The sequence below is a fragment of the Ammospiza caudacuta genome, chromosome 1, assembly GCF_027887145.1.
Source record: "Ammospiza caudacuta isolate bAmmCau1 chromosome 1, bAmmCau1.pri, whole genome shotgun sequence".
NCBI classification, from domain to species: domain Eukaryota; kingdom Metazoa; phylum Chordata; class Aves; order Passeriformes; family Passerellidae; genus Ammospiza; species Ammospiza caudacuta.
Window position 1 is genome coordinate 151944952 of NC_080593.1, and position 72089 is coordinate 152017040.

Consider the following 72089-nt stretch of genomic DNA (forward strand, 5'->3'; position numbering starts at 1 on the left):
AACAGGAATGTCTTGGTGTTCTTATTTGTATTCCAACCCCGAAAACAGTTTAAGGGTTAGTTGGGTGTATTGTTATAGGCTTATCTGAGTGAAAAATGGAGGGACAGAAATAACAGGAGGTGTCTCAGAGTTCCAGGAAACAGACTGAATAGGGGCCTCTAGGGTGCTAGAGCAGTGTATTTACTGTACAGTCATAAGCCCACTCATTAAAAGGCCATTAAGCAAATTAGAAAGTGGGTAACCACTCCTCACAGCCTGTTGTTTATTTGCAGGTCAGTGCAGGCTAATAGAGCTTTTTGTTCTTCACAAACACTTCTCACGACATTAACAGATTTCAGTAAAAATCTACTTCATTTATTACCATTTCAGGCTCACTGGAAGAGATAAATAGGACATTAAACATGTACAGAAGTTTAAATTAGCAAAATCCCATCTGTTCTCATCCTTCCTCTAGAAAAGCAGGAGCCTACAATCCATCAGTCTTGTGGCACCAGCCAAGCAATTAAGGCTGCTGACACAGTCCTTTCAGAGTGACACATTGGAGCTGAATGCAAAGTGAGATTTGGAGTGCAGTGCACGCTCTGGGGAAGGGGGATGGAACCTCACAGAATTTTTTCAGCCCTTTTCCACCTCAATAGAGCATTGAAATGGCAGTTGAGAGGCAAGGAAGATAGTTGGCTCACCCCAAAAATCCAAAATTACCCAGTTTCATAGCTGAAGCCAACTCTGCTGCAATAATAATGACTTTTCTATGGAGACATAATTGTGGGGTAAAGTAGTTAATATTCCTGACATTACCAACCACACACCAAAATTATCATATGAATGAAACCCATGTGTCAGGTATCACACATGAAGGAGGGTTCAGGACTGAAACAGCTGCAGGAATGGTTTTAAGATGGGCTCTGATAATGATTTACTGCAAACCCAGCAGTCCTCAGAGGGATTATGCAAGATTTGAGCATGCAGCAAAATCTCAAGGAGAATAAACCATGTCCATGGTATCAGGTTCTTGTTGGCTTAGTTTTTCTGACAGCTGGGAACTGGGATTGACCATCAGCACCTTTCCAGCCCTTGAGAGAGTCTCAGGAGCTGAACTTGAGCAGCTCAAGTGCTTATATATTTCATTTCAGTCAGGAAACAAGCAGTGTCACGTACAATTACGATTTCTCAGAATGGGAGCCTTTGTTTCACATTCTATGGAAATTTTGATGTATTCAATTAAATAGTCTTTTCCTAAGAACAGGATTATGGATCCTAATGCAACTCTGTTAAGAAATAAATTATATCAAGATGATCTGATTTGCATAGATCTGATTTAATTTAGATATTTTACTTCCTCCAATGCTTTGAGGGAGGACTCAAAATCTAGCAGGTCACCTCTGTCAGAGATTTGCCTGCATTTCTCAAAGGATGAATTAAATTATAAGCTTTTAGGTATTAGAACAAAATAAGAGGAGATAAGCTTGAGGTAGGACAGGCTTAAAAGCAGAAGAGGACTGGGAGAGTCTGGGGGAGATGGGCCTGGTGTAAATCACAATACATTTCATGTGGAACTGCAGTGACAGGACACAGGAAATGGTTTCAAATTGAGAGTAGGTTTAGGTCAGATGTTAGGGAGAAATTCTTCTCTCTGAGGGTGGTGAAATTCTGGCACAGGCTGCTCAGAGAAGCTGTGGCTGCCCCATCCCTGGATGTACCTAAAAATGAAGATGACATCTGCAACATTTAAAATACCTGTATTTTTTTTCATAAAAATAAATTTTATAGTAGCCCCATTGTAAACGAATATCAAGGTCAATATTCAGGGATTTAGTAGCTGTCAGTACCCCAATTAATAGTGCTGCTATAGTATTTTTGTCTTCTGAGTCTCTTTCATGATTTCCTCAACAATACAGTCACGATGTTGGTTCACTCTCTCCAGCGCTTTCTTAAAAAAGGAAAGTTGGAAACAGAGGAATCTCTGACTGTTTCCAGATCTTTCATCCTGACTCACATGAGAGAATGATAATTCTGCTATTTGGATCTTTTCCCCTCCAGAAGTTCCAACTATTTTACAGTCCAGCAAAGAGAGAAACAGCTCCTCTTTATAAACCACCAATAGAAAAGTCAAAATTTCATTGACCAAAACTACTTTGGGCCACATTTGAATTGCCATTTAACAGAATGATTGTTACAGAAGTGATATAAGAGGAAGGTGGTGAGTAAATCAGGCTGTCTTGGTAATTAAGACACACAAGTTTTGGCTCCCTGCAGAGGAAAGGGAATGGGAAAGAGCAGAAGGCATTTTATTAAAGAATCATGGAAGAATTGTAATTTTTTCCACTTCACTCTTATTCATAGGAAGTATTGGGAAAATATCCATCATTCTTATTAAGTGACACACATTACTTCCATGTTTTTTCCTCTTTGATAGATTGGAGAGAAAGTAAGATCCCTATGGGAAGTGGGAGATACAAAAACTTCAGTCATGCCCTGACAAAAGATGTGACAATACCTCTAATGAAGGAGAAGGTGCAATTTTTTTATTGAAACCTTTCTGAACAAATCTGAACCAATCACCCATAGCTGCATTTATTGCCACTGAAGAGCTGGAGTTTAAATCAGTTGTGGAAGCACTGGCACCTGGTAATAACGCCCTAAAGTACCTGAGAACTCAGATTGATAAAACACCAGGCCCTTAAGAGACCCAAGCTATTTTGGACCACCAAACAGACCCCCAAAGGGCTATTCCAGGGCATCCCCAGCTGCACTGAGGTTTTTGTTGAGCTGCCTTAGTTGAGGTTGTACACAAGAGAATCGATAGACTTAATGTGTAATTCAAGTCCTCCTAAGGCAGGAGGTGAATCAGAGGAATTGTTCTGCTGCCATTCTGTGGACACAATGCCCTCCAGCTACAGCAGAATCTCAGATCGCTTGGTTCAGCACAGACACCTGCACTGTAGGCATCTGAATTTAGTGTGGATGAGTCCTGCTAGGATTGAATTCAAGCACCTTGAATTGCTGAGTGATGGTGGAGCTCAGCTCTAACACCACCATCCTGGCTCTGGCCTGCTGATATTGGGCTCCTTTGTTTTTCTTATTGCCTGTTATCCTTGGTGGATATCCTGTGATTAATATGGAAGAGTATAACCACTGCTGTGATTAACTTTTCCAATTCTAAGGTTTGGCTCAACAGTATCAGTTTTTCTGCCAGCCCCAAGCAAATATTAAAGGCGTGCTGGAAATGATGACATAGCCCATAAAATACTGGGCTTCTGTTTCATATAAACCACATCTGAATTGAAAATATTGGTCTTCTTAGATAGACACCATATTTCTTCCCTCTGCCTTGTCACAGGCAGGCTCAGGGAGATAATGACCCTGGCCTTAGAAGGCCACATTATTCACCTTGAACAGTAGCAAGTAATGCAGTTTCAGTTTGCTAACAGTACTTTTTCCCAGGCTGAAATTACCTGGCAAACATAGATGGATGAGCAAATGGTCTTCAGCAAGAATTGATTCTCCCTCCTGGAGCTTTGCATATTTGTGTCTGTGTGTTTGACTCTTCCTTCTTCCCACTGATTACTGAAAAAAACCTCTTTTTCCCTCCACACAATAGCACAGTGCTGCAATGAAGTGAAAGATGGATACCTAATCTAAGATGAATGCAATGCTAAAGGGAAAAACCTTCTGATTATTTTGTGGAAGGAGAGAGAAATGATTGAGAGTGTCAGAGTCCCTTCTCTATTCCCCCGAGAGCAGGTTAAAAAATCCATACTCCCTTACGACATTTGAATGCATTTTTTCCAAGACATTTTCTGGTATTCCCACACACTTAAAAAACCCAGAGCAAGAACCAAAATAGTAAATAAGGCTGAAGAGCAAGTTTGGAAGGGGATACAAACTTAGGAATTTCACAATTTGCAGGCACTTTACATTTCTGTGCGTGCACCTCAAATACACAGACTGTTCTTGGAAAAGTCAGGGCCTGAGTAAGTAATGATAATAATAAAAATAATAATAAAAATAATAATAGTAATATTAATCCATTATTAAATGGTTCTTATCCCAACTCTTTACCTTTTTCTGATAATCCCCATCCAACTCTGAGAGAGAAAGTGAGACAGTGACTGACTGGTAATTGTGTCTGGGATTAAACCACGGTGATCAGTAAGTAGAAATATGTAAAGAAGCATCTCCCATGATGGCACTTATTTTTGACAGCTGGCCAGGCAGCTCTGAGACTGCAAAGCAGGGCCTGCACACTGTGAAAGCAGAACTCTTCATGCCAGTGCTCTCAATCCTCAAAAAAAATCATAATTCCCAGCAATTAGGCCCAAGTTGCCACCCAGCTTAGCCTTGGCAGTTATCACTTGCAGCAGGAGTTAAATGCCCAGCCTGCTCAGAGGTTGGTTTAACTGCTATAACTCAATGATCTTTTCATCGCATTTATTGCAATTGTCTCCTTCGGATTTTCTCTAAAAATAATGAGTACGAAATTGTAAATACAATGAGAGTTGTGGTTATCAGAACATCCCTCTTATCTGAGAGCAAGCAGTTCTATGACTACAAAATCTGATGTGTGTTGAAAACCCAGTGCTTTTATTTATAACTGGGGGTATCCATATAAATCCCCTGGCTCCAATCATGTTCAGATAAACAGCTTGAGGCTGCATTATTTTATTTTTAAAGACATGGCTTTGCTGTTCAAGCACAACCAGCAAAACATGTCCTTGCTGCTTGATTTTTCTCCTTTAACTGCCAGGAAGGTTTTAACAGGGCTCATATTTGGGTTGCATTTGTTATGGGGGCAGAAGGAAAGGAGAGGGCTGAAGAACAGTCTGGGAGCACTTTTAGAAGACTGAGGTGAAATGTCTGTGCTCCCTCCCCTTCTGTGAGAAGCAGAGGAGCCCAGCACATGTTGCATTAACCTTGCAGTGCTGCTGGTTGAGCCTTCTGCTCTTTACATGGGGGGAAAAGCACCTCTGGCATGGAATCAGAGAATCTTGGGAAAGACCTTTAAGACCAAGGGCAAGTCAGCACAGCACCAGCTGCTGGGCCCACACATGTTTTCAACATTTTCAATTATGGTGACTCCAGAACTTCTGTGCACAGCCTGTTCCAGTCCTTGAAGTTTGTTCTGAAATCCCATCCAAACCTCCCGTGGTGCACCTTGAGGCCATTTCCTCTCATCCTGTCACTTGTCACCTGGTAGAAGAGGCATCCTTCAGCAGCATGTTGGTTCACACCTGTTTGACACCACCAGCAAATCAAACCCCAAGCCATTTTTGCCAGAATTTCAACATGGGAAAGTTTGATTTCTAAAAAATGAAAAACACCTGTAGATTTTTCCACATGAGATAAAAATACTGTCTAGTATTATTAGTTATATTTTATTAGTGTGAAGTGTATTTTATTCAATACTTTCTGCACAATAGTAAGGATTTCATACAATGGTAATGTTAAGATATTCATTTAGAGGGAAATTCAAAGGAGTGTTTTCTTTATTGAAAGGAAAACATTTTGACTTTGTCAGAACTATAAGATGAAGTGATGATAGCTCATTTTATCATTTTCATGTTAAAAATGCCACAGAAATAGGGCACATTTCTTTGAAGTGTTTAGATTAAATTGCACTTTCTGCTGAAAAATTGTCTTGTCAATTTTACTCATGGCTGATTTTTCTCCTCCTTTTCATCTTTTTGTCCTATGTGTGCAAGGTTGCCAAACCATCCTTTCCACTTAAAACTATCCAGTTTTGGGGTATGGATTTCAGGGGGGGAAGAGGAATTCTTTCTATTGCTGTGACTGATATAGCAGCACATTGAATGATGTGAGCAAAGATTTGCACTGTGCTTATCCCCACTAATTTTTATCAAATTCAGGGCAAATAGACCAACTCACATTCTTAATTTATAGTGCCCTGACATGGACCAGGACCTGAGACTCAAAATAAGAATCACAGAATGTTTTGGGTTGGAGAGGGCCTTAAAGATCACTTGGTTCAAACTTCTGCCATGGGCAGGGACATCTTCTGTTGTCCCAGGTTGCTCCAAGCCCCATCCATCATAGCCTCAGACAATTCCAGGGATGAGGCAGCCACAGCTGCTCTGGGCACCCTGTGCCAGGGTCTCACCACCGTCACAGGGAAGAATTTCTTCCTAATATCTAATCAGAACATTCCCTCCTTCATCTTCAGGCCAACGTAATCTGTAAATAATGTTGTTTATACTCACTTCAGCCATATTCGCAATATGGGCCAATTTCAGACAAATTTAACAGAGAGGCAGAAGTCACAAACATTATATTCTTAAATACTTTGTGAAAATAGCCTAATGAAAGAGAGAGAATTGTTAATGTCCCTGCTCAGAGAGAAATTGCTCCATTAACTGAATGCTTTGCAGACACCAAGGGATCCCTTCAGGACCCATAAGTCCAGGAGGAACCTTTGGCACTTTGGTTTTTTACGAACCATTTACCAAAATTCATAAGACAAAACAGTTCCCCAGATGCTTCTATTTATACAGCAGACAGCCTGGCTAACCCTCAGAGTGTCAGGAATCTCATATTTGCATTTTCACAGTTGCAGAAGAATATAATTAATATTGAACTATAAAGTTAAACAATAACACATGCCTAAAATTGCCTGGAAAATTAAGATATTTCAAACAATGTTCACAATGTCCATTATGGAAAGTTAGGAAAGCCTCAGGGGTGCCAAATAATCTTCAGGACCTTTCCAATATTCACAACCCTTCCACATTCATCCAGTGAGATCCTGCCATGACCAGCACCTCTCTGTGCATGGAACACCTGCAGCACCCTCACTCTGCTGAGTTAAAGATGCATAATTTAGCAGATCAATATTATTTTGTTTGCCCAGGCAAACTGTGTGAACCATGCCAATGAAAAATCCCGTTGATATGCCAGAACAAGACTATGGCATTGCAAGAGTAACATAAAATTACAGAGTGGTTTGGGTAGAAAGAGACATTTAAACATTTTCTAAACCAACTCTATGCAATAGAGATGTATAAAATCATAGAATATTCTGTGTTGGAAGAGACCCACACAAATCCTGCCCCTGCACACTCTCAAAAATTCCTCTCTGTGCCTGAGAGAGTTGTCCAAAGGCTGTGGTGTTGTGAAGTCACCAGGATGAGGTGAGAGATGAGAACTTGACTCCATATTCTTAGAAGGCTGATTTATTGTTTTATGATAATATATTAAAAGAAATTATATACTAAAACTATACTAAAGAAAGAGAAAGTATCCATCAGAAGGCTAGAAAAGAATGAATAATAAAAACCTGTGACTGACCAGAGAATCTGACACAGATGGACAGGGATTGTCATTAAATTATAACAATTCACATGCTGGGTAAACAATTCTCCAAATCACATTCCAAAGCAGAAAAATATGGAGAAGCTGAGGCTTCTCATCTTCTCAGGAGAAGAAATCCTGGTGAATGGATTTTTCAGAAAATATCATGATGACAAAAGGCTTCTGATATGAACCATAGGAAAATGAAAGTTGATGGGCAAAGAGCAGCTGAAGGTCAGAAATCTTTGTCTACTGGAGCAGATGCATTTGTTCACAAAAGGGAGGTTATGGAGCTCAACAGATTGTTCTAGGTTTCCTGGAATATTCTGAGATTGCAGAGGGATGGCACCAAGACAAAAAGGTGGGTGAGAAAGCATGATAGAAAGTCCTAATTTTAAACACATTTTATGCACATCACTGTACACACACTCATAGGAAATCCCAGTGCAGATCTCACAATGGCAAAAATCATCAGGCATTTCTGCATGTACTTGGACATAGCTCCCCATCTTTTCTGTGCAAGTTTCTCCCTCACTTTGGCATAACTTCCTAAGTGATCAGGCAGCAGACCTCAACAAACTGAAAGAATTTCACGCAGATTTACATAAAATGAATAATTTACATCGTTTTACATGAGATGCATGATTCAGTTCTGGAATTCATCATCAGAGGCTGTTATGTAAGGCAAATGTACACAGAGACTCAGGAAGAGTTAGGAGCAATTCACAGAGAAAAGGTGATTCAGGAGTTGTGAAGTCTGGTGACTCAGATCAAATCAACTTCTTGAGCAGGTGTAAATCTCTGATTTATACAGAGGGTAACATTAATCAGTACTTGACTTGTTTCTGATGCTGTTTCCATCAACATCTACAACATTCTGCTCCCAGAGACTGAATGCTGGGCAACAGGGACTGCTGCCTGATCCAGTTGAGCAGCTCTCACACAGTTTTATTTGCAAATGCAATCCTTGGAATTAAAAGAAAGAAGCAATTTTATGAGCAGAGGCAGCATGACAGCACTAGGAGCAATTGTGAAATGTTTTCTACTAAAACACTGAAAATTAAGAGCTCTGTTGTTTGCTTTCTAGCAACTAAATGTTCACATTTCAGTTGGAAGCTAATTAAAGACAAAAAAAAATCAATACAATTTTGTTGGTGAAACAGTTGTTTTCCAAAAAAACACACATTGTCCCAAAATAAATAGCTTTTTCTTGCATAAAATAGGAAAGCCCAAACCAAATCAAACCAAAAGAACTACCACACATATTTTTCATGTAAATACCGTAATGAAGTAATGACAAATACACACTTCACGCCCCTCTCTAAATGAATGTTGAGAAAATATGCAAAAATTGCATAATCACTTTTTCCAGGCAACAGGGAGGTGATGAGAGACAGCCAAAATGGCTTCATGAAGGGCAAATTGTGCCTGACTAATCTGGTTGCCTTCTTTAATGGAGTGAGTGGAAGATAAGGGAAGAGCAGCTGATTTAATCTACCTCAGCTGCTGTGAGGCCTTTGCCACAGTCAGACACAGATTCCTTACCATTAAACTGGAGAGATTTGAGTTTGGTGGATGGGAGTCTGAGTTTGAGGGGTTGGGAGCTGCCTGGATGGCTGCATCCAACTGGAATGGGTGTCCCACGAAGAAAGGTTTGGGGAGTTGGTCCTGTGACCTAGAGAGGAGAAGGCTTCAGGGAGACCTTATTCCATAGAGTCATGGAATCATGGAGCGATGGAATTGTGGAATTACAGAGTCATGGAATCACAGAATCACAGAGTCATGGAATCATGGAATTACAGAGTCATGGAATCATGGAGTCATGGAATCACAAAGTTATGGAATTAAAAGTCATGGAATCATAGAGTCAAAGAATCATGGAGTCACAGAGTCGTGGAATCATGGAATTACAGACTCATGGAATCATGGAATTGTGGAATCACAGAGTCATGGAATCACAGAGTCAAGGAATCATGGAATTACAGACTCATGGAATCATGGAATCGTGGAATCAAAGAGTCATGGAATTACAGCATCATGGAATCATGGAGTCATTGAATCATGGAATTAGAGTTATGGAATAGGCTGAGTTGGAGGGCACCCATCAGGATCAGCAAGTCCATCCCTTGGCCCTGCACAGGACAATCCCAAGAATCCTGCCATGTGCTTAAATGTGTTTTCAAACACTTCTTGAGCTCTGTCAGGCTTGCTGTAGTGACCACTTCCCTGGGGAGCCTGTTCCTGTGCCCAAAAACCCTCTGGGTGAAGAAACTTTTTGCAATATCCAACCTAAACCTCCCCTGACATGACTTCAGGCCATTCCCTTGGGTCCTGTCACTGTCACCGCAGAGCAGAGATCAGTGCCTGCCCCTCCTCTTCCCCTCACAAGGAAATTGTAACTGCAATGAGATGTCCCCTCAGCCTCCTCCAGGCTGAGCAGAACAAGTGTCCTCAGCCACTCCTCATGTGGCTTCACCTCCAGAACCTTCACCATCTTCTTGGCCTTCCTTTGGATGCTCTCTAACAGTTTGATATCTTTTTTTTATATTGGGGTGCTCAAAACCTCACACATATTCAAGGTGAGGCCACTCCAGTGCAGTGCAGAACAGAGCAGAGCAGAGCAGAGCAGAGCAGAGCAGAGCAGAGCAGACCAATCCCTCCCTTGCCCAGCTGGTGCTGTTGTGCCTGGTGGCCCCAGGACAGGGTTGGTTCTCCTGGGTGCCAGGGCGCTGCTGACTCATATTCATCTTGCCATCTAGCAGGAACATTCTCACTGGTCTCTGGGATATCTCAGGACTCTCTTTTGCCTTCTAAACAGTGCCTACTGACTCTGCTAAAGAGCCACTGACCACATCAGCTACTCACATTTTTTTCTATATAAGTAGTGTTTTCTATATATATAAATTTTCTATATAAATAGAGTTTCTCCATTATAAAGGAATTGATGTTATTTGGGGTGCAGGGAAGAGAGTGGATGTTTAAACTGGAAGCACCTTGATTGAAAGTGAGCAATTTTTATTTTCTAAATGTCTGGAAGAAAACAGAATAATCTTTTAACAGTTTCTAAGCTCTTTAAAACTTTCCAAAAGTCAGCAGCCCAAAGAAGCCATCCTAGGAATTATTCAAGCTCAGATGCCAAAGGCATCCATTTCAATACTTAGTGAATCTCATGGTTTAGGAATTTGCTCAGGACTTTGTGCTTAATGCTGTATGAGCAAAAAGCACAAGAAGCAGAGGCTGTGCTGGACTCCTGATGAGGTGGAGTTTTACAGAAGATGCAGAAGATGGGTAAAATTAATAGCTAACACTGAGTGGCTAAAATGACTTGATGAAGAAGCATAACTGTGGGATCTCAGAGGCCACACCAAACAGAAACATCTAACCACCCAGTTTGGCAATTAGAATCCTAAATTTTGCATGTTTTGCACACTCACAGACAAGATAATGCTGCAATGACAACAGCAGAAAATTTTTTTAAGTTTCTCATCATCTGGTCTCCCTATCTGGTCCTCGCTCTTCCTACACTGATGCTCAGCTTTAACCTGTCCATGATTTAACATGCCCCAACATCCAAATTCCTGGAAAATATTTTTCAAAGAGAGGCAAATTTCATGTCTCAAAGCCTTCTGAAATCTGAACCTGTATCTCTCTGCAGAATGCCAGGCTCACTCCAAGATTAATCACTGTCATTCCTAGACATGGACAAACATGGAAAACAGAGACAAACATGGGAAACATGAACAAACAGGCTATGCCTAGAGCAGGGAAGCTGTTGAAGCTTATTTTCTACTTAATTTGGGTCCTAAATTCTTGGTTATCTAATACAGCATAAGGGCTGATGAAGTCTTTTTTTTTTTTTTTTTATGTTTGGGATTTTTACAAAGCCCCTTCCCTGCATGGATTCTCTAATTAAGAATGAAAACATATTGCATCTTTCTCTGAACAGGGCACTGATAGGATCTCTATTCTCTCTTGCCACCTTTTCCTGTGAATTTTTAATGTCTGTCATTTTGGCCTCTCTGTCAAATATGTCTGGCCAAATTTGTTAATTGTGGAAGTAAATTGGTCAGGAAGACTGAAAGAGCAGAATTAGGCATATATTTCTAGCCTTATTTTTGTTATTTCCTGATTTGTGGAGGTCTGACTTTGAAAAGAAACTATTTCTTCATGGAGTAGATACCTGAGCTGATGCACAAGATCTAGCAATAGTCAGACATGGGAGAGGAAAGCTGATGGAGCTGGATTCCTTAGGTGATAAATTCACATTGTTCCATTAAAATCAGTAGTCTGGGAGCTTCTAGCTGTGAAACCTTAATATAACTACTAACTCCCACATGCCCAACCATCTGACAAAAGCAAGGAACAATCTTTCTTTAAGCTTGGGTGCATTCCCAGCACACTCTAGGAAATAAAGTAAGATGTCTAAGTTGGTTGCCTCTCTGTCAGGCATCTCCAGAGGATAACTTAGATCAGCTGTGCTAAAACACCTGCTGGAAGTGCTTTTCTTTCTCCTCTGAGTATTTGGGAAACCTAGGTAACTAATTTAGGCTAGGCACATCAAAATTAGTTGTCCAAAGTTGGGTGAGACAGCTCTCTCCTAAAGCAGTCCCCGTTTTATAACAAGCCACCTTAGTATGCACAGGAATGTGGATCCTTCAGGGCAAGAAATTCAGTGCAGGTGCTAAGAAAAAACAATTTATCAACCTGTTATCTGTGACTTAGAAGGATTGAACGTTGCTATTTGTGTCTGAATTCCCCTGAAGAAAAATTTTATAAGCAATTTATTTTGTACAGGGAGAAGTGGTGTCCTGGCACAGCTTGAGGGGATGACAAGGATCGTAATATATAAATAATACAATCTATAAAGATGAAATATTTAGAGGGATTAAAAATGCAATAAAAGCCCAGAAATAGCCATTTTTCGGGCATGAGAAGGGAATTTTGCATTCACCTTTTTTATATATACAGATTAAATGTGAAACCTGATTCACCACCCAATTACTGAGGTTTTAGGCTCCTGTTGAGTGGAGTCCTTTAGCACACGGTGAAGTTAAGAATGTGTGTGATGGAAAGAGGCTCTTGTGTCTTTTTACTGACTCTGACCTTGCAGAAAAACAGGTTTAAAAGTCTGCTTAAGGTGTCCTGTAGTCCAGCCATGTTGTTCAGCCTGTGGACTCTGGCTTCTGACAACCTTTTTTGTTAGAATGTGGTCTGAAAAACAAACACAAGTTGTTTAAACACTAATGCAGACCCTCCTGTGCACAAGGAAACAGAAAAACAGGGAGAAGGGAAAGGGTTCAAAAGTAATAAATGAACTTTTAGTAATAAACAAATCCTTGAGTGGATTAATAAAAAACTTCGGCAACACAGACATAAAGAAAAGTCTTTGCTCCCCAGAGAAGATAATCCTCCAAAGGTATGACTGAGCTGTTCCACCTCTTAAAATGATCTCATAACCAACTTTTATGTAGATGCCCAGTTTATCAAAATCACCAGTGATCAAGATTCACCTTATAGGCAGCATTCCCTGGTACTTAACTGTCCTCAAAACCTGCAAGATTTCATTTAGGTCTGACTAAATTTCTCTTATCACATCTTTTCTCTTGATTTTCCTGATTTTTAACAAAACCAATTCCATCTCTTTCAATGCTCCCTTAAAGGCTGTGTGCTGTAGACCTCTGATCACTCCTAGTGCAGCCTCCTGGCCCTTCTCCAGTTGATTTACATTTTTATTGGATTTCAGTGGCCAGAAATGAATGCAGATGTTCACCTGACAGCTTTCCAGTGCTAAAGAGACCGGAAGGACCAGCTCTGATGTCCTCCCTTCCTTGTGACAGCCTGACACAGACTCCTGTTAAGCCCTTGATCCACTCTAATCCCCCAATCCTTTGCTGACAAACTGCTGCCCAGAGTTTCACTTCTCTACTTATATCTCCTAAATTCCAAAACAATGGAAATTATTTGCTCTGTCACCATCAGCTTGAGAGCAGACAGAACCCAACATCTGCTTTAACAAGCTTCATCCTGGAAATACCTTCCCATTTTAAAGGCCTGCTGTTCCTTCCTACAACAAGTAACTTAAGTGGGAACGTTGATTCAGCTCCTGGAGGAGTCAGTGTTCATCTGTTCCAAGGGATCCAGATGATCAAATGAGACCAAAACCTTCACCCTCTGGAGATTTAGGCAAGGTCAGAGCTAAATCCAAACTCAACTGAGTTGTTTTGTTCTTGTCTTATTGAATCACTGTGACAGTGCTCACAGGGGTTCTCGGATGAGGGAAGAGACGAGGATCTGACTCCATGTTTCAGAAGGGTTGATTTATTATTTTTATGTTATATACTACATTAAAACTATACTAAAAGAATAGAAGAAATGATTTTATCAGAAGGTTAGGTAAGAATAGAATAGGAAGGAATGATAACAAAAGTTTGTGGCTCGGGGCTCTCTGTCCGAGCCAGCTGGGCTGTGGTTGGCCAATAATTACAAATATCCAACATGGACCAATCACAGATGCACCTGTTGCATTCCACAGCAGCAGATAATCAATGTTTACATTTTGCTCCTGAGGCCTCTCGGCTTCTCAGGAGGAAAAATCCTAAGGAAAGGATTTTCCAGAAAAGATGTCTGCGACAGAATCACATCCTTTCTTTCTGGTGCTGGTTCACACCAAAGGGATTTGGAATTCTAATACTGGTCTCCAAAGTATTTCCACCCTGATCTTAGGAAAAACCAACCAACAGAAGAAATGGTCAAAGCTGAATGACAGACCCAGCAGATGACTACAGCATGCACCCTTTGACTTTGATAAAGAATCACTGATACCTCTTTCCACTCTGCAGCAGTTTGATCAGGGGTTCTCCAGGGAGAGGAACATTTCTCTGAGCTGATCACACAACAAATAAAAGTTGACTGCCCAGGATACACCCTAGAAATGCTTTTGCTCTCTCTGCCTCCTTGTAGTTGACTCCTGTGGCAAAGGGGAGGGTGCATATCATAAACACAGTGCCCTGGATTTAAGCCCTCCACAAACAATGCTATTCCTTTATAAGGGAAAATAATAGCCTTGCCACTGTCAAACATATGTATTTTAAGCCAGTCGCATAGAAATAAATCTCATTTTATCAATTCTGGAGTCTTCTCCTGTGGCACTTAATCATGGCCCTGTGGCAGCTCTGCCAGCACAAAGGCTGCAGAGCTGGGCCCAGAAATGGCAGGCACAGGTTGGTGCTGTTCTATTATTCATTTTTAGGCAGTCAGTAAATTACAGAGGAGAGATAGGAGCCCCATTTTATAAAGCAATAACAGCCTGGATTTTAGCACAGAACAAGTCACTTTGTCTGGATTTCAGGCAATAAATCAAGGTCCAGTTGTTCAGCAATTATTTATAGTATTTTATGGATATTGCCAAATAATTCAAAACTGTGATTAATGCAACCCACTCCAGAAGCTCCACATCATGCCAGAGCAAATTATCAAGGTTCTGTTTGAGCAGGGAGAGATGACACAGGAGGCATATCCATACCCCATTTCTGCTTTCTAGGGTAATAGATCAATCTTAAATATCCAAGTCTCCTTGCATGTTTCTTCTTCAAAGGGTACTCCATTCAATAGTCCTAAAAAAAATGGGAATTCTCATGAAGACACTGTCAGTAGGTCAGACACTTATTGAATATTTGGCCTTAGAAGTTAATTTTATTTGACTTTGAAGTTATTTCTGCTCTGAGGGAGTAACTAATTCTGTTGCTTCCAGTGGCACATAAGGGGTCATCTTTTCCTCAGCCTTCCTCAAATATGTTTGCAAGTGTCATAATTCCAGTTATTCTTTTTCTAGCAGAACTTTCAGTTCTGGAGAGAAGTGCAAAATTTATTCCAAGTCCCAAACACACACATGCACAGGGTGATAAAAATCTTGTAGAAATCATGGGCAATCAGTCTCGCTGCAGATGACAGCAATACCTGGATGAGAATATCCTTGGATGATAGAAGAACTACCCTTTATTTACTGCTTGAAACTTGCAGATCCAGGATAAATTTTAGCAAACTGGTACCTGGTCTGTCTCCTGTCAAAATGTTTAGAGATTTCTGCTTGGATATGTTTCAGACTCAGTACCCATTTGACCTCTGAATTAAATATTTTTGTTTTCACTTCCCAGTTCACCTCAAAATGTCTTCACTGCTCAGATATGCACAGATTTTTATCTGCAGGAAATATTACTTTAAAGACACTTTCCACAGCCACTACACTTACTATTTTTTAGTGAATATTTCTAAGAGGGAGTGCTCTCAGTGTTAAGGCTTGTGCATTGACTGAAAATGCAATAATTACAGTCAGTAAGTAATTCCTTTCCCTTCCCTCTGTTCTTCCTCTCTCCTGGAGAGGAGAGAGAATTTATTCTATTCATAAATCAGAATAGACAATTTCTTGATTTAAAAATTTCCCATGTAAAAGAATCATTATTTTAATTCAGTGTTTTTATGGTCCCTCCATGGTGCTGGAAAAGTGGAGGAGAACCCAAATAGAAAAATAAGGAGCTCAAGCACATCCTGATGCATAAGTCTACCTCATTATCAGGAAGTATCACTTCAAACAGGTAACTTGAACAATTTGAAAAGTTTCCCATTATTTTTCTCCCTGTTTTGGTGAATTTCTAAGCAAAGCAGTCTCAAAGCACTGTTCAGCAGCAGGGACTGTGATCCCTCCTTGGCCACTGCAGGAGGAAATCAGCAGCTGGAAAACAATTTCCCTCTGGTAGTTTGGGACATCCTGGAGAAAACACTGGCAGGATAGAGGGTGCCCAGAGAGGCTCCAGAAAATCCTGGTTTTTGAGGAATTGCAGTCACTCACTATTTAAGGTAAATAAATAAACAAGACATTCCTACTTTGAGTGCATGAAGTAGTTTTATTCAGAAATTTAGGAAAAATTAAACAGAACTAGATCAAGTATTTGTCTTACATGATAATCACTTCAGTTTCTGAAATATTATAGAAGGGGGTTAAAAACATACGATTTTTCTCTGTGAGTTATAGATATGTATAGATATGTATATCTATATATAGATATGTATATATTTTAGATTATTTATAATTATGTATCTATTATATATTAAAATGTATAATATTAATAAAGTATATAATATATACATAATATAATTATGTATATATTATATATTGCAAATAAGTATACACACACATTATGTAACATTGTTATATTCTAAATGGACATGTGATAGAATTATATATAATATATTATACAAACATATTTAAGAGTATTTATATTATAGATATGTATTTTTAAAGTATCATAACATATTTTTATTACTTTATTGCCTATTAGAAGCTTTTCCCTCGGAGCATTTTTCATTTTTGTTTATTTATGTAGATATGAAAATAAATATTATTATTCCTGATGTTAAATTCCTGCCTGCATTTTTCCTCTAATCAGGCTAAACACAATCATCAGTGCAGGGACCTCATGGCACCAAAGCCTGCAAAGAGAATCGAAGCCTTTAGCAAGAGTAATTACAGTTGTTCCACATTTCCCAGCTAATGGCGTAATTGAGTGCCTGGAACATGTGATGCTTACAGGAAAAATCATCATTCTTACAACTCACTTTTCCATCCAACTCTTTCTCTCATTTTGTGTGTCCTCCTGGGCACAGAAGTGGAAGTCACTGTTTTTTTGTCTTGCAGAATTCTATGCCACGTTTAAGCAACAACTGCAGGTTCTGTTTCTGTTGGAACTGTGTACCAGTTGTTAGGATTGCAGCATTCCTAAAATTACAGACATGAAATAGAATCTCTGATCTGCCTTTACTTATCAGCACAGAAGAATTCTGGTATGAGAGGGGATTGGCATTTTCCCTTAATTTCATATACATGGGGCACATGGTTTCTTTTGAGCAAGTTTGAGCTGCACTAGCAGGAGTTTGTCTGCCTTCCTCCAAACACCTAAACTATCTGTACATAACAGAAAAATGTCCCAGAAAAGACAATTTTTCATCATAGATACTTTCATTGACTCCCAAGAAGATTTAGGCATTCAAATCAGTCCTTTTCTCAATTTTTAAATTTTCTTCATTTTCTATCTTCTTTTGTTTTGCTTTCACCATCCATTCAGTTAAAAGAGAAAGTGAATAACAGGGGTTTGAAATTTTCTGATGGAACAATTTTCCATTTGAAAATGACAACACAACAGAATGTATATGGAACTGTAACCACTATAGCTATTTTTTACAGGTTATTACCTACATGCTTTGTAACAGGATTTTTGCTTTGACTATAATAGAGGTGCCTTGGGCCCTGACCTAATATTAACCAGCCAAGCCTGTTTTTCCTTGTGGATTGGAGCAGATGACCTCATGAGATTTCTATAACCTGAGTTAATATAGATATATCCAAGTTTTATGCTACTGCAATAGGAAAGCAGTTAAAATGTTGGAAGGGTTTTCTCTGGAGTCATAGAATTTTGATTTTTCAACAGATTATTTGCTTGAAACCAAATTTGAAAATGCCCTAATTCTTGTGGTACTCAAAATCCATATTGAATAGGTTTCATAGACAAAGCTAGTGCTCTTTTATTCTCTCTGGGTATTATTCCTGGCATAAATAGACAGATGTCATTTAGCATTAAAGGATTTAGGGTATGGTTTATCATGACCTTTGAGAACATTCACAAGGAGAAAACACAGAATGTTAGATTACATTTTAACTTAACAGAAAGAAGCAAAACTCAGTGCACTGAATGGACATCAGCAACAAGAAAATTGAAGCTGTACCAGGTAAATGGAACCAAAATGTATGACAGTGGTATTCAACAATATTCAGAAGTATAACTTCCACAGGCTGTGGATTTCAGCACCATTCTGTGCCCTTAAACACAGATCATATATATTTCTGTTTAAAAATACATCTTCCACCTTAAACCCATACTGGTGGGTTATACTCAAGAATTATAATATTTTATTTTTATTTATAATATATTTTGCTGTATGATGCACCACAGTGTGGCTACTTATGATTATTATCTCTGTTACCTTCACAAAGTGCTTTCTCCTTGGGACATAAACACCTACTCGCTCAAATACATGACCACCATTCATCTACCTGAAAAAAAGTTCATGCAAAAAGAAGAACACTTTGGGGGTTTTTTTGAGCCCTTTCTCCCACAACAACTTCTCTCTTTTTATAGCCTTTCTTCTGCTCCAAGTTATTATTATTCTCACACCATGTTGTATTTCACACCACATCGTGTTTATTGGCAGCAATGTGTAATGTCCCAGGCAGCACAGGAATCCACAATTTACTGACCCCCTTTCCCTCCAGTGAGCATTAAAAGATGTACCAGTTCATCTCATGAAGTTCCTGGGTGGATTTTGGGCTGACCTGAGTGGCACCTTGTCCTGTGGATTACCTGAGGTTCAGGGTAAAGCGCCAAATTGAACTTGTCCAAAACTCTCTGGTCTTGTCTGGTACTTTTAATTTATGTGTGCTCTGCACAGATTGTGTCCACACTTGGGAAGAACTCCGGCTTTAATCCTGAGCACCATCCTCGAGCTATCAGGTCGGTTGCCTATTTATATAAATTCTCAGGCAGCCCCTGCAATCAGAATCCCCCAGGGACTCTGATGATGCTTTCAACCTTCTGATTTTGGAAATGGTTTTCCCCAGGACCACTTGGTGGAAATGGGTTCAGAAAGGCTGGTGTGTCTTGGGTAATTTAGGGACTGGTGAGCCTGTCTCACTGATAGGGAAATTCAAATATATCTCCTGTCCCCAGAAGCTGTCAAGGTCAGAATTCAGTCCAGGTGAGCAGGCAGTGACTGTATGCCCAGGGCAGAGCTGAAGTGTCTCCTGGACTCTATCCGATCTATCATAAGTTATTACAAAAGACCCATGAAGGTGATTAGAGGGATGCAACACTTCTTATATGAGGAAAGTCTGTGAGAATTGGGATTTTTCATCCCAGAGAAGAAAAGTGTTCAAGGCCTGGTTGGACAGGGCTTTAAGCAACCTGGTCTAGTGTAAGTTGTCCCTGCTCACAGAAAGGAGGTGAGATGAGATGACCTTTTCAGCCCCTTCCAGCCCAAACCATTCTATAATTCCATGAATTCACACCCTTGAGGGCAAGACTGGAATCTCAACAGAACAGCACAGGACATCAACACAGTCCAGAGGAGAAAAAAATTCCTCTGAACAAATGCAGGCATCCCACATGAGATAAGATATATTGCACCTACAATTTGATGATTTCAAGACTCTCTCTCCTCAGCACTAAAAAGGAGCACATAGAAACTTGTTTAAAAATGATGCTCAACAGAGAAAACACCCACGCTAAACCCTACCTTGGATCTCTCCTTGCAGGCAGCGAGGAGAGACCGACACCTTGCCTGGGACTGGAACACGCTGCCATCTGGAAGTGCTCATCTTTCTCTGCATTGCCTGCAGAGACAGCCTGGAAACTTTCTTAGACTTTATCCATGGTTCTAAATTAGACAAGTTAGACTTCACCAGCAAAACCACACATTTTTAGTATCAGCTCTCCCATTCTGAATCTATTAGAAGGATCCATGTCCTTAAGGTAGATCAAATCCTAGTAACAAGGGTAATGCACTTCACCAGACAGATGAATTTTATACTAAATACTAAATGTACATGTAATTTAAGAAGATATTTAATGTTTTCCTTCCCTACATAAATGGCCTTAAAATTTAGCTGTATTTCCTTGCAACATTTAGATTGAGAATATTGTTCAACACCTAGAGATGTGTATTAAAAGTATCAAAACCCAGTTCTGATAAACGGGGTATCACTTGAGATAGGGAATTTTCTGAGCAATTTTAAAAGTTCTGAACATTTTTTGTCAAATTATGAATATTGATTGCCATAACTGTTAGGTGTTAGGGTTATTTTAGAGGTTTGTGTACACAGCTGAACTATCTTATCCAAAGAGCAGGAAAACCTGTAGAAAAGTGGTAATGTTAATTTAAGAGAATGTTGAATGATTTAAAATTGATTCCTTTTATCTGTTATGCTGACAAATATTTATCTTTAAGCACAGGACTGTGAAGGAATAATGAAAAATTCATTAAAAAATGACAGCATCTGTCTTGGAGAAACTTCTTTCTGTCCTTCTATATCATACTGTCTTCATCATGCGTGCTTTTCCCATTAAAAGTGAAGTAATATTATTTTTATTTGGCTTATGGTGTTGTCTAGCCTAAATTTGCTTTTTTTGGTGGTATTGCCCAAAACTGTGGGATTTTCAGCTATTTTTCAGTTCTATTCACATAGAATTTAGAATACAGATTTTACAAACTGTACAAAGAGATAGTCTCTGGAAGTATAAGCATCACTAACATTTTATGCAAAACATCCAAGGCCAGGCTGGATGGGGCTTGAGGCAACCTGGGATAGGGAAAGGTGTCCCTGCCCAGAGCAGGGGGGTAGGAATGATCTTTAAGGTCCCTTCCAACTCAAATCATCCTGTGATTTTATGATAATTGTATGAATTCAGCTTCATTCTTTATATCTCTGACAGTAAAACATTTGTACTCTGTTTACATGTATTGCTATAAAATTATCTGTATATATGGGGTAAGGCTATCCCATATTTTTCTTAAGCTTTGATAAGCAGATTATATTGACATTACCTCATACAATGAAATTCACAGCTCAGATATGCATTGAGTAAAAAATGTACTTGATCAGTTCTAAATTTTATAGCTTTCAGTCTTCTGAAAATTTTCGTCACATATGGTAAAGTAAGAAAAATAAACTACCACTGTCTGCCTTCTGCATAATGTTCACAAGCATATTTCATCACTTTTTCCTCTCATATTTGTCATATTTTAGAGTAAAATAAAGATTAGGGCATGTTTCTCAGTCTTCCATGTGAATTCTACTCTGTTCTTGCACTTCTCTGTCCACTGATCTCTGTATCATAAATATCTCTGTTCCAGAGGGGAGCTGCTGACTGCACTGCTCTCTTGTGCTTGAGTGGAATTTATGTTTCTTCCCTTCACTGGAATGGAAGGGAAGGAAATACAAAGGGAATTCCCATCTCCTCCTTGATGGTCACTGTATATCTTTGCACCACTTCATAAATTAAACAATAAATGGTTTTTTCAAGTACAATTGTTTATTTTCCTAACATTTGACACCAACACTAGAGACTAAGGATGCTCATTATTAGTCAGAGTGATTTTTTTGGAGGGAGGCTACAGTGATCTGCATTCACCCAGTTAAAGAATCCTGACATCAAAAGACAAAGGGAAAAAGAAGCATGATCATAACCCAGTTTAGATAACATGATTCAGACCAATTAATCTTGGAATCTGACAGCTGGAAATGTGATGTTGCACCATCAGATACTGGTGGGGTACTGGCCTTTACTATGCAGACAGAAAGGGTTGAATTATTTGTCAAATGCAAATGTGAGAAGCGTTTTTCTGTGGAGAACATGATAGAGCTAATAGATTAATTTCCTTGCAGTTTCACAGAGATCTGAGCACATATCCTTTAAGTAACATGTAGATTTAATCCAGAATTTCTATTTTCTGCAACCTCCTTTGCAGGCACTGGATGGCTCCTGTAACACACTAACTTCTCCCTTCTGGTTTTGGTTTGGTAGGAGAAAGAAGAAAAAAATTCTAGTCCAACTTAGCTCTTTCAAGATGAAGGGCTTTGTGTTATCTCCAATCTAATCAAACAAAGGAGGATAAATTATCTATTTTCTTGCAAAGTTCATATTTTATAGCCTCTGATATCTAAAGAAAGGAGCTCTTAGTGATGTGGTGAGCTACTGCGTGATTTGTGGCCACAGATGTTTATGAATTTAGGGATTGTGAAAAATTGTGAAGACCTTGTTTTTCCTTTGTCTAACAGAGCTTCTTCCTTGGCTAGGGAACAATATTGTCAGCTCATCAGACAGAAAACAAACATTAGCTTATAGCTCCCAAATTTCCTCATTGATAAAGAGAAGATTTATAAGTATTCATTTACTCCTTCTGTGTCTGTGTTTTGTGTCTATTCCCATTGTACAGGGAAAAAAATTGAAACAATTTGTCTGATAAGGAACAGTTCTGTAAGAGGTGTGGAACCCATTTGCATCTTGTTTCACAGCATGCTCAGGAAAGTCAGATGTCCCCATGTATTGCAGCAGTTCTTGTCTGCAGCTTCTCTATTTCCCTCTCATCTAAAATAAATTATTTGAGGGACAGCCAAGGTGCACATGGGACACAGCAACATCTCAGGGAGGGGTGAACTAATTCAGATTTGGGTAACATTCACAATTGCATAGCAGAAAAATCCTCATTGCTTTGGAAGTGGATGGGATTGATATTCTCCACTGTAGTAGGCCAGGTTTTCAAGGTCAGGTTGGTTTTAAGCCCAGGTTGGATGGGGCTTGGAGCAACCTGGGGTAGGGGAAGGTGTCCCTGCCCATGGCAGGGGGTTGGAACAAGAAGGGCTTTCAGGTCCCTTCCAACACCAACCATTCTATGAATCATTTTGTGATTCATCCTAAGATTTTACTACTCCATCAGCCAATATCTGTATCAAAAAAATGCCTGGGGTAAAAAAAAAAAAAAAAGTCTGAATACAGCAGAGCAATAATTTCCCCCCAGAATCCCCACAACAGTCACAGCTACTTTACACATGTAGCCCATTCACCTTTGCAAATGATTGTCCATCTAAACACAGGTTTGGGCTACATTTTCTAGCAGTAGCCACTTGGTATCTTTCATCTAAAACACTTTTGCATTCTTAATTGAATTTATTAGAGGCAGAGGTTTCTTCTGTGCCACAGGCTACTGAGTCCATGAATCAACATTAACAAGGATACTGAAATTCATTCAATAATTACCACACTGTGAGAATCCTGGGTTTTTTTACCTCATCAGTTGATATAAATCACCATGGTTGTTTTTTAGATTATGCTAAATACATACAAAGTCAAATATCTTTCTCCCCACCTCCTACTCATCCCCTTCAAGAAAATCATTATTTCCTCTATTCAGTCTGAGCTGCTGAAAGACCACTTAGGTAAAAGTTCAATGAAATTTTATTGCCTTGATTATTACAACAATGCAATTAATTTATGTAATGTTGATCCCTAGTGTGCTGTATATTTTATCATTTTTCTCAGTTCAGATTGAAGTGGTTCCACACACATTAGAATTTTACCTTCAAAGTGTTAACCAGTTATGTATGGAAAATATAGTGACATCTCTATACTTCATTGATGTCCAGCAGTTGTCCAAGAATAACTTAATTATTTTTCTGGCAATTATCTTGAAATCTAATTATAAGATTTATTTTGCTGAAGTTACAGAGCTGCTATTATTTTCAGAAAGAAAATCAGGCTGGCTGGTAAAATTCTAATGACAGATGAAATTCTCAGAAATTTCTCAGTTACAAAAAACACAAAAAACCAAAACAAAACACAAACAACAAAAAACAAATAAACAAACCCCCAACATCCCCCCCCCAAAAATCCTAATAATTCTGAAAATTATCTAAACATTTATTGAAGAGTGTAGTCCTTACTGCACATTGAAAGACACTTGAGAGGAAATTTCTGAAGGATGAATAGGAAGTTAGTTTTCAGAAGAAAAAGCTGTTAGACTATGATTCTTTTAAATCATAGGGAATTTCCACTGCTTAGGGCATTTCAGACTGGAACCCTCACACTGTTTTTCTTAACCCCAAGCATGGAAGTGGGACCTGAGTTAAAAGATGAGGTTCACCCCCTACCACCAGCTCTGGAAGTGGAGTTGAAGCTATTGCTGGATGCAGACTTAGAGTGTGGGAGAGAAAGAAGAAAAATAGGCTTGAAAAGAGGAATTTCCTTCCCCTGTGACTGTAAAATCCTAAAATGCTGTGAACTCCTACATCTATAAATCTGTGCATTTTGCTGAAAGGTGGTGTTTGCTCTCTGTGTGGTGTGGGTGGGTTGGGGGTTTTTTTGTTTATTCGTTTTGTCTTCTATTTCTGTGACTATTTAAAAAAATATATATATATTTTCATGGTGATATGTAACCAGGAACTGCTTTGACAAAGTTGTGGGTTTCAAGTCTGTTAGCAAAAATCTCTCTCTGAACATTTAATCAAGCCCACTCACAGGGACTGAAATATTACTGTGTAGTCTCCAAGTTCTGAAAAGAGGCAAAACCTGCACACTGAGCATACAGCTAAATGGTAAAATAAAAATCTATTTCATAGGAAAGTTTTGTGGGGTTTTTTTCCCCCCTGTTTTTATAAAAAGGCAGCTGCTGGTGCTTTCTCTTTTAAACCAAAAAAATCAAACCAAACAAAAAAATCCCACCAAAAACTAAACCAAAAAAAACCACACAAAAAATAAACAAAACCCAAACCAAACAAATAAAAAACAAAACAAAACAAAACCTCAAAAAACCACAAACAAACAAAAAAAAAAAAAAAAAAAACCAAAAGCAACAACCACAATAAGTTATATAAAGAAGGGCAAAGAAATCAAATGACTTTCTGAACCCAAACTGAAAATGGCTATTTTAGAGAACTGCAGAGGTATTTATTTTTTGAGTGGCCCCTCGTGACAACCTTTAGCAGGCAGGTAATTCATCAGCAGAGGTCTGTGCTTGCAGCAGCACGTCCATGCCAGAGATTGCCTTGAAGGAGCAGAGTAGAGGAGGGAGTCACAGCCATCAATTACAGCTGCTCCCAACGAGTCAACAGGCTCACAACTGAGACTCCTTGGAAAGCCACAGTGGGAAAAGCTCCACCAGCTGTAACTTCAGTGCCTTTTACACAGCAGGAAAAAATAGAATTTTCCCAAACTTTCTTGCTGAAGGCCAGCATTAATTATGCAATGAAATACATTTGTTACTTTTAATATGACTAAACATAAATTTGAGATGATGGGTTTTAGTGATATGAAAATGGAGAGTCGTGCTTTGCCTACAACCTTTGATGTGTTTTGGCATAATACTTCACTTCCCTGAGGCTTCATGAGGTTTGTAACATTATTTATGTTGTGGGGCCTCAAGCTATACAATATTTTCCTAGACAGAGCACAAACCCTGAGGAGAAACCAGGCATATCTGGGGAGATGTGAGTGAGGAAAAGGGAATTTGATCCAAAGCCAGTTGAAGGCTGTGGAATGACAACTCTCCCCTCTAAGTTTTGGGTCATCTCTGTGGCCAGTTCAGGTCCTTTTGTGCCTCCCAGCCCAGGGAATGACCACTGGAATGTCTGTGATGGGGGCAAAAAGTTGAAATTCTAGTCCTTAAGGAGGCAAATGTATTTTTTATTAAGCTGAATCTTCTTCTAACTGCAGTAAAACTCCAGCTTTTGGCACTAGATTAAAGGCATACATTTTATTCTAATGAAAGCAATCTTAGTGAAACCAGAGTGATTATTATTGGAACTAAGAAACTCCACCTTTCATGAACAAAATGCCTGAATTAGGTGCAGGCCATGCTGAAATCCTCTGCTAAGTCACCTGGGTTTTGCACAGTTGGGCATTCCAGTGCCTTTTAAAGCATTTCAGCTCTGCCTTTCAGGTCTCAGCCTCTGAGTGGCTGGGGACAATGCTGAAGAATTTAGCATATACAGAATTGGAATTTGTGAGTGCTGAAAGAGCCACTCAGAAGACATTTAGAGCACGATCTCTGATGAGTAAGGAGAATTTGCAGCTAGACAAAGCTCGGAAAGCCTCCCACTATAAATATGAAAAACTCATCCCAACGTGAGCACCACTGTGGCTGATCATTCTCTGAAATAAAAGCTGTGTTCTCCCATTGCTTTAAATGGAACCAACTCAGAGGATCAGGAAGTCAGAACTTTCCACTTTACTTTAACCAGCAGGACACTCTGAAATGAGCTTTTAAGCTTAGCAGGAATGAATCTACAGAGAAATTTTCACTTTATTCTGAATTACCAAGGCACCCGTGCTTCAAACACCATTCCCTTCCTGATGCATGGTAAAGCAGTTTTCAGAGTCCTTGACTTATTGAAAAGCTCTCTGCTCCCTGTATGCACTGGAAGGCTGATTGAGATGACCTTACATATCTGCAGCCCATCAGCCTTTTCTTCTTTCTCCCAGGAAGGAGAATTGTTTATGAAATTATGTTTTCTATAGCAGTAGCAGGCAGAATTCTGATCAGGAGAGTGGTTTGCCCCTTGGAAAAGGATGATGCAGGAGCCAAAGTTTTAATTGCATTGGCAATTCTCCCCATTCATAAATGTTCAGGAGAAAGAAAGATTCAGGGCAGGGTCATGTGCAAGTGTGCTGTGCATGTGCAGAGCGGTTGTGCACTCTGGTGTTTAACAGACTATTGTAAAGTTCTTTATTTTTGGGTTGTGTGCACTCGTATTAACACAGAAAGCACCCCAGTGATCCAGCCACAGAGTAACCAGTTATTCTCCAACATTTTGTTCAAGAAGATGAGCATTCCTGCCCTTCCATGAATTTCAGAAGTAAATGGGTGAGATGAAAACTCAACTCATACATTGTGTTTTGCAACGCTGTCCTATTTCAGAATATCGAGTCTGTTCAGGCATCTATGCCAAAAAAGAAGGTGGGACAAAGGGAGAAAGAAAGTGATTCATAGAACTGTAGAATCCAAGAATTTCCTGAGTTGGAAGGGACCCACAAGGATCATTGAGTCCAACTCCTGCACAGGACACAAGAATCCCACCATGGATCTGAGAGTGTTCTCCAAACACTTCGACTCTGGCTGGGGCTGTGAGCACTTTCCTGTTCCAGTGTCCAAACACTGCAGCAGAACTTTCAGACATCAGGCATCCAGCATCTCCCTTGAAACCATGATGAATCAGTGAATTACTGCTGCACTTGCTGTTATTAATAAAACATCAACAACCAAGCATCATTAGATAAGGTCTGAACGCAGCAGCGTGTTTTACCCCGACATGAAGACTCCAGTTATTTACAATATATTTAAGATTCCAACATGGGGCCTAATGCAATTATTCAAAATCATTTTGAAAATAGCTGGGAATCCCTAGGATGCCTCAACAGGCAAAAAGGAATCTAAGTAGAGCTAAAAAGATGCTACTAATGACCCTGCTGTGATGGAATAAAATAGAAGCTGTTACTCCTTGCTAAGCAAATGAAACCAAAGATATGCTACTGATCTCTGCTTCCATGGACTTAATTCCCAGTGGAAATTTTCTGATTTCCTTTCCCATAAATACATTTTCCTCCAGGAATCTGACATACATCCTGAACAAATGCCAGATTGCTTCAAATAGCTCAGTGCTGGGTCCAGGTTTCTCTATAATTCAGTCAGAGCTGATATAAATTCCACTAGGTATTTTTCTAAGTTTTGTAAAACAAAGATTTTATTTGTTGCTTTATAAATTTGAGTAACTGAAAATATCACACATTTTAAGTAATTATTGTGAGGGTAATTAGAGAAAACAATGTTGTGTGCTATGTTCATTTGAGAGTAGTCTAATGGATCAATTTATAAAAACATGATTAAGGTCATTAAACACATTATAATGTGTACTGCATTTGAGTTTTTTTAGTGTCTTTTTAAGATTTCTATTTACTGTGGAGGTTTGGGAGGTTTGGTTTTGGCTCATTGATTTGGTTTTTCTGGTTGCTGTTTTTCTTCTCCAGATCTTTACACTAAGATGAGATATTTTGGTTTTTTTTATTTTTTCTGGTTGTTTTTTTTCAGATTTTCATCTAAGAATGCAATAATAATTTTAATAAAGGAGGTTGGGAAGAATGCATTCTATTTTTTCAACATTAAAAGAAAGATAAAGTTTTATTTCACTGTTAACAGGTTTTTGCAATCTTTTTAAGGGCTTGGAAGTTGCCAGAAGTTTTGCTGATTTCATATTTGTGAATTTCACTTGAAAGCCCATTGAAAATTAATTATATTTAGACAATTTCTTAGCTGCCCTGGAAGAGAAGAAAACGGACAGGTGCTCCATTTCCACTGAGTCAGCAAATCCTCACCATCCCCACATGAACATCAATGAGGTTGCAGGTGCCCTTTTCATATGATTATTACAAAAAAACCCAGAAAATAGTATTTTTTCTGTGGTTTTCCCAATATTTTGGTGGCACCCAGCTCCTAGAAGAAGCAGAAAGAGGCATGAGTAGCTAAATCAGAACTGGAAAGGGATTGGATTAAGTTTGGGGGTACATCAGGGACAGGTATTAATGAATTTGCTGTCTGTAGCATCTTTGCGGTATTATTTAGGTAATGTAAAATTTAATCAAGGTGTTGCAAAGAGGGAAGTGCACAGGGTAAGAGAGAGGCTGACTTTCATGTACAGGAAAGTGGAAGATACCCTGAAGGATAGAATATTCCTCCTGTCTCTGAAACTGAGCTCCTCACTTGAATTGAGCAGTCACTGCTGGCTGCATCTTCATTTTCTGAGTGGAGGAGAGTAAGACATCCAAGGAAAGAAATGCTTTGGATTGAGCTCTCCCAGCCACAACAGGAGCCCACTGGAATTTGTCTCTGATTATAGCAGAGCACCAAACACCCTGGAAAAGCAGTGTCAGCTTCCCAGGTCCATTATGACAGTGTTGTGTAATTTTATAAGTATTATATTATTATTATATTTTTATAATTGTGATAAAAATAATCCATTCCCCCTTTGCTCAGAAGGGATCTGGGGAGGTGAAGTCAGGAATAGCTCTGAGAAGTTGCTGAGTGGAGGGGAAAGGACTTAAAATGAGCACAGGATCCATTCAGTGAGGAGGAACCAGGTAGGCTTAGCCTTTGCCTCACCCTTGGTAGCCAGAGAAACATTTCAGCATGTGACATCTTGTCGCAGACATTTTTTCACAGAAATCCTTTCTTTCAGATTTCTGCGTCTTCTGGAAGGCAGAGGCCTCAGAAGAGAAGGTAAACAATTGTTATCAGCTGCTGTGAAATGCAATAGGATGCACCTATTTTGATTTGTGATTGGTTCATGTTCCATGTTTATGGTTAAGAGCCAATCACAGGGCAAGCTCTCTGGGACACAGGGACAGAGAATTCTCTTGTTTTCAGATTCTTTCTTGCTATTCTTAGCCTAGCAGCAAGCCTCTGCAAACTGCTCTCTTTATTCTGTTTAGTAGAGTCATAATGTATTATATATCATATATCAATAAATCCAGCCTTCTGATCAAGAAACAAGATTCTCGTCATTCTCTCACCAGCAGCGACCCACTCAGGACGCTGTAATAACATCTGTCAAGTATTTAGTTACAGAAATATTTGGGTCTGCCAGCACAAAAAGGCTCCCAAATATCCCCCAAATCCACATCCCATATCCCACCCTGTTCTTCTCTTTCTTTGGCTCTGCGCTCTTTGTCTTGTCCTAAACTCCTTTCCCAAATTCCCATCCATTTTTCTGCATTTTTGACCTGGAAGCAACATCCCCATCACCAGTTCTGGCTCAGGATGAACTCTCTCCCCATTTCAGTCAGCCAGGAAACACTCCTGGCCACAGATTCATGTGTGTGGCAATTTTTTCTCAGTAAATGCCTCCTCTGGAGTGTTACATGTCTTTCAGCAGAATGAACAATATTTCCTGGGAGCCTGTAGATCTTCCAGCAGAGTCAGCTCCCTCTCAGGGTGGTTTTCTGTCTTTTATCAAGTGTGGGACAGGTTTGGTGCCACGATGGCAATGCTGGGAATGCTGAAAGAGAAGAGAGGATGTCGGAGGGACCCACATCCCTGTGTTTTCATATTAAACATCAGAACACCACCCACTACTTTATTTCCTTTATTTCTCTTCTTTTTTTTTTTTTCCCTACCATTTTGCTCACCAAGTTAGCAGGAAGGCATAAAAACCTTTAAAATGCAATCAGTTCACTAATTCCAGGGAAGATTCAGCTTCTTGTTATTGTCACTTCATGATGCCTGTAAGGAGAAGGCTGTTTTGGGTGCTCTTGTCTCACAATGAATAATGGAGTGAATTTGTAAATTCAGCTGTCAGCTGGAACTTGGCTCTGACTCCCACTGAACCCTGGATCCAAAGGTGGCAGTAAATAACCAGCTCCTTTTGTACCTTTTTTGTAATTTCCCATGAGGAGCTGTTCTCTGGTTACAGGACCTTACTTTCAGTCACCACAAACTCCCCCTCCAGTTTCCTTGGTTCTCCACATGCAAATATCAATGTACAGATGAGCTTCTTCCCTGATATTTTCCCCTTTGCTCGCTGTTTTTTTTTTCTCCCACGGGAAGTGCAACTGCTTTGGAATCTGGCATCCCAGAGTTTGTGCCCAGTGAAGAATCAGTGGTTAAATTTTGATGTCCTGGATTTATTTTTGTGAAGTTCGTCCTTTAAATCCTCCTGTTTTTGTAGCAAACCCCTGATTTCCAAAGCCATTAACCTGGTGATCAGGAAGGGAAAATTCATGGACAAGCAGCCACAAACAAGCTGTTCCTGAAATGGCTCTCCAATTTATCATCCATGTCTCTGACTATACTGAGTGTGCATAATCCCACAGTAACAATGCTACTGAAATTATATAAATACAGCTATCTGAATTGGTGCATTATGCTTTTCTAACCACAGTTATGTTAGTGTGAAAAGATCCATGATGTGGATTCACTTTTTGCCACTTTCTACTCTTTGTAAAGTCACCTCATGGACAATGGGCAAGTAATATTTCAAGAGTTTCCAAAAAAAACAAACAAACAGATTAAAAGAAAGCAGGGAGAACAGACCAATGGACCAATGATTTTAGAAAGGACCGTGTGTAATGCCATTTGCATTAAAACTAAGAAGGGTTCAGAATGGAGAAATAAGATGATAAAACCTCAGAAACAGCTTGGAATGAATGAGCAGATTAGGCATCTTCATCCTGGAAAATAAGTGACTGAAAGGAAAAATGATACAAGACTGCAGACACATGAGTGGCACACAAAAGTTGTGGAAGGGATGAGAATGAAATCTGAGGCTTGCTCTGTTTCTTTTGTCCAGGGACCAATTGAGTCCTCAGGAGCACTTATTAACATTAGCTTGCCTGATCCAGGTTTGTGATAAGGGCAGAATTAAAAAAAAAACCAAACATAATATCTGTGAAAGAGATGTCAGTAGGTACTGACCACTTCTCACTGCTTTCATAACCAGAGGGAGGAGACATTTACTGAAATGTTGATATGTCCAGTGAAAGTGGCTACACCTGAACTGTGTCACTCCAAAGCTTCCTTTATAGCTATGGAGAGTGAGTCAATCAACTTAATGAAGTCTAGAACTTCCTCTCACCTTAAAAGAGATGAAACAGATCTGACTGATTGTAACCTCCACAGGCCTGTGTCATTCCATGGGCTGCAGAACAGAGACCAAGGTTCAGGTGTAGAAATTTACCTTGAAATTAAAATAGTGGGATCAACCTTGCCATTTTGTCTGCCAGCCCTGCAGACTGATTTTGGAGACCGATTTCTGTGGCTTTCATTGGCTGCTTGGCAGTGATTCCACCACTTCCCTGGGCAGTCTGTTCCAAATCTTGACCATCTTTTCACAGAAGAAATTGTTGCTAATGTCCAACCCAACTGTACACTGAGGCACACTTGGAGTGAAGCTGAAAATTGACTTACCCAGCTTCACTTGCAGCATGGCAGCATCTCTGATCTTTGAGTAACTTGTCTGTATTTTGTGTCTTTTTAATGTATGTGTGAGCACAGCTGAAAAAAACTAGTCGAAAGCAGTATCAGCACCAGAGGGAAGTGACCATCTGCTGTCTTTAGAGAGAAATCTGTCTTGAAAAAATATTATAGAAACTGCTTTTCCTTCTTCATATGTGTTCTGGACAACTTAAAAAGCACAGAAACCAAATGCTCTTGACTACACACTCCTGGTAGGTAAGAAGTCTGCTGCAAGAAATTGTATTGTAAGGGCTTGTAAGAAGGACAGAGAGACTTTTTACCAGGCCTCTAGTGGCAGATAAAGGGATGATAATTTTAAACTGAGAGTGGATGTAGACTGGAGATTATTCTTTTTATGATGAAAGTGGTGAGGCCCTGGCACAGGCTGCCCAGAGAAGCTGTGGCTGCCTCATCCCTGGAAGTGTCCAAGGTCAGGTTGGATGGAACACTTGGCTTGAATGAACCTGGAATAGTGGGAGATGTCCCTGCCATGGCAGGGGGTTGGAATGAAGATCCCATCCACTCCAAACCATTCTGTGGTCCTATAACATTATTCTTTACTCCTTGGCTTTGGCTAATTCCATGTCTCTGGGGTTCTTTCCCAAAAAAGACAAGAGATTTTCTCAAGAGAGGATATCTAAAGTACTGAATGACTGCTGTGAAGTGGAAACAGTGTCTGGTATCAGACAGTTTAGCTTCATAGCAGAGCCCAGTTCTGACAAATGTTTTTTTTCTCTCTTTTCAGGGTTTTCCAAATAGTTGACTTAGAAAAAGAATAGATGGCAAATATCTAACTTTTAATTCACTTAATGGACACTATTATATGCTCATTTCAGTGAATGAAGGACTCAGGTTCCACAATATCTGAAAGCTCCTCCACCCTGCACTGAATATTTTGAGGATGGAAATGTTGCAGCATTAGGAATCAATGACGTATTGCACTGACTGTTCCCTGTAAAAGACTGCAATGATGGATCCCCAAGAGCTTTTTCATTTAATTCATCCTGTTCTGAGGAGGAGGAATGATATACTCTGAGACACTTTTAAAAATAAACTTCCAATATGCTGAAGCCTCAGTGCCTTTCCAAACTTTGAAATTAGTAAAGTTTTGTGCAATATAGTAGCTCTCATATCTACTCTAAAAGCCTTTTCTCACCTCAAATTAGTCAATAATTGCAAAGTGTCAGACAAAATCATTACCTGCTTTTTCTGACACAGCCTCAAAACAAAGCTTTCAAGCCTGGTAATTTGTGTTAATGGATGATGAATGGAACCACTGGGGTAGATTTGTGCCTGGTGGAGGTTTCAGTCATGCTTCACTTGATTTACACCTACTGAAGTTCTCTTCTCCATGCCACAGATGGGTTCCAAACTTTTCTCAACATGTCTGGAGTGGATGTCTGAACCCCAGAGTGGAGCTCTGTGCTTTATTGGCCCTAATAGATGGAACTGAATGACTGTGGTATTTGTTTGCTCCTGACAATCTCCAAAGAAGATTATCCTTGAGAAACAGCATCCCTGTTTTTTGGGATCTTCATTCTCAGCATGTCATAAACATAAAACTGGGGAGTTGCCTTTTTCTTTTTTTACTTTTTTCTCGTGCCTTTCATTTTTTTTCCTCTGTGCCACCTTCCTCCACTGTGGGGGTTTTCCCCATCCAGAGAAAATGCTTTAATCTCTTATCCCAAGATGTGATCTAGATTGTGTGTTAGATTTCAGCATATATTTTCATATATTTTCATATCTTTTCAGCTAGGTTCAGACTCTTCCTAGAGGAAGATGATAACAGTTGATGAGAATAGTTTAAGACCATATGTTGCTACAAACCAGAAGAATTAGGCACAGCCCATACAACTGTGCTGCATGGAGTGCAGGCTGAAAATAAAAACTGAGGTATAGTCCCAGACAAAAGCTGCAAATACTGATTAGCATCCCCTAGGAAAAACAGACTTTTAGCTGTTAATTGTTAACCATGACTCGCCTAATGGTCGCTACATGAGGAAAATTCAGGCTTGTGATACCCATATGTATTGGAACAGTGTGTCCAAAGCTGTTGCATCAGTAAGAATTTCATCTTCCTGAAACAGAGCAAAATTTGGCCTGGAATCTGTGGGTTGCTTTGCTAAAGAAAACACCAACAGAAGGCTGCTTCCCATTGTGGGAGGAGCACGAGGGGGACATTTCACAGTTTAGGCACCATTTAAGGGTCATTCCTCCAGGTTCCACCTCTGTCCTAGCTCAGCTGCAACACTTTATCCTGGTTGTCCAATGCATTTTTTTACTAAACTGGTGTCTAAAAATATAAAAAAAAAAAATAGGAATCACTCTATAGATCTTAATAGGCCTTGGGCCACTCTATTTTAACAGTGAATCAGTGTGTATGCAAATTGTTATTATTAAGATTAAATCTGGCATCTTTTAATTAAGTATTAAGAAGCATTCGAGTGTTTGTGGCAAGTCTTTCTGTTGTGTTTCTTTTCTTTGATTTAGAATTTATTATTCAAGCAGGCGTAAATCCTTTTTGGTGTGTCTTGTTCTTGTTCTGCTCTTAAAGAATCATGAATTGGTTAGCTTGGAAAAGACCTGCAAAATTAATCAGTCATTAAAGTGACCCTGCCAGCTCCACCACTAAACCATGACCCCAAATGTCACATCTACAAACCCTCTTTTAACACCTTTTAAACCCTCAAGGGATGGTGACCCCACCACCTCCCTGGACAGCCTGTTTCTACCACCCTTTCAGTGAGGAAATTTTCCCTAATATCCAACCCAAACCTCCCCTGGAAGGAATCACTCTGCATTTTTCCTTTGCTGCTTTTTTCCTCCATTTAAAAATCCTGGGAATATTGAATTTGCCTGGGAAATTCAGTATAATTTCACATATTATCCTCTGTAGAGCTGAATCTATTTCTTTTTCTGTGGCTGTGTCATTAACAGTAAAATATTTTGTATTTCTCACTGTGTGTATATATAACATAGATATACTCCCCAGCTCTCTGAAGAGTTATAAAAAGCTCCACTTGGCCCATGTGACCTTGTCACCACAAATTGCTTTTAGATTCTGTGCCATTTAAACAAACCCAGCAATTCAATTTCATGTTCTTGCAACTGCTAAGAAAGGGGGGAAAATTGAAAAAGGGGGAAAAAAGGAAAAAGGGAGGGAAAAAAAGGATGCTAGAGTATGCAATGTACGTCCAGGCTCATTTTCACTTTGACACACACTTTTCTTCACCTCCCTTTGAGGCTGAAGTTCAGGGAATTCATGCCACTGACATGGAACAGTTTCTATTCAATCACACTTACTTGGAAACGTGTTCTGCTGGGGCTCAGAGGATGAGCTGAGCTGTGCTCTGGGAAGGAGAACAGAGGTGGATTTGCTCTCAAGTGAAGTTATCTCAGTGAACTGGTAAATGAAAGGGCCCTGAACAGAGCAGTTACAACACCAGACTGAAAATGAGGCCTTCAATGTTTTGGTTTTCTGTCCACACATCTCCTTGGACATTTTTGTAATATACTACTAGGGAATTAGGAATTTATAACTTACTACTGGGAAATACTAGGAAACAGCTTTCCCAGATAAATTGTGGCTGCCCAATCCCCAGAAATATTCAGGGCCAGGTTAAAGAGGGCTTTGGAAACCCTTGTTTGATGGAAGGTTTCCCTGTCCAAAGCAGAGGATTGGAATGAAATGATCCTTAAAATCTCTTCCAACTCAACACATTCTGTGATTCTGTGACAGAGAGGATGGACCCAGACCTCTCAGGGGCGTATTATGAAGGAACTGCAGGTAATGGATGAGAGTAGTCAGAGGACAAGTTTCTGTTTGGTATGGGGGAAAAATTCTCCACAAATACAGAGTCAAATGTTGGAGCAGAGGCCCAGGAGGCTGGAGTGTCATATTCCTTGGAGATTTTCAAAACTGAGCTCATGAGCCCCTGAATGATCTGATGTATGAACTTAACCAGGCTTTCAGTAGAGGATTGGTCCAATGGTGTCAAGAAAACTGCAATTATTTCAGAATTCTGCATATTAGGAGTAATTAATATCTTTACTTAAAAGCACTGGCTGCAAAATGGACCTCTCCATCAGCCAGAGGTAATAAATCTCTTGAAGGCTTTGAGAGGAAATGACCCTTCAAGGAAATGTTTCTCCATTATGCTTCACACAAGTGACATGGAAACTTCAGTCAGGGAACAGCTTCCCTGAGCACTGAGGTAACACCTGACAAACCAGCATCACATCACATCACATCAAATAATACACTGGATTCTTCTGGGTTTCCTGTCTGTTCCTTGAATTTCCATCAACATGTGATGTCCTCACAGGCTGGTTTGTAGCTCTAGTTGTATGTAAACCCTCTTTGTAAACAATTACTTTAAATATATTTCAGAATTCATCAAAATAATAATCCAAAACCCTTCTTTCAAGATTTCTTTCAAGTAAAATTTAAGGGACCTATATTGCTTAAAATACTGCTATAAAAAAAAAAAAATATTAAAAAATCTCTCTGGAACTGGGCTTTCAAAGCTCATGACAAAAAGAATTCTGGCAGGTATATATTGACTAATTTAGAGAAAAATAAATATTTATGCTCATGCAGCCATAAGGGTGTCTGTTTATACTTCCCTGCTGTGTGGATGTTAGAAACTGGAATTGGGTTGGGGATCAAAGATCCCCTCCATTGTCTTATGGAGAAAGAGCATGAATTCCTCATCTAGGAAAAAAACCACCTTTTCTGGCTAGATCAGTTTCCTTTTGCCTATTTTTCTGGCTAGAATTTTTAAATTTATACTCCAAGAGATGCACACCAGGGTTTGAGTCTTTCAATTTTCCCACCACAGTTTAAAATATTCATGGTCTCCCCTTGTGATTGCACCTTCCTGCCTCAGGCAAAATTCCCTCTTTTGATTATTTTCTGGCCCTTTAGCACTCAGGGTTGCAAAAAGGATAAAGTTTAGCCCCTATTTTTGGGATGAGACATAGAGCTACAGGTGCTTGAGTGAGGCAAAGCCAATGCAGATGCACTCAAGAGCATCTTGTGGCTCCCATCAATATTCTGTCTAACTCTATATTCTCTGTGGAAGGGGAAATAGGAAATGATATCTAGGGAAAGCACATGTCTGGGTACTTTTTGTCATTCATTCCCCTTGAATTCTCTGAGTGTGATCTGTTAGTGATGCTAGAGGACCTGTCTCTGCCTAATCTTTTTAGTATCTATTTATGGACCTGCTGTCCATCAATTTATTTAATTTCAATTTGAACTTCGGGTCCTGTCTGCCTCTGTTCTGTGGCAACAAAGTACAGAATTTCACTACCCTTTGTACAAAAAAAGTATTTTGTTTTACCCAATTTCCCTTGTTTCATTGAGCGTCCCCCACTCTAATATTATGGGATCTGTTACAACATTCAGCTTATCCACCATCCTCATGGCTTTGTAAAGTTGAATTTTTTTCCCTTATCTGCCTTGTGTGTTAGAGAGAGAAGGATCCTGGGCTTTATAATCTCTCTTTTTACGGCATCTGTCTCTGCAAGGCTTCATTCCTTTATCCTTTCATCTCCTGTTCTCTGTGCTTTCCTCAGCTTCACTGAGATGCTCAGACAAGAATCAGAGGCTCAGAGTAGGAGGAGAGGGAGGCACAAGGTTGGAGATTCCTCTGCATGCCCAGTGAATACCATCCTGGTTCCCCTGCACCCCCTGAAGAACCATGATGGACTCAATACCTGCTCATTCCAAAATCTTCTCTTTTCCAGGCTGAATAAACTCAGTTTTCCCATCCTTTCCTTGTGGGAGAGCTGCTCCATCCCTCTGATCATCTTGGTGGCCCATAAATGGTTTAAAAGGTAATTACAAATTTCCATGGGTCTATCCCAAGCACAGTTAAAAATATCACAGAAACAGACCCAAATGTTATGAAAATCAAAACCATTTGAATTTTCAGCAATTTCTTTCATTCCAGTGGCAAACCAGAGAGGATTCCATGTTCTGAGCACTTGGATGGGGTAATGATTAATGCTTCAAAATAATCATGTTGAGGGAAAATCAGATTTAAATGCAGGCAAGCAGTGGGCAATGGAATGCTCACACCATGAAGATTGATAGACGAATTAGCCATGATCAACAAGGAAAAAGAAGAAAGATGAAATTGTGCAAAAGCAAGTTAGACCTCATCTTTTCCATTTTTGTCCTGTTTCTTTCTTCCCATCATCCATCCACTGCTCTCTTTTCTTTCTTCTAAGGCTTACCTGTAGCTCTAATTCCAGTTTTTTATTGTAGGACAGAAATATATTTCATTACAACTTGAACTCATTAAATAGGTCAGGGAACATAAATGATGATATAAATTCTAACACCCACCCAGCCTTCAAAAAACACAGTTAATTTGCTTCTCATCCAGAAACACTTAACACCTGAGGATTGTTGTAGCTTAAATTCTGATATTGGAGACTAATCTGGGAGCCCTTGATACTACCCTAATTCAGCTTAATTTAAGTAAAACCTGTCAACTTTTTTTGAGCATTAAACTTTGACTCTGTTAACATAGTTAATTGAAATATGAATGCATGGATAAATCTCTATGGAATAATATTTAGAAAAAAATAAAGAGATATTTTTAACCTTCTCTAATACACCAAGAAAATATCTGGATTATGTTGCCCCTATGTTATTTCTGAATTTTCTAGGAGCAAGGACATCCTTAATGGTCATTGTGATGGCAAGTGAAAGGATGACTACTCTGTGCTGAACCAGATTTCCCACATCAAACTTCACCTTTGCTGTGAATATTTTTTCTCTGGCCCCTCAGTTAGAGCAACACTTGCAGCTCTATGACAGAAAAAGGCAACAAAATAAGTAATTATTTACTAAGATTTCAGCTTGGATTAAAAATTAGACTCTGAAATTTATTAAAAAGGTTGTGAAGAACTGAGGAATTTTTCTAGAGAACGTGCTCTCCACATATGCCCTCTGCTTATATTCACTTTCTAAAAATCAGCAGCTTTCTAAAAATCTCTCTACCTGGAGATTAGATTGAGTGCATCCTCAACCTCCTCCAGAATTCCTGGTATTACTCTAACTTCAGGACAGCTTGTGCTTCTTGACTATCTTAGGAATGTGTCAAGGATAGAAGTTTGAGCAGAGAAGAGCACACTCTCCAAACTGTCATACCCAAAGGAAAATGGATTTACTCTGCAATCTTGTCTCAGATGTGCATTTGAAAAGTGTTCAGAGCCGTTGAGACCAAGAGCAAGTCTGAGGAAATATTTAGAGAGCTCCCTATTTATTAAAGAGTGGGGGCCTGGAATGTCACTGCTCTAACTCCATTTTCCTTGAATTTCTCTTCTAAAATGTAAAATATCCTACTCAGAATATTGTGTGTGGCAAGAGGGAAACTGAAAACCTCCCCAGATTTTGCCTTCCACCCTTGAGGTGAATGACCTCCTCCCTCCTCAGTGGAGGGTGGAGAGGTGGTATAAAGTCACTTTACTAAATTTCTGTCTATAGTTGCTCTTTAGATACCTTCCTTACTTTTGGAAATATTTTACACATTTATTTTTTGGGGTGTTATTATGAATATTTTTCTTATCTCTCTGTCTGTAATATCAGCTCCCCTCACAGCCTTGAAAATTATACACAGTTCCAGGAAATGGAAATGTTAATCAATAATTTTTACAAAACAGTAAAAGCTGCCTCATTTTCTTATCTGCATCTCTAAACAACCTTAAAACAAACTGTGTAGCTATAGAATTAAGGGGTCTGCTTTTCTGTACTTCCTTTCCAATGTCTTCTTTCATCACCTGCCCTTTTTTCTTTTTTATCTCATTCTTTCTTTTATTTGTTTTTAAACTTAAAGATTGCATTCATTAGCCTTGTAAGCTAATTTAGGATATTTGTCCAAAAATTGTTGTGTAGAATATGATGGCATTTTTCTAGAGTCTTAGTGTGCATAGAACTTCATTACGTGATTTATAGACATAATATTACAGACAATTTCAAATCCAAGGCCCATTCCAAACCTTTTTGTCATTTATGATCTTTTTAGGAAGCAATGTGAAATTTGATTGAAAATGACAAGGACACAAAACTTTGATCAAAAGGCTTTATTTTTCATTCTTTTAGCCATCAAAAAATAAGGGTTTAAACAGTTTACATCTCCCAATCCAAAGTCCTGATTTAACCAACAACTTTTTCTTGTTTGTGATGGCTAATTTTGTATTTTTTCCTTGACTGTTTTCTCTTACTTTCCAATCCCTCAGGCATGTTCTTGGCAGGAACACAAAAACCCCAGATACATCTTCCTTACAGGTGTTCACAGATAATCAGTGTGTCAAGCTGAACAAAAGACAGGAGTGTCAGATGGATTAGTGCAGACCTGCTGGGCAGGGAAAATGAGGATGCTATGAAAATCAGAAAAGTGGGACATGTTCAACATGGAGCTCTCAGCTGATGGGAAAGTGGCTCTAAGGTATCAGACCCGTCCTCAAGGGAGGGACAGTCTCCAGTTCATTCAAGGTTTGTACAAATGACTTCAGAGGTGTCCTTGTCTCTGGTGGGACTTAATTTCCTGCAAGTGAAGTTGAGATAATAACAGAAAAATTTTTCATTTCACCTGGCCACGTTTGTCTGAGTGTCTCCAATTACTAAACATAGCATACTTGGACTGCAGTTTCTCTGGGAAGGAGCAGTGAGATTCTTCTGTATTGCCACAACAAAAACAAGTAAAAATGAGCTATTTTAGTCAAGTACTAAAGATACAGTAATTTGATCTCCATGTGGAGGCCCAAATTCTGTCGGGAAAGCCAAGACGAAATGGCTTTAGGATGAAAGGAGGTAGGTTTAAATTTGACATAAAGAAGAATTTTACTTTTTTTGGTGACTGTTGGTAAGACACTGGCACAAGTTGCCAGAGATTTTGTGGATAGCCATCCCTGGGAATGTTCAAGGTCAGATTGTACATGGATTGGAACAACCTGGTGTGGTAGAAATTGCCTCTGCTCACAGCAGTGGGGTTGGACTGGGTGATCTTCATGTCCAAAGAAGAGCAATGAAGCATTGAGAGAAAAAGGAATCATGAGGAGAGGCTGATAGATCTGAGGGTGTTTGTTCTGGAAAAAAAAAAAACAGGGTCAGGCGGGACCTTCTTGCTCTCTACAAATACTCCCAAGTAACATCAACAGGACAAGAGGAAATGGCCTTAAAGTTGCACTAGAGGAGGTTTAGTTTGGATTTAGGAACATTTTCTTCATTAAAAGGCTCTTTAATTAGCTTTAATTAAGCATTAAAACAGGCTGTCCAGGACAGTGGTGGAGTAATTGTATGATTCAATAAATTACAAACTCCTCCAGCCTAAACCATTCTATGATTCTACAATTCTATGATGTCTCCCTAATGTTTGTTTTCTAGAAAATTAGGACAAAATCTATGTGAAATCCCCCATTCTGCTTTGTTTGCTGGCCTAAATCTCAGGGCTGGCATTGAGACAGGATTTCTTCTTGTTCCAGTCCTTTTAACCTTTTTTAACCTTTAAAACTTATTACCTCACCGACCATTTCCTAGATTGCTGCAGTGATTAAAGTCAATTTGGGGAATATAGGATTGTGAACATGTAGAAGAATGAGAGAGTCAGGACATGGTCACAAAGAAATTTTCTTAGATCAAGGCAAGGATATTGAAGAATTTTTTAATATGTGGAGGTAGCAGTGGGAACTACTTTTTGCCATTCTCAGAAGCCCCAAACACAGACAAAATAGGGATACAGAAGAAATGAAAAATTAAGCTGAAAAGTCTATTGTGATGCTGTGGTGGGACAGAAGTCTGAGCAGAGGAAGATAACCCTGTGTTATCTGAACCTTGAGGGGAGTGTTTCAATGAATGTAAAGCTCCAAGACCAAAGTATCACTACCAGGAGTGTGATATATTTGTCTTGGTTTGAAAAGACAGGTGTCTGCTTAAGGAAGGCAGGAGCCTCCCCTGAAATGGAAAATGTAAATCCCCTCCCTCCAATTATTTTAATTTTGAAATGAAAAGGCTCTCAGGCAAAGATATGGGAACAGTAAAAACAGTTCTTTACAAGGAAAAAACTAAAAATATAAATGCAATAGTACAAACAGAAAAACCCAAAACACTGACAGAGTCAGAATATGACCTGACACCTGTGGACCAGGGTGACCCTGTGGATCAGGGTGTTGGCAGCAGTCCCATTAAATGGAGTGAATTAAGTGCAGCCCTCCTGCAGTGCCAGCTGTGGTTCTGTTGGAGCAGGGATCCTATACAAGGGTGAAGTTTTCCTCTGAAGATCCATGGTGGTGAATATGGGTTTGGTCTTCCTCTGGGAATCCAGTGGAGAAGAAAGCTGCTCCTCTGGGAATGCAGTGGGAAAAGGCGGCTGTAATGTTCCAAAACCTCAGATTATATCCAGGTAGGAATGTTTGGCTCCTCCCCCTGGGCAGAGTATCTCCCAATGGGATGATGGAATTTCATCAGCCCTGCAGTGACACTCACTGGCCATTAACAGAAGATATTTCCTGGAGGGAGGATTGGTTTGTGGAAGAGATTAAGAAAAGCTGCCCAATTAGCAGAAGATGATTACCCCACATCTAACAGATAGGAACAGAATACACACTCCCATTTCCAACCTAAGACAGTGTGGAAGAGCCATTTCCAAGGGAGTAGTTTTAAAGCTGATTGAAATCTGCATAATTCCAGTGAAATCAAGGTAGTGAAATGCTGAGGGGTGAGAACAAAGCCTTAACCTTCCCTAAGAAAAAACAGAATCGTTAAGGTTGAAAATGACCTCTAAGATCATCAAATCCAACCATTAATCCAGTGGTGCAAAGCTGAAATAAGCTTCTCTTTCTTTCTGCAGAAACTGAAGATGTTTGGATGCATCAACATATGATCAGGTACCCCCTGGACCTGCTTTGATATTTGGAGACTGAATTTCCTGCAGGAGCAGAGAAATCAGAATTAGCTGGGGGAGCAGAGGCAGAGCCCTGTGTCTAACAGGCAGCTTGGGGCCTCATGGACTGGGATTTCAGAAAAAAGGAAAGGTCAGTTTAATTCTAACCCTGTGTCCCTCGCTTACAACAGACCTTTACAGAGGGAGAGGAGGGTGGGAGTGCTGCCTTCTTCCCCTCCAGTAAAAAATTCATCAGAGGGGATGGAGGCCCTCTGCCAGCTCTTCTGCCCTATCAGAATTTTGCTGACAAAAACTCACTTTTAAAGATACTAACTAAATAATTTAAAATTTCTCATTGGCTTAACTTCCTTTTAATACCTTTCTTCTTCTGATGCACTTCCTAATTCCTGAGCTTACAGGGCTATGTATTGTAGCATCAAATGTAATGTTCAAACGTCTGGAACACAGGATTTTCCATACTGGATCAGGCCATGAAGTCACACCAGTCCATATCCTGCCCAGTGGCAGTGCCATTATCTCATAGTTCAGAGGAGGAGGAAACCAGACAGAAAATCTAAATGCTGAATTTCCTTCTTGCCTGGAAACAGCATGGACTTGCCTCTGGGCTTTGGAAGTGGAAAATATTCAGTGATATTTTGCTTGCCACTGCTTTTGAATTTCATTATTACCTATCTTCTTCAATTCCATTATTAACCATTTGGCAAAACAAATTAAAAAATAAAAGTTTTCAACTCTTTTTTAATGCTCTGAAATTGGAAAACATCCAGTGACATTTTGCTCATGACTGCTTTTGAATTTTTATTATTACCAATCTTATTCAATAAAAATTTTATACTTGAGTGTAAAATTGAAAGTTTATTATACTCATATATGTAGATATATGTATGTGTGTATGTTAGGTAACTCTCACATGGATGTTTCAGTAGCCTCCTATTTCTTTGATTAGTTTCTATGCTGGATGCTGGGCTATAAACATTTAATATTGCAATAACTATAGAAAAATACATAGTAAAATATGAATATGAGCATGTCTGTAGGTGTCTGTGATGTCACTACAAAATCTAAAGCTGTGTTTCCCAGTTTTAAAACTAGTATAGAGTATCCTGGATAAAATATATTTATTTTCAAAGAAATATCACAGGGATTTTGCTCTTCTAGTCACTGCCTTTGAAGGATGTGAATATTTACTTACAAGCTGTGGGGCTTGAACAGCAAGAAAGCATTTAAATGCTTAGTCAGGTTGGGATAATAATTTGATGTTAAAAAAGTAAATAAGCTCAAAAAGAAAATTAATGAACTTATACGGTATTAAGATGTAGTATTTATTTGTCATAATACTCCTCTCTCTTTCAAAAGTTTTTATCAACAAATCAAGAAATAAAAACCCCACATCCCTTTGCCTGTGGTAACCATTCACAAGGAGAACAAGTACTGGCAGGAAACAGTGCCAAAAACAAAGATGTTCCTTTGCAATTATGATTCAGGAAACCCTCAATGTACAAACAATTCCTGTGTAATTTGGTCTGACCCAGACGCAGCTGAATTATGAGGGTTGGGACAGTCAGCACTTGTCAGCTTTGCTGCAGCCACTGACCACATGCACACTCTTAGCACCCAGGCAGTAAAAAATAAAGCACATTAGTTTGAATCTCAGGGAGAGAGAATTGAGTACAGTGAGTCATGAAGAGTGTCCCTAATCAGTTATCCAGGCTCAGCTAACACTCAGCAACTTGTTGAGCTGAGGTTATTTGAAATATTATTATAATTCAAATCCAAGTGATCCAGACTTTAAAAAAAAAAAAGAAAGTGTGCCTATAAGAAACCCGTTTTTTTCCCAATAAGGACACTCAAGCAGAGGAACAAGATGCCCAAAGCGGTTTTGCACTCTCTGTTACAGATTTTCACTGCTCAAAGCTCTGAGCATCCAGGTCTGGTCTCATCACTTACAGGGTTTGAGTAAGAGTCCTGTTTATTTATATAGCACTTTTTCATTGTTGTTTCTGTTGGGTTTAATCTTGCAATGCACTGAAAAAAGTTCTAGCAGGAATGGTATGAATCTGCAAAGTTACACTAAAGTCAGTAGAGAGGAATCATTTTGCATTAATTGAAACTCTTTCCCCTTAATTTGATTTCCATATGCATTTATGAAGTTCTGTGCATGTCTGCTATATTTTTAATTCTTTTCTGGAATAAAAAATTTGCCTGGTGTGTTTTCATTAAAATCCAATATTCTGCTTCTGTCAATATTAGTCTTTCAAAAGCTTATTGATATTTAAAGTTACTGTCTTTCTTCTCTCTTTTTAATTGACTCAATTTAGAAAAATGAATTAAAAAAATAGAAGTTTCTAACTCTCTTGAGAAGAAAATTGTAGTGCACAGGGTATTTATTTAGTCAAATACTGCCATCAGCTAACACTGCCACTGAGAAGAGGTGGCTACATCTACTATGGAAATTTCTTCCCTGATGGATGTGACCTTTGTTTCAATTTTGTTCAAGTCAAAAGAAATAATTCTTGATTGTTCAGACCAGCAGTGGCCAGAGGTTGGCATTAATGACACGTGATGGTGCAGCTCTGGAGAGCACCTTGCTGTACAAATGGAACACAATTGTTAAATTATTGAATTTCCTGTATTTTACCAGGTTCTGCTCAAAGTCACCCCTAATATCCACCACAGGTTGCTCTGTGGCCTTGAATCCAGCCCTCATCTCCACTTCCAAAAGAGACTTATTCAATTATTTCCTTAAAAACTGCCCTGATTTCAAACCCAGAATTAAAAACCCAGTGCCTCAGGCTGGAAAACTGAAAGGTGTCTTCCACTGTTCTGCTTTATCTATCCCGATGTTGACTTAACAATTAAATCCTGCTCATAATTCTTGCCAGATGCACTTAGACAGTCTTGGCTAAGCATGATCAGCTCTCAGCTTCCCTGCAAAGCTCTTCAATAGGTTTCTCTCTTTCTCTTTTTCTCATTTGTTGAACTCCTATCCCTTTCAGGATAAGTTCCATGATTTTATGGGGCAATGTTACTCACTGCAGTTGAGTGGCATTAGTTAGGTACCCTGAGTCTTATGCTACAAAATGAAAGAAATAAAATAAAGGAAAAAATAAAATAAAATAAAATAAAATAAAATAAAATGCAATACAATAAAATAAAATAAAATAAAATAAAATAAAATAAAATAAAATAAAATAAAATAAAATAAAATAAAATAAAATAAAATAAAATAATAAAATATGTGTATTCAAGCTGCATACTGGGAACAACTTAGGTCTGTCCAGAATGGTCATTGCTGAGGATTTTCTCTGAGAAAATTGATTTTTTTTCCTTATGACTATTAAAACAGGGTACAATGAAGATCTCCACAGCTTTGCTATTTCTTTGATCCACAGCTGAACGGTTTTTGTTCCTACTGCTTGAAGAAGTAAAATTTCTCAAAACTGTCTTTCTCCAGGCAGTGCCAAGCATGATGCCCAGATTTGTTGCTCTCCCTGAATCCTCTTCAGCTTTCCTTTTTCCAAGATCAAGTGTTGTGAACTGAACGTGATATTTCCTCCCTGTGCATTTCTTACAGACAGACTCTGCCCTTTCTCCTGTTCCAAGGTCTCATGGGTAACGTTATGCATTAACTGGACTCATTCTTAATTAATATGGTCTCACTTTCAAACTGTTTCACATCTTTAGATGATATGAAGCTTCTTGAACACTCTCTCATCCCAAGATCTTGAAAAGCAAAAAAACCTTTTCCTGATGCTTGAGAATGCCCAGCAGTTCACAAAAAAAAGACCAAAAAAAAACCAACCAGTGCTAAAGGATTGATTCATTTCCATCTGCACCCAAAATACCAGTATCCAGGCAGGAGATGGGGTATTTGATTGTGTGAAGGTTATGTGAGAGACTATTTCAGTATGAAAATTGCAATACAAATATATTATTATCTAGCTCAGAATACACTGGAATAGTCAGTCCCACACTCATCACACCACAGTATCTGAACACCTCAGGGATGATATAATAATGTAATTGATCTAAAAAAGGCAGTGTAATTATATAATTATACCTTTGCTGCTATATTTTTCACTTAGAGACTATTTATAATGAATACTCTTTTACTTTTGAAAGGATCTATTTTCTTCAATGGGAGACAGTGGGGTAATTAATGGACAGGAAAGCTCTTTGATTGGAGGTAGTATTAAACATTAAATGAAAAGCTCAGTGTTTGCATTTGAGCAATTGATTGCCTCCTTGCACCTCAGGGCTCCTCAACAAGAAGAGAGAATGAGGCTTCTTCTTACCCCAGTGTGTCTTCTCTGCTTGGATGCTCAAGAGAAATGCTGGCTATTTGGGGATTCTTTATCCAAATTTAGCAGCAAAAATGCAAACTTTTATTCTGACATAATCATCCTGGCTCTTCTGCAGTCAATGGGAAGAAACTGGAACCACCAAGAAGAATAATTTATACCACCAAGGGTGTCTGATGGGTGGGACAACAGACCATGGCTGGAATTCTGTAACAATCAACAGAACCATGGAATTACAGAGTCATGGAACAGCCCCAGCTGGAAAGAATCCACAAGGACCTTCAAAGTCCAGCTCCTGGTCCTGCAGAGAAGAATTCTAGGAATCACACCATGTGCCTAAATAACCTGACTAACCAGTTCCAACTGGCTCTGGATGAACACAAGCACTTCCCTACACTTGAGAAGTTTGGCTGTCATGCGTTAGGGCACAGATTTCCCCTCCAGCACTGCATTTTCTCTTACTCTAGATGAAGCCCAAAATACCTACAAATTCCATGTGGCATGAAAGCACAATTTTATACTTATCTCTCCTTATATATAAATATTTATAGATACATGTTATAGTCACTAATTATAGAAATAAAATGATGCTACAACACACAAACTGGTCTGGCATTGCGGTGCTGAAGGCAGCAGAACCAAACTTCTGCATCTTAAGCAGCAGAAACAAAAGAGAAACAGAAATTCCTTAGCACATAAATATGTGCCTCTTTCTGCTGTTTACCTGGGATTTTTTTTTTTAATTAGGGAAAAAAAATCTTCAGTACAAGCTTAAATCCTTTTTAGGGAAGTATTGAATGAAGGGATTTTTCAATGCATATATTTGAGTCTTGCTTTCAAGAGGACTGAGAAACCTGCTAAAGTTAAGTAAATGTCATCACACTAAAATAATGCATCTCTTTAAATTGGGAAATGTGAAAGGATGGTGTAATTGATTGGACTTCTCTCAAAGGTCAAATGCTGCCAAGAATTGGTATTTGGGGTTTTTCTTATTGCTGTTTCTTCAATTGACTTTCCTTTCTGTAACACAAATGTTAAAAATTTCTTTGCAACATTTTAATTCACAAATTTAATTATAGCTCAAACACCTGCAAGCAGTTATTAAAATTTCCCTTTAACCATATTCTCTTATATGATCTCCATGCGCTCACAAAACCCTAATTAAATTTTGTTTGTTTTCATGCCCAATTTGCAGTTTCTGATTTTCCCTTTCTTCATTAATTAGATAAGGAAAAAGTGATAGGGTTTTAATTACTCAAGATATGTGTGAACGCATCTTCATTTTCAATTAAAGGTGAGATTGGATGTTTGAAGAGAAATTAACTAACACAGTAATTTTTTTTATATTATCATGACAGAAAACATATATATCACGAGATGTTATCAACAGGCCTCTTTGCTCTTCTTGGAAATCTCTAGGGTATGTTGTAAATGGAAAGAAATTCAATTATAGGAGGAAGAAATAAAGGTCTAAATCTCCAACAAAACCAGTGAATGCAGCACCTTTGACTTCTTTTAGCAGGATCATTTCCACTTAGGCATAATCTAATTTCTCTTGAGGATTTTACTGGAGCAATGTGGCACTTGGTGTACCAACTCTTCAGTGAAGAAAATTCTGATTTCGGGGAGTTCCAAGTCAGATTTAGAATATACTGGTAGTCCACCTTCCTAATTTTATGAGCAAAATATGCATATGAATTGCTGTTAAATGATGCTCCTAAAGGGAAGGAAAAGTCAATGGAATGAAAAATGCCAGTGAGTAGAGCATAAATACACTGGGAAAGACCATAGGCAAATCAATAACTCACTGCTCATGCTCAGTACTAAAGAAATGAATGACTTGGGTGGGTATCTAACACACCTTTGATAAAGACAGCTCCTAAATCACCAAATATCAGCTGCACCTAACTCACCCTTGGGTCCTGAAGAGCTGCAGCAGGCAATGGTGGCCAGTCCTACAGTGACTGCTCTGAGTCATTTGTCAGGAATGACAATGCCTCTGCCTTGTCTTCTTGTCCTTTTATCTCCAGTGCTCTGCAAAGCCCTTCAAACTTGTCATTTGTTCTCTTCTCTGAATAATGTAGAAAGAGATGTCTGAACCAAAGTTGTCAGAAACATTTGGAGATAAATAAACTACAGCATAAAGGGAACTATTTGTTTATGCTTTGGATTAGCTTAACCTGGTTTTAGGAAATTGCAGATGTACCCAGGACATTAAATAATTTTTCTTCCTTTATAAATTATGCAAAGAAAGTAATACCAACTTTAATGGAGACATTTCTCCAAAATGAAGCAATATCAAATCATCAGCTTTGAGTATGTCCCATTGGTCCCTCTGATTTCATCACATTGCAGCATTGGACTGACAGTCAGCTTCAAAATTAGATGTGCTAAATCACAGAGACATGGAATCACTGATGTTGGGAAAGCCCTACAAGATCATCCAGTCCAAACATTCACCCAGCACTGCCAAGACCATGACCAGACCATGACCAAACCATGTCCCAAGTGCCACATCTACACATCTTTTAAATCCCTCCAGGGATGCTGACTCCACCACTGCCCTGGGCAGCCTGTCCCAGTGTTTGAGAACACTTCCATTGAAAATTTTTCTTTATATCCTATCAAAACCTGGTACAACTTGAGGTTGCTTTCCTTTGTCTCATTACTTGCGAGAAGAGACCAACCCCCACCTGGCCACCACCTCTCTTCAGGTACTTGTAGAGACTGGTGAGGTCCCCCTGAACCTCCATTTCTCTGGTTTGAGCCTCCCCAGCTCCCTCAGCTGCTCCTCCTGGAATTTGTTCCCTGCTGAAGGACCTCAAAGCAAACACCATAGACATATTTATGAATCTGTCACAGTTTGGAGCAATCCAAGGGCCTCTGCTGTGTAAAGAAGCCATTGTTCTATAGCTGTGGGGGCTCTGGATATTGCTCCAATCCTTCTAAAATGTGGCTGAACCTGAGAACTACTCTTGATTCTATGTTTTAGCTAAAGGCAGCCCTGTTGCCTACACAGTACTCAAAAACTTAATATTTGAAACAGCCAAGACAGAAAATTCTAACCAGTAGCACATTTCTTAGCTTTCTGTTGTCACTGTAGTTTAAAAAGATTTAGGATCTATAAAGTCTTAAGGACAACACTGGTCAGGACACAAAGGCTGTGTAAATTTAACAGTGTTTGGGCAAAGACCCAAGAGGTGAAGTGCAACATTGACACTCTCAAGAGTCCTTGGCAACCTTTGGGTCTCATGTACCTTACAGTCTTTTAAATAACAGTAAGGCAGAGCTCCAGAATTAACCCAGTCCAGGGACTAATTGGAAGCTTGGAAGTGACCATCATGTTGAAGGCTTGGAGAGTTTAGTAGCGTGCATGTGGCAAGATTATTTGAGTGGATATCAGCTGGAGGCCAGGCTGTGTGAAGTCCTTAGCTGAGGCGTAACTGGGGAAGTGACAAACATTTCATTCTGTCTACGTTGGACACTTGGCTTGGATCACAGAATCACAGAATGGTCTGGCTTGAATGGGATCTTTGAGATCATCCAGCTCCAACCCCTGTGACTTGGGCAGGGACAAACACATCAGGTGCTCCAAGCCCTGTCCAACCTGGCCTTGAACATTTCCAGGGATGGATGGGAATTCTCCACTTTGAGGAATGCTTGGCACTGTCAGCTGATCCCGGGTGGTTTGCTCAGACTTGCCAGGTGTGCTGAAGGCCAAGGATAAAGGGGGCAAATAACACCACTTGTAGAATTCCTTGGGTCATCTTGCACAAATCCTTTAGACTTTGTGTCATACATTTTCCCTGCTTAATGGAAAGGGAGACTATCTGGCAGAATTTACAAATATCTGGGTTTAAAAGGTTATGAGGCTTTGCTGTGTCTGTCATTGCTGCTTTTTAAAATGGTTTGGGTTTTTAAAGATCTAAATTCCAGTAGAGATAATTAAAGCTTTTTCAAATCTAGTTCAATAGCACTGTGCTACCAGTCCTAAAGGCTGCTTTTTTCAATGAGGACAGTATTTTGCCTAAATTTCCTTCAATAGTTCTGAAATCTCTAAGCAGTCACCTAAAAATACGTGTACTGCTTCTGAAAGGAGTGGGCATTCACCACTGCTGCTTAAATGATCTGCTGAATCCTCCGTGCCATGGGAAATGAGACCACTTGTTTGTCAGGAATTACTTTGGCTTTGAAGAACCAATGAATCCAGGTTTTCTGGAAGACGTGAGTGATTTTGTGTGCCTGGATTTGTAAGGTGGGGTATTCAGACCCAGACATGACCAAGGATGTTGAATTGTGGAAGGTACCACATGGCAGCTCTAAGAAAATGAGATCTTTTTAAGGTGTTCCAAGCTAGACATGCAAAATGAAAGGTCACATTTAAAAATTAGCAAATATACCCCCAGGCAATTTTTGCATTCAGAATTCTACAGCTTTAATTAGCAGAGAATGAATCATTCCATAGGGGGTGAGTCAAAAAAACAAAGAGTTGCAGGGTGGGAGCTGTGGGGAAATCAAACTAAATTTCAGCAATAGACAAATACTAGTTCAGGTCCAGGAAATATGAAATCAGACCCAAAGTGAATGATAATGACAAAATGGAAGTTGTTTTCTATAATGATTTCAAACTTTAGGTAATCAAAGTCTTCTTTTCTCTTTCTGTTTGTTTTTTTTTTCTTTTAATTTTTTTAACAAGGCAAATACATGAACTGCATGCTTAACTATCATTGAATGCTGTAAAAAATACATATGGATTCATTTGGCAGTTAACAACATGGCCTATAGCAATTAATATTTTTTATTTACAGAACTCAGTGCTGATAATGGAAAACTGATAGGCATGTTTAATTGGCTTTTAACTACCAGTGTCTTTTTATAGTATTTTCTTCTATGCCCAATGGCAGCAATATTCCTGAAGATTTCAATGTGAGTTTAATATGTTGCTGATTTTAATTACATTTTTATTGCTTATGCAAATGCATGCTCATTTGTATGGCAAGCCAGGGGTCAGTAATCAGGACAGTTTTGTCACATTTCTCTATTCAGGGCCTGCACTCAACAGCATTGCAGCTTCTTCCTGTTCAGTTTTTCCTAAGCATGGGAGAATTGGCCCCTTCTCCAACTCCTTGCAGGAGAGTTTGTGTCAGGAGTGCAGATATCCTGACTGGTGGATGGTGATCCAAGCTTATATTGAATTATCACTCCAAAAATTGTTCTTTTTGCAGGCAGGAAATCTGGCATCACCCAAAACTACCAGCTCGTGTTTATGAACTTTCCTCACTCTTGCTGGCAGATGTTGACTCTCATCCCTGGAACTGTCCAGGGCCAAGTTGGAAGGGTCTTGGAGCAACTTAGGATAGTGGAAAGGTGCTGGAAAAGAAAGCAACAGGAAGACCTTTAAGGTCCCTTCCAACTTACCCATTTCTGTAGTTCTGTGAAAATTTTTGGCCACACAGAGGCAGGAGCTCCATGGAAATGGAATGTACATTCTGGCCTCAGAGACGGAGGAACCAGCACCATTATTTTGGAGCTTATTTCTGTCTCCTTTTTCCCTGCTTTCTTGAAAATAGAAATATCACTGGAGAGGCCATAACTCAAACAGCAAACTATACAGAAAACCAGTTTCATAGAATCATAGAATCATTAAAGGTGGAAAAGCCCACAAGATGAACGAGTCCAATCTTCTACTGAGCACTTCCATGGCCACTAAACCACATTGCAAAGCGCTGCATCTAATCTTCTTTTACCTGATTTATGTCTCCAAAGCCTTTGAAATGTCTCCAAAGCTTGGACACAGAGGCAGAAGGGAGAGAGAATGAAAGTTTACTGTGTAACAGGCCATGTTTGGGAAGCTGAGTCAGGGATCTCCATAGCCATGACAAGATTCAAGTCAGTTGTCTTGTCTCCTACTCAATGCAGCATGTACTCTGTTCCTGGGAACCAGATTGTCAAAAATTCTTCCTAGGGACCCGTCAGCAGTGATCCTAAATAATTGAAGGAAAAAAATTACTTGTTCTGACGTCAGTAGATGGCACTGTTTCTATGAACTATCGACTCACACCCCCAGAAATGCAGCTGCATCTCCTGCATATTCTACACAGGAGAAATCAAAACAAAACCAAGCAAACTAACAAAAAAAAAAAAAAAAAAAAAAAAAATCCCAAACCAAAACCACGTTCCCAGAAAAAAAAAAAAGAAAAAAACAAAAAAGAAAAAACAGCAAAATAACATTTTAAAATGTAAGATTAGTACCCTGAAGTTCAAAAATGCCTGAATTAATGTTACTCATTATATTTTATCTTACCCTTGCAGGCTTTATGCAGTGTGATATAGTCTTCAGTCACATGCTCATATTTTCCATTTCCAGAGGACTGCTGCCTTAGTTAATGCAAATAATAGAGCTGATTTGAAGATAAGACAACTGTGCAGGATAAAGAAGAATATCCTTGATGAAATTCCATGCTTCAGTAATCTTATGGGTGGAGGCACAGAATTTGTGTCTGAGAAAGGTATGTGGATGGTCACTGAGTTACACATGAAGAACCTTCTAGTAACTAAAAGGGACTTACAAAAAGGATGGAGGGAGACTTTTGACAAGGGTATGTAGTGATGGGACAAGTGATGGACATAGCATGATGATTCTATGACTCTCTGACAAGAGTGAACTTCTTGTACCCAAGGTTTTCTGAATGTGTTGATGCAGTGACTGCTCACCTGGCTATCTAACCACACTGAAAATATCTGGAAATATCCAAATAACCAAATTCCTAAAGTGCTCACTGGACAAAGCTTCTGCATAGGACACAAATGAAGGCACATTTGACAGAACATGTTTTGATCTTATGGACATCCTTGACAGCATCACTTGACAAGATCCATCTCATTAAGACATCTGTGGAATGGCTTCAAGGTACCTTACTTATAGTCAATTAATGTATTTTTAAAATATGATTCCCTTGTTTGTTTTTGAGTCTATACAGCAATACAGAACAAACACATATTGAACATCTGTCATGCATCTCCCTGATCCTGGTGATGCTGCTATTTTTGTCAAATTTGTCAGTTGTCATCTTGTCTTTTTTTTCTTAATTAGTCCTGATCCTTACTTCCTAGCTCAGTTCCTCGTCTCTGTCACATTGTCCAGCTAAATTCAATCCCCCTTTGCTAAAACTTGTTTTTCCTTCCCACTGAATTTTCTTAGTTTTTCACTTCCCTCTTTCAGCAGCATTCCCCATCCTGTTGTCTACCTGTCTTACACCCCTCTATCCTAAGAGAATGTTATTTCACCTCACACTGTAGTCCCTCTTGAACCTGTTATTTCCAACTTATCCCTCCCAAAACTGGTTTCACTTCCAGTTTGTCCCAGCTTAATGCATGCACGCAGTCAACCATCCTCATCAACCCCAGTCTGGTATTCTTCACTCCTCTGTATATCATCAAATTCTGTTTTAACCAACTCTTGTGTGTATACAGTTTTATTCTTCCCTTTCTCATCCTTGGTTTTTTGTTTGGTTTGTTTTTTGTACTCTTGCATCACAGTTTTGTCAATTCTGTGTCTATTCCCTGCTATTCCTTGGAAGTATACAAGGATGGATGTCAAGAGAATGTGAGAAGCATGGACATTGGTGTCTGTTGATATGATCCTTTTTCCTGACATGAAAAAGTGTCTCTGAAATACATGAACCATTACTTACAAATTTTCTATGATTTTTAAAGGTAGATAAGTAGTAAGGAAAATGTTTGGCAAATGAGAAACTTTGACAAATTCACCAGCAAGCAAAAAGTGTAACTTTGAATGGAACAAGACAGGCTGTCTTATTGTAGGTAGAATTATAATTTTCTATGGAAAATAGTAATTTCCTGAACTTTAAAAATCTTCCCAATTTCTTATAATAATTTTTCATGCAATTGAAGTAGCAAAACCAGGGATTCCACAAGGACAGATAGAAGGATGTTCTCCTGCCCTTCCCCTCACCAGTTGTCATTCTGACTCCTGTAAGCAGCAAAATTACTTCAACCTCAACATTTAAACCTCTAAAGTGTCTCACTGGAAATTCCTCTTTTCTTTAACCTGTACAGTGACAAGGAACTGGAGAGAAATGAGTCACTTCACCTGCTGGCTTCCAGCCCCGATATTCAAAGGTTTCTCAGGGTCAACAATTTTCTATTTATCTTTGGCATCCCCTTTCTGTTTTCTGGGCTTGCTTTGAGGTGCTGGCAGCCCCTTCAGGAAGTGTTTCTCTGGAGAGCCACTATCACCAGCCTGGAGTGATCCCAACTATTCCTGGCATCCCAGAAGGTACAGATCACCTCTGCAGCAGCCTCTGTGAAAGCTGTCACAGCTCTGCTGTCAGCCTTTTTCCAACTGAGTTAAGGAAATCACATCAGGAAAAGGAAAGGAAAGACAAAGCTGAAGTCCCTGGTGATAGCTTTGAATGTGAGTTCCCATCTTTGCTGACAAAGCAGGAGCAGAACCAAAGTGACACCACACAGATTTGCACTGTCTGTACTGTGCAAATTCCTTCAGGCTCAGCAGACCTCTGGGAGACCCTGAATCCCTGCTGGGTAACATGTTCAGAAGACAACGCAGAAAACATTAGATTGAAATTATCAACCTGGTTAATTTTCCTAGAAAAAGCACTTCTGATTGCAGAAGAGACTGAGTACAATCTGGGGAAATGACATTTGCCTGCTCTCATGTGAGGATCAGCTCTGGGTTTCCTCCACTAAACTCAGGGGAAGTTATTGCTTATGGTTAGATAAAAAATAAGTGATTAACCATTGGTTTTTACCAGCATTTATTAATCTGAACCCAAATCTTGCTCCCCAAAACCCCCTGAGGCTCCATATATTGTACACACAATGCACAAAATAACTGGGAGAATGTACTTCCATAACATCTTACTTTACATAGTGCTTGAAAGCACTCTGGTGTTTAATAAATTTTCCCAGTAGAAGTGGAATATTAAAAAAAAATAAATTGTGACCACTGTATTTGAATATTGCAGTGGCCTTTTTTTTTTGCATTTTTGAAGACAAATTGAAAGAAGGCAATGCTTTGTATTTTCCACAGCGCAACAGACTTTGGAATTTATGAATTTACAGAGCTGTTGCAGAGCTGAGTATTGCTATTATCACTGTGGATTGTTATCAGGGAAGTTATCATGTAACTGATCTCTTTTTAATGTTGTTTTACTCAATTACTACCTCCTCTTGTCTTTCTTCTTCCTGTGTTTCTATTTCTGGATGTGTTCAAAAAGAAGGTGTGGGTCTAGGGAAAGGGAGAGGCATTTTCCCTGGTAAATCAATTAACTTCTCCAGTCCAGCAAACTGTGAAAAAATACAATAACTCTCTTTAAATGTTCCATTAGGGTCCAGTAACAGCTCATTAGATTATACAAGGTATGTGTAATTGCCCAGAAAAGATGCACTACCTTCCTGCAATGCTTAATTTAACCTCCACTCTTTACATACAACTATAACCACCCACTAAACAAGATTCATGGCCTGGTGCTAGATGCTATGTGTGTATGAGTCCAAGTTGTAAACCTAAGAATGTGTTTAAAAGTCAGAACTAGCATGGCCTTATTTCCACTTGCTCTCTATATTCTTACAAAACAAGGCTGTGGAGGTTAGGCATTGTCTTTACAGAACATTTTCCACTTGGTTGGAAACATCTCACTGTGTTCTGTATTTGCTGCATGGAGGGACTGATGCCCTGTGCTGGGCACTGGGGAGGCCACATCTTGAATACTGGGGTCAGTTTTGGGGCCATCACTACAAAAAAGACATTGGGGTGCTGGAGTGTGTCCAGAGATGGGAACAGAGCTGGGGAAGGGGCTGGAGCACAAGGCTGATGAGGAGCAGCTGAGGGAGCTCGGGGTGCTCAGCCTGGAGGAAAAGAGGCTCAGGAGCATGTTCTCTCTCTCTACAACTCTGTGACAGGAGGTTGTAGTGAGGAGGAAATCGGTCTCCCCTCCCAGAAAACAAATGGCAGAATGAGTGGAAAAGGCATCAAGTTGCAGCAGGGGAGGTTTAGATTGAATATTAGAAAAAATTCCTTCACTGAAAGCATTTCCAAGCACTTGACCAGGCTGTCCAGGGAAGAGATACAATCACTGTCCCTAGAAGTTTTCAGAAGAAGTGAGGAGGTGACACTTATGGACATGGCTTAGTGATGGACTTGGTGGTGTTGGCTTGGACTCGATGATCTTAGCGATTCTTACCAACATAAATGTTTCTGAGATTGTCTCGGAAGTCCTGAAGTCACTGAGCTCTACTGGCAAAGGATAATAAATCCGTGAAAATAACTGTTGTATGTATAATTCTGCAGTTAGGTTTTTATGCAATAGAGGCAAACTTTTCTTTCTCTTAGCTGTCATGGTTGAAGATGCAGAGACTTGAATTTCTCCCAGAAAGCCTTGGCTATTTTGTGTGCTTTCCCTTAATATTACAACATTAATTACTAAATATCCTTCCCTTCTCCTCCAGCTCAGAAGTGTCATTCCCATGAGCAGCTCTGCCTCTGTTCACCTCTGCAGCCTTCACAAGTGAGTGCTCGAGCACCCCGGAGTCCTGCCAGGGCCGTTCACTCTTCCATGCTTGAGAGTTACCACACCTCCTGAAACCTGATTGCTCAAGTTCTGCCAGGGGAGGTTTAGATTGAATATTAAGGAAAAAAAATTGAAAATATTTATAAGCATTGGAACAGACTTCTCAGTAAAGTGGAGGGATTACCACCCCTGGGACTGCTCAGAAAACTTGTGGATACAGCACTTGAGGACATGGTTTGGTGATGAACATGGCAGTGGGTGTAGGTTAATGGTTGGACTTAATGAATGTAAAGGTCTTTTCTAATCTTAACAATGCTATGTTTCTGTGATTCAGTCTGAGAGGGGTCATTGGGATGAATGCCTGTTTTTCCAATATTAAGAATTTTTTCTTCATCTTCGAGTGAATCAGGATAGCAGGCAGTATTTTGTTCATTATTATTACAACTATTTTCACTTTTCTGCAAATGGAAATGCTCAACCAGCTTGCTCAGAGAAGTTGTGGCTGCCTCATCCTGGAAGTGTCCAAGGTCAGGTTGGATGGGGTTTGGAGCAATTTGGGATAGTGGAAGTTGTCCATGATCATGGCAGGGGGTTGAAACAGATGACCTTTAAGGTCCCTTCCAAATCAAAGTTTTCTATGATTCTATGAAATCTCTCACAAGAAAATCTGTTTTCCTATGATTAGATGATAAGAAAAGGAGAAACAATTAAAGCTTTGGAGCTCCTCTATTCCTAAAATATTTTTTTTAAAGCAAACAATTCTTTTTAAAGTAAACATATTTCACTAAAAAACCCATTCCCCCTGCTTCCTCCAACTTCTCTTTCATATTTGATGATAACTATAAAGAAGAATTTTTTTAAAACCTCATTGGTAAAATTTTGAGTGGTCTGAGCTCCAAGTCAGCAAAAGAAACTGGAAGGGATACAGCACTGTGTTTCCAGTCCCAGGTCTCTAAAAAGTATCTTCTCTACTGCTCTGCATGATTCCACATTTTTCCTTTCCTGATAAAAGGCCATTTTTCTTTCTGTGCCAGACTGTACAGCACATCAATTCTTATTTGTTTCTCCCATGATTTCCAGACTATTGGTTTATAAAAAACAAATAGAGGTTTCAAGTTCTCCCTGATGCAGCGCCAGTTGGACAGTCATTGATTTTGCTGGGATTAAGGATGTTATAATGGCACTGGGGCAGAAAATACAGAGCTTTCCAAAGTGACATGGTAGGCACAGATCAGACACACAAGTGGGGCAAATTAAAACAGGCCAGAGAACATTGTTTCACTGCCTGCAAAAATAATCCCGTGGAAGCTTATACTCATCCTACATTTTATGATGTAGTGATTTGCCCTGGAGTTTTCACCATGAAAAGTTTCTTCTGGACGGTTGAGATTTTCTGAAACAAGGTGAAGCACCTGGACAGTAGTACACAGTCCAGTTGAATTAAAGCAAAATGGAGTCATCTTGCACCTGGAGTAAAAATGAACACTTTATTATTATAATATTTATATTTATATTATAATATTGTTTATATTATTATATTATTATTATATATAATTTATTATTTATATTCATGGCTCTAGCCATGAATATTACCAGATACCTCTGACATTTTTATCTATGTTGAGAGGTAAGACATAAGAAGGAGGCTGACTTATAGACTCTTGTTATTATATCTGGGAACCTTAAAAATTTCAGATAGTTAAGTGAGTACAAATGTTTTTAATACTCCAGTCAAGCTGAATATATTGGAAAAGAGACAATATATTGAAATAAACTCCTGAAATGAAAAGGCTTTGCTGTTAAATAGTCCCACAAAATGAGCTTCCTTGTTTCACAGAACATTTTTGTTTGACTCCAATAGAAGCATCTGGGTTCAATGTTGTTCTGGAGTTGGTAGGTTTTTAAGATAATTTCAGAAGGAAAAAGAATTTCAGACGTAAATTACTGAAGAACTTCATTATGAAAGTTCTTCCCTTCCTTCCTTCCTTCTCTTCATTCTCCTCCTCCCCTTCCTTTTATTCTTCCTCTTAATTTCTCTTTCACTTTATCTCTTTCCTTTGCGCTTTCTCTTAATTACTATGAATTTGTAATATCAACACAGAACTTTACAGCCAAACTAATATGCAACAGCAAAATGCTCTGTGGTCTTATGTGGAAGATAATTTACAAACTCTCATGCACAGCCAAGAAAACAGAGCCAGTAAAATCCACAGAGGGAAAAACAGAGGCTCAGTTCTTCCCAGTTCCAGGTCTGTATTTTCCTGCACCTCTTTTCACCATTTCTACACAATGCAAAAGCAGCATGGAGACCGCTGAAGGGGGGTATAATTTTGGAAATCAGATTTTGTGTGTCTGCAGAGGTAAACTCCCTAAAACTGCACAAGAAGAGATAAATGACACTTATAGATGAAACTTGCTTCTGTACAAAGATGGTGAAGGACCCTGAGGAGAAGCCATTAGCAGAATGATTGAGGGTTTGTACAGCCTGGAGAAGAGGAAACTGAGGGGAGACTCATCAGGGTCTGCAGCTTCCTCATGAGGGGAAGAGGAAGGGCAGGCCCTGGTCTCGGCTCTGTGGTGACAGTGACAGACCCAAGGGAATGGCCTTGAGTTGTGTAAGGGGAGGTTTAGGTTGGACTTCAGGAAAAGGTTCTTCACCCAGAGGATGGCTGGACACTAAGCAGGATCCCAAGGCAGTGCTCACAACACCAGCCTGACAGAGCTTCAAGAGCATTTGGACAACACTTTCAGTCACAGGGTGGGATTTTTGGGGGCTGTCCTGTGCAGGGCCAGCAGCTGGACTTTGATTATCCTTGTGGCTCCCTTCCACCTCAGGGGGTTCTATCAGTCAATGATTCTGTGTAATTTTTTTGCTACAACACTCTTCGAGCGTCACTTGTGCCTAAGAAGTCCCCAGAGTGCCTCTCCAGAGAATTTCCACTGGAATCATGTAGTGCCCACAGGTCTGCTGTGATGAAGACTTCATGAATGCCTGTGCTGTAAAATGCAAAGTGACAAAGAGACCTTACCTAGTGGGAGCTTGAAAATTCAGATATCATGCAGTGGGATACAGGAGAAGGCAGTTTTTCTATTCCCAGGTGCCATGGCTTTACTGGGCTTGGTAACAGATATGCAGCTTCCATGAGATATGTGAGTCTGAGCATGTTTCTGACCCTTGCGTTCTTGGCCCTGGAGAAGTAGAACCAATTCCTATTTCTTTGAACAGTGGAGATATAAATGACTCCAGAGATCATCCTTTTTCCAGCCTATGTTTAAGCACATTTTTTAAAGACAGAAGAATCAGTCAAATGTTTAATTGGCAATGAAGTGAATGAATGTCATAAGAAATAACAGGATAGTTTTCTTTTTCTTAAAATGGAGTTCTTAATTAATACAATATTTTAAGTCTCCTTATGAAGGCATAAATATGATTCTACTGTGTAAACTGGTTTAACTCCCACCTGACCTCGTTGAAAGGCCAAGGTTACTCTGTCTAGGCCAAGCTTTGGCAGTTTGATACTGGCTACAAAATCACTCTTAATTTAATCCTGGGCAAATGTAAATCTAATTTCCTGTATTGGATCTTAGTGGTATTGTTTCATACCAGTCTGAGTCTCATCAGAAGTAATCAAGCACAGCAATGGAGAGATTGTTCTCTAGAAGACAAGTGACAAGCAATGTCTGAACAAAACTTATATTTCCATGCTTGGTACAAAAACACTATGATGAAAAAAATGATAAATATTGGGAGTACAGTGGTAGCAAATTGAACTGCATTAGGAGTTAAATGGTGGTGAGAAACGGGAACTGACACAATTTAAATGAAACTTTAAATACAGGTTTATTCACTGTGAGAGGTGTTGGGACATAAATCACTTCTTTCATCTTATTTGACATCCCCCTCCCTCTGAAAATTTTTGAGAATGCTATTTTCCACTTCTGTGGGAGCATAAAAATGCAAAGGTAGGTGTGTGCAGAAGAAAAATTTACATCTGTGTTTAACCGAAGTGTTCTATATCACCTCAGTATCTTAATCATTCATCAGTGTGAATAAGTAGTATCTTCCTTTTCTTTTCATTTTTTCTTTTTTACTTGGCAGAAAACAAAACCCATACATGCTGGTGATTTGAAATATTATGTGACCTAGGTTGAATGGACAAATGAACAAACTACCTTATGGGAGCAGTTCTAACAATTACTGAAACTTGTAACCATTCTTCATAATAAGCCCTATCATCTACTACTAATAATACTAATACAAGCACTCAGGGAAATAATATCCCAAATTTAATAAGAAGGCAGCAATCGTAGTTTGCTCTGTGTATGTGTTCCAGCCACTTTACATACATTATCAAGTCATGGATCATTTGAGACTGCCTCAGGGAAAATAACATGGTAAATGTTGTAAAAGTATTTTCTCCAAGCTCTAGACCCATTTGCTATGAGCTGATGCCACTTGCAGCTCCTACTAAAATTTAACTGGTAAAAAAATACAAGAACAAAGAATTTTAAGTGGGACTTGCATTACCTTGGCTGGGTGTGCATGTGCAATTTGGACACATAATTAGAGCACAGGTATGCCACGAGTGACCCTTGTCTCATCAGCAATGCAGACATCTCCATGTTAAACATGAAGCCCTGGCAGTATTACTCCCCAGTGAGCCAAGTGCACATAATTCAAATCTTACTAAAAACATTGTTCCGAACATAAAATACCTCTGAGACAGTTTAATCACCATTTGTGATGAGAAGAAAAGAGAAAATCCAAGCTTCAAATAAAACATTTGAATTGAGATTTCTTGCTATGTTTTGTGTAGGCAACTTGTTGTGAGGATGGGAGAGCTCAGATATGTCAAAGAGGGCAGCAACACTTCCAGGGCTATGCTTGGGTGACAATCCTGAAGGGAGATCTATCTGCTGGGGACTCCATCAGAAACAGAAAATTCTGTTTAACATCAGTGAGGAGCAGGGAGTTCATTACAAATGTGTGGCCCAAGTCTCCCAGCCCTTAACTCAGTACATCAATCACATGAACAGGGTGCTTAAGTCAGTCCAATTATTTCCATTGACGTTCTTGAGCTTGATTAAGATCTGAATTATTATTTCCTGTCTTGTCTGCTCAGTGGGGGAGCATTTAAACAATCAAGACTGGCCTTCAAGAGTAAATGGATGATACTGTGAGAGTGGAGACTGCTTTGCCTGGGGAGTGGTCTGAACCCTGAGTCTACAGTACATGAACTACTGAGTGCTCTATGAACTCCTCCAAGTGGCAGGGGTGCAGAGGGAGCAAAGAAAAGCATTTCCCACCTTGGCTGTAAGCTGCCCTTCTGGAGTAGGTGGGGTTTAAGTCCATGAACTAACAGGAGAATACAGACAGAACAAAGCTGGTCTAGCAGCATGGATTTTGCATTTGAATGTGTTTTAAAATAAAGATCATCACTGAATTCAGTGAGGACCTTGCTGTGTCTTGGCTGTGTTCTGAGGAATTCTGAGGTGCACAAGTCGTGTTTTGGATCTGACATTTTCCTTTCCAGCTCATCTCAGGACCAGGAGATGGACTCGATGATCCTTGTGGATCCTTTCCAACTCAGCATATTCTGTGTTACTGTGGTATCCATAAGCAATCTTTCTGTTTGATTTCTAGCAAAATTGTTTGAACAAAATTTTTTCTCTGGACTGAGGTACTAAATGTATTTGCAACCTTTCTCTGGACAGTTTGCATCAAACCTTCATTTTAGTTTCTCCTTCAGTGCAGATAAGGGCACAGAGGGTAACCCAAACTTGTGAATGGGGTTGTGAATAAGCTTTCTGACCATTTCACACCCTCTTCACATTCTTATTTAACTAAACACTGCATTTTCTGATTGGCTGCAAAGCTGGTCTCTCTCTCCAATCTATCCATGTCTTACTGTCATACCCCAGAAAATTTAAATGTTTGTTTGTTTGTTTACTTTAGGGTGTTTTGGGCTGGTTTTGCTTGGTTTTGTTTTATGTTAGCCTGAAGAAAATTCCTTGGAGTTAACTGAGGGTTCCAAGGAATTTCATCCATGTCTGGGGCAGAATTCAGGTGCCTACACAGAAATGTCTAGAGGCAATTTAAAAGCCCTTGGTGTCAGTGAGTAGACAAGAGTATGGAAACTGCAGTGCTGTGTTGAGGTTGAGTTTGAGCTTGCAAATGAATGTCAGGCAGGATACACTGAGATATTTCAAATGGCACCAAAAATTAAAGTTGTGGTACTCAAATTGCTTTCTTGGAGGAACAGACATAGAATATAAATTTCTGGCTGTTTGAGGAAAAATAGAAATAAAATTAGTGTTTCCAGTAAAATGTGGGAATTATTCCCATGGCAGTATTGTCTGTAAGAGTCACAGAGAAGACAAATTTAATGAATCCTACAGCTTTGTTGTTTGAGAAGCTCATTGGAAAAGTAGACAAAGTGAAATGCTAGGGAATGGCTTAATTCCCTGAAAACAGGTGACAACTTTAAGGATAACCAGAACTAGTTGCTCTGGGTTTATTTTGTCCAGATAAGCAAGTTTTCCCATCTTGGAACAATTAAATATCCAATATTTAATTTCATTAAAGATAATCTGATGCAGATTCTGCCTGCAGAACCTAGAATCTACCTTGTTGTGATCTGTGACCCCAGCTCTGCTCTCTCACTGGCTGTGGTTTGGGTTCAGGGTGATAAGCTGTAACCACTTCATGATCCTGGCCTTTTTTACATCAAGTAGCAACAGTTCCATCAGGCAGTGAAGTATTTATTTGTTGGTTAAAAGAAGGCAGTGATAAGAATAGAAGTATTGGAGAGTGGCATGGTTATTGAAGGAGGTTTTCCCATAGGATTTATTTGTTTCTTTGTTTGTTTACTGTTGCAGAAACCTTTTGTGAGACAAAGTAAAAGCAGCAAGAAATGAAGAGCTGGAACGGGGTGAGCATTCCTGGAAATGCCACAACCACTTAGGATGACAAGGTCAGTTTATGTGTGCTCCCTTTCTCCTGTTTTTGCTCTGACCTAATCAGCTGAATCTAGGCAAGGGGAAGGAAAACATCCCTGCCACAAACACTCACTCTGTAAACTCCTCCATTTTCCCTGAGCTAACAGGAATGCTCTCTGAACTGATCGGGACTTTTCCAGATGCCAGGAAGCATTTTGTCATTGCAAGGTTTTAGTTTTCTTTTGTCCCATTTTTATGGGGGAAAAAAAGAATGGAGCATAATGAATGGAAATATGATAGAGATGAGGAGCCCTCAGAGCTTGACTACAACCTTGCTTTCTGGAAGTCAGAAGATATTGAGATTTCTGCTCAGACCATGGTAAAATGCAACTTGCTCCTATTTTTACCTTGTAAAGCACAGTTTTAGAGAAGCTGGGCAGGCAATGGGCAAGCCCATTTGAACTTAATCGAGTCACTACTGTGAAAGACTTTATTGTGGTTTTTGAAAAAGAATTATAACAAAAGAAAGCCAAGGAAAATTTCCATTCTTAACTTACTAGGAGGAGAGTGGGTAGAATTTCGGTCAGGAATATGCCAGCGGTATCCTGGTATTCTGGGTCAGCAATAGTGTGGCCAGAAGGACCAGGACATTTATTTTATTTCTGTGCTGGGCACTGGTGTGGCCACACCTCGGGTGCTGTGTGCAGAAGTGTGTCTCCATTCAGGTTTGACTAGTCAGAAATGCCTCTGTGTGAATGAAGGTGCTCAGGAGATCATCTACAAACATCAACAACTGGGATTTTATTTAACAATAAATATGGGCTAGAGAGATAGAAAGGGGTAGGAAATAGGGAAGTGGGAAGGGGGAAGATAGGGGATGGGGTGGGGAGTGGAAGAGCGGGGTTGGTGGGTTGTGGGGAACAGCACGGCTGGAGTGGGGAGGTGAAGATATCTGATAGAGGAGAGTCCAAGATGCTTGATGGCCATGGTATCCTGACGATCTTTCCCCTCTCTGCGCTTCTCTGCACTGGTGTCCCAGTGTTTCTTGTAGAGCTGAAGACACCAAGTCAATCATCTGGAATTAACACCTTTGTCCATGTTACAGGTATCCAGGCAGGTGTTTACCTAGTTGCAATGTGAAAGAAGAATGGGTTTGCCTTCATTTACCTGCAAAGCTGAGGCTCAAGGAGCATTTCTCAGCTCCAAATGCGGCCGGGAGAAGGGTGGGGATGCACCCTCACAATGCAGCCTGGGCCTCAAATCAGTTTGAACTTAATCTAGTCACTACTGTGAAAGACTATAAAAAGTGTGATTTTGAATAAGAATTATAACAAAAGAAAGCCAAGGAAAATTTCCATTCTTTACTTACTGTGGGGTGGGGGTGGGAGGGTCATCGAGAGTGGGAAGAATTTTGATCTGGAATATGCCAGTGATATCCTGGTATTCTGTGTCAGCAATAGTGTGGCCAGAAGGACCAGGGCATTTATTGTCCTGTGCTGGGCACTGGTCTGGCCACACATTGAGTGCTGTGAGCAGAATTGTGCCCCCATTCAGGGGTGATTAGTCAGAGATGCCTCTGTGTGAATGAAGGTGCTCAGGAGATCATCTACAAACAACAACAACTGGGATTTTATTTAACAATAAATGTGGGGTAGAGAGTTAGAAAGGGGTAGGAAAAAGGAAAGTGTGAAGGAAAGAGGGAGAAAATCAGGAATAGGGTAGGCAGAGGAAGAGTGGAGTGGGAAGTGGTGGGGAAGAGCATGGCTGGAGTGGGGACGTGAAGATGTCTGACAGCAGACAGTCCAAGATGTTTGTTGCCAGCAGCATCCCTTTGATCCTTCACCCTGTGCTTCTCTGCACTGGGGTCCTGGTGTTTTGTGTGGAGTGGAGGACACCAGTTCAATCACCTGGAGTTAACACCTTTGTCCAGATCATGATGCAGGCATCCAGGGAGGCATTTTCCTAATTGCCCTGTGAAAAGAGAATGGGTTTGCCTTCATTTACCTGCAATGCTGAGGCCCAAGGAGCATTTCTCAACTCCAAATGTGGCCTGGAGCAGGGTGGGGATGCACCCTCACAATGTAGCCTGGGCCTCAAATCAGTTTGTGGGGGATTATACAATGCAATGCTGTCATCCTTCCTCAGCCCGCTCTCCCTGACCAGGCTGCCTTGCTGGTGTCATGGGCTGAGGGGCTGGGGCCAGCAGCAGGACCTACCTTTGGCAAGTGGTTTCCTTGGCCACCATCCACCCATCCATCCATGCATCCCGCCTTTTCATCTCGCTGGAGCCGTTCCCTCAGGGACCTGCCACTGCGCCAGAGAGGAGCTGGGTGTCCCCAGGGTGAGCCATGGCATCTTTGGCCACCGTCCTGCTGCTGGCCCCGGGCTCATTCCTCTGGCTGCCCCCTGAGGCAGCTGAAGGAAAAGAGGCGGCGCAGAGCCCGCCCAGCCGTCTTGGCCATGGAACGCCATGGCCGTGGGGCCAGGGGCTGCGGGACGGCTGCGCTGCCAGCGGGGCAAGCAGGAACGCGGCGTTCCAGGGGCTGGGCAGGCACCGGGCAAGCTCCTGCCGGCAGCTCATCCCCACAAGGCTTTTCCTGGTGTCGGGTGGCCTGGGCACGCCCAGCCTCCATGCCTGCTGCCTCGGCCTCGTCCGCAGCATCAGCAGGCAAGGCACAACCCGCAAACCCCGCTGGCTCTTGGGGCAGTGCCCTGGGGAGAGGCTCGCTGTGCCCCTGGTCACTGAGGTCACTGTCCGGAGGAGTAGACGCTGGCTCCAACTCTTCATCTCGTGGCGGGATGGACAATGGGGTCTCTACATCTCTGTCCCACTCTCCCGCCTCTTCTTCTTGCTGCCACTTCTCTAGGAGCTCATTCAGAAGTGTGTTCAGGGACAGCGAATCCTCAGAGTCAGACCCCGAGTCTGCCAATAGCTCAGGAGACACAAGCTCTGAGTAGTTTTGTGCATCTCCTGCAGCCTCTTTGATCACGCTGCAAGTGCTGAGTGGCACTGAGGGGTCTGCAGCTGGTTCTAGGCTAGCAATTGATGGATCCCTGAGGACGCAGCTGGATGTCATGGGGCTTTCTTCGCTGCTTATGGAGGAGAAGATGTCTCCATAAAGTTCTGCATACATTTTCTCTTCCTCCACCTTCTCCAGCTCCTTTCTCTTTTGGCGCATAAGATGAAGTAAATTTTCAGGCCTCACCCACTGCTGCTTGTGAAGTGCAGCTTGCTCAGCTGGATGATGAGTTGCCCTCTCCTCACACAGGCCTCCAGTCAAAGGAGAAGCTGAGAAACCTGAGGTTTCCTCAGGCTCTGGTGTGAAGAAAAGCTTGCTGCGCCCCTCCTCCCAGGGATCTCCAGCCAGGGCACAAGCTTCTTCCTCTCCCTCGTTCTCCTTCAACGGGGCAAGCGACGGACTCTGCAGGTCTTGGCCCCACTCTCCTGCAGCCTGTGTTTCTGGGAGCTCTTCCTTTTCCTGCTCTTTCTCCAGCTCCTTTATAGAAGTGTCCACAGGCTGCGGGTTTTCAGACTCACGGCACCACACGAGCTTCCAAGCTGTCCGTGTTTTGGTGCAGAGTGGCATATTGTGTGCAGATGCCATGGGTGGCCAGGGGTGCTCCTGCCTTGCCACTGAGCCATACCATAGCCCTTCCATTGTGCTCTCCAGGGAAGGTGCTCCCTGGGCTCTGCCCGCAGCCAGAGTGCCCCATGGGGGAGGAGGCACACACTCTGGCTGGCCCCTGGCCATGGGGCCCTCACCACGAGCTGTGCCTCTGGGAGAAGACCCAGAGGCAGCTGCTGCTGGTGCTGCTGGCAGCGGGGGCAGCTTGACACTGTCAGAGGCTTCTCCCACAGCACATACTGTGCCTCTGGGAGAGAACCCAGAGGCTGCTGCAGCTGGCATATGGGGCAGCTTAGCGCAGTCAGTGGATGCTCTTGAGCTTTTACCGCTGAGCTGGCGTGGAGGAGCCAGTGTCAACTGAGGGCCATGGAGAGGTGGCAAGTCCCACATGGACAATCTCTGTGGCCTTGTGACACGGCTGCAGGGCACTGAGTGCCCGCCCTCCTGGCTGCGCCTGCGTGTGCAGGACATGGTGGGGCTCCGGGATGAGATGGGGAACAGAGTGGGCCCGTCCCCAGGGATGGGTGTGATGGTGTTCCAGGTGACCTGAGGTGCCGCCTGTGACTGCCTAGGGGTCACCTGTGGGAAGCAGGAGGAGGCACAGGATGGAGGCGGCTGTGTGAGCACAGTGTCCCCCATGTGCCTGCAAGGCCGGGCCTGGCCCCATGGCAGGTGCTGGCCACAGCAGCCAGGCTGGGCTGGGTTCCCAGCTGGGCTCGCTGCCTCTGGGCCATTGCTGTGCCTGGGCCATCCCAGTGCTGGGCCCTGCACAGAGCATGGCCTGGTGCCAGGCCTGGCTGTCCCTGCCCCAGGGCTTCCCCCAGGTCCCACTGCAGGCTGCGCCTCCTTCCCCAGCCCTCACCTGTTGCCGCCGCCGGTTCAGCAGTGGCTGCCCCTCATGGGGCAGGCCATGCTCATTCGCCTCCTGCTTGTTTGACATTGTGGGAGTGCTCTGATGACTCCTGGCCACAATGTCTCAGGTGAGCTGCTGCCTTCAGAGAAGCTGCTGCCTCCTCAGAGAGCTGCTCTCCTGGGAGTGGCCACTGCAGGGTATTTATAGCCCCAGGGTTCATGACATGCACCCGCACCACAATGGTTTCTGGGCATGATATCACTGCTGGTCACAAAGGCCTGGTGGCCATGGCTGCCCTTTCTTCCAGAGGCCTGATGTTTGCTGTGCTGATGTCCCTGGTCACAAATAACTTTTTTAAGTTTAAGCCCCACCTTTGGTACCACATCATTAGCATCTTTTTTGCATGTGAGGGATGACCTCAATTTTCTGATCAACATGCTTCAAAAGTCTGAGTATAAATTCATGTTTTCTTCCCACTCAGGTCTTGGTCACCACACCAGATTCACAGCCTGTATGTGAGTTCACTCCCTGGTTGTTTTTGCAGTAGACAAATTATTTTCCCCCTAAAGAAGGGCCTACACTGGTTGTGGGAATAGGCAGCTCTAGGGACCCTTTATTATAGGTACTGTAGTAAAGCTTGCACCAGTTGTAGCTCCTACACCTCTGTAAAATCCTCCAAAACTAATCCAAAAATTTGCAGGTCTCCCAAATACCCACCAGATCCCTTCATGCCCAGCTCTAAGGCAAGCACCATGTACTTTTTATGTCATGCTATAATAATGTCTCTCTGGTAGGTTGTGACATATTTTTACACTACCACAGGCACTTCCAACAGGAAAACCACACACACACACATAAAAATATCACTTTATTTGTGTACCAGAGGTATGCAACTATTTGATGGTCAGATGAGACACTCATCTGCATGTTTATGTCTCACTGTTTTAGAAGACAAACCAAAACCTTGCATTAAAAGGTTTACATTTTACTATGAGTATGCTCAACTAAACAGGATGAACTGAGAGAAACTGATAATGCATCTATGCAGAAGACTCCTCTGGCATACCATGGGTACTGCTTGTAAAGAATGAGCATGTCCAGCCCATGGGAACTTTGTGATTACAAGCAATGACAGGCACAGAGACAACCTGGTGAACAGGAGAATTCAATGTCCTGGGAAGATCCAGAAACACTGGATCTGAATGTTGGAGCACCATCTAGTGAACACAGGAGCTCACCTTGATTCTGTGTTGGTGTCTCACTTAGCAGAAGAAAAAGATGTGTAAGCAACAGCCCAAACTGTGCTGAATCCCAGCTTTATGCTAACTTCTTGCAAACTGCAAATATTCAAGAGAAAGAAATTCTCCTCTTAATGATTCTTCTGGATACTGGAATGTCTTAAAGAAATCTTCTCTTCTTGTTCTATACAAAATATTTGGGAAGGTTGTCTGCACTCTGACAGTGGTGATGGAGAGACTTTTAGAAGGAAACTGATGTTAGACTAATACTGAATGCAGAAGCCAATATATGAATTCCAAAATAATTCTTGCTGAGGTATAAGGTACCTCTCTGCTCATGAAGAATTTCTCTGTAACTCTTAGGTGACCAGATTCTGTAAGGTCTAACCCTAATCTATAGAGTTTTCTCCTTTTCCCCTCCTTACCTTAGAGATGTAGAATTTAATTCCTTGTTCTAGATAAGTTGAAAAGAACATCTGGAGGTGAACTAGGCTAAAATATGAGCAACTTCTCAAAAGTTGAGAAACTTTGGATTTACACTACATTGATCTGGATTTATCTAGTCAGTCTTTTAAAAATGCTTCCAAGACAGTCTGTGCCTCAAGAAGAAAAATATACAGTTAATAACATCCTGATTGTGGATTCTTGTGTCAGGATCTTCCACCTAGTGCAGGTTATGAGTTAGTCATGGAGAGCAAAATTGAAAAATAGCAGTAGAGAGTTGTTCTAGAGGAGTCTCTTCCTCACAATTAAGTCATGAATACCTTTTCCTCACCTACACAAACACCTTAATGAAAGATGACAACACTACACCTCAACCACTGGAACAGGAGGTAGGGCAGATGGCACTTTTGGAAGAAAATAAGAAGAACTTGAGTAGCAGAAAGATGAGCTTTACATCCTATTCCAAAACATGAGGATGTGAGAAAGTTTGTGCAGGTACAGGTGGCTCAGCTACTGTGTGAGGTAAAAAAAATCAGAAATTCTCAAGATGTTGATGCAACAACTACAGTACAAGAGTGAGATTCAGCTCTTACTTCAGGGTTGGGATTTGCCTGATTCAATGAAGGCATTTATAGCACAGACTTGAACAGGTCACTATGGACTCCCTTTGCAGTTAGTAAGAGTTTAATTAATAGAGTAAATGCAGTTTAGGATATGATTTGTGTCACCGTACAGAGAATCCACACTTGGTCAGTTGAAGCCTAAGTAGTACAGATCCTGCCCCCAAGAGCAGGACTGGACAACCTGACACCCTAGAGACAGACATTTATGTTGTAAACTAATAAAATATATTAATTATAGAAATAATATTTAATTTAGATTATCAATGGATACAATAAAAATAAATTTCTTGATCTATACATAAACTGTGCTCCCTTTCTGCACATGACAAAATTTTAAGATCCACATATTGTATGAAAGATTTGCTAGATTTTGCCAGTCTTCTTTCCTTAAATAAGACGTTTTGGAACAATTGCTGACACTTTCCATCTTGTTCGTTGATCAAATAGCACTAAATCTTAAGATATTTTTGGGCTCCCTTACTGATTTAATTGCAGCCTCCCAAAATCTTTGCTATTCTGCCTGCCTCATTCTTCTCACACTTTGACTCATGTCCTCTTCTCATTGTCTGTTTTGTGCATTTAGGTCACCTTATGTCAATCTTTCCCCTTTTTTTTCCTTACACTCCTCCATCATAAACCCACAGAATAATTTGAGTTAAAAGGGACCTTAAGGATCCTCCAGTTCCAA